This window comes from Bidens hawaiensis, unplaced genomic scaffold (genome assembly GCF_021521415.1).
Source record: "Bidens hawaiensis isolate Kalapana, Puna unplaced genomic scaffold, B.hawaiensis_p1.1 tig00001611_1, whole genome shotgun sequence".
In the NCBI taxonomy this organism is placed as follows: domain Eukaryota; kingdom Viridiplantae; phylum Streptophyta; class Magnoliopsida; order Asterales; family Asteraceae; genus Bidens; species Bidens hawaiensis.
The window spans coordinates 4,717-76,805 of NW_027504957.1; the positions used below are offsets into that span (position 1 = coordinate 4,717).

Genomic DNA, 72,089 nt, shown 5'->3' on the forward strand with positions numbered 1-72,089 from the left:
TTGAAACCTCAATAGCAATCATGAGTCCTTAAACAACCAACGTTTTCCGCCGTCGGTTGAGGGGGTAACAAAAAATTGATAGTCTTCAACAGGTGTGTGTGTGTAGATTTGCACAGAATACATGGTTCAGGACCCGACCCGGAACCAGTTCCTACCCATACCCGACTCGTGGGTAGGACTTGGTATAGGATTTCTCCTCAAAGCCATACCCGGACCTGGTGGAACCGGAACAGGAAATACCTGGTCAAAACCCTACCCTACCCTATCCGAAACCCGAGACACCCGGTCAAATATGCGACTATACCTGAAACCGGTTCCTACCCGACCCAATTTTGACTTTTGTTGACTATACCTGGAACCGGTTCATGAAAGAACCAATTTGTGCACATCTATGGCTCTGTGTATGTATGTTGTTAACAACTAGAAATATGGGCCATAAACTTGAAAGTGAATAAAATACTATCACCTTATTGGGCTCATTTGAGTTGGGCTTAACCCAAACACCAAATGCTTGATGCCTTGTTCGTCTTCAAGCTGCTGCTGCTGCTTCTTCTTCTTCTTCTAACCAACATACCTAATTCATAACCGTAGAATAGAAATAGAAATGAGCAGAGGATATATTATTATTATTCTTCAATGGCGGAAGAACCACACGGCATCCGTTGTCCACTTTCGTTCCACCCAACCTTCAGGTTATATTATACGTAACTGCATCTATTACGTGCGTATCCTTAATTGAAGCAACATTTAACTCGATTTATCTGTAACTGCATCTATGCTGAGCTGAATTGAACCAATTTCAGTAGAATTTACTCTCAAATACTTTTGATAGTAACTCTTAACTATTTCTCTGGTGATTTGTGGCTCATACACATTCACTGTATCTGCTTAATTGATTCATTGAAGCGAATTTAACTCGATTCATACGCAATTGCATCTATTATGTGCTGGATTGTTACAACTTCAAGTAGAGTTGATTCTCACACTTTTGATTTGTAACTCAAATTTATTTCTGTGGTAATTTGTGTAGAATTAATATTTTAACATATAACATAGCATTCAGTGTGTCTGCTTAACTGATTCATTGAAGCGAATTTAGCTAAATATGTATGCAATTGTGTCTGTTCTGTGCCAGATTGCAAACATATACACTTTTGATTTCTGTGGTGATTTGTCTAGAATTTACGCTCATATGCATTATTTTAAGTAACACATAGCTTTGTGCCTTTGTATGATATTGCATATATTCGGTGCTGGAATGTAAGCACTTTTGATTTGTAACTCCGTCTGTTTTTGTGGTGATTTGTCTAGAATTTAACACATCACGTTCAGTGCGTCTGTTTGCTTGATTTAAAGCTCTGTTTTTGTGCTAATTTGCAAGGAATGTAATTGAATTTCAATTCATACGCATCGTTCGCACACGTGCAGTGTGTATGCCGATATGATCGACTTTGGTGTTAGATTTGAACACGATCTAGTTGAATTCGGATATTACTCCTGCAAAATGACCTAATGCTTAGTTGAAATGAAACATTTCTTTTCAGTCAATGTTAATGGTTTAAATCAATCAATTGTTAGTTTAAATCGGTTCTCATTTTATGAAACAGCATTTTCAGACCACCAATTGTTGGTGCAATCTCTGGAAGAATGCAAATTATCAAGAAACTCAACAGCTGTTATTGGAACACATGCAAAAATCATTAAACTCGGGTATGAAACATGCCCATCACTTACATCACTGCTAGTCACAACATACCTTTCTTTCAATCATCTCAATTTTGCGCGTCAATTACTTTATGAAGTTCCTCACTGGAAGTTCAATTTGGTTTCTTGCAATTCAATCATTGCAAATCTTATGAAAGTAGGAGATGTTAATATTGCCAAGAAGGTGTTTGGTAAAATGCCCAAACCGGATATAATAACCTGGAACTCAATGATAGGAGGTTTTGTTAGAAATGCACGTTTTGATGAGGCGTTTAAGTTCTTCAAAAAGATGTTGAACACAAATATGGAGCCCGATAAGTTTACATTTTCATCTATTATCACTTCATGCGGTCGTGTTGGAGCTCTAGATCAAGCTAAGTGGATACATGGTTTACTAACTGAAAAACAAATCGAACTCAATTTCATTTTGAGTTCCGCACTCATAGACATGTACTCAAAATGTGGAACAATTGAGACCGCAAAGTCAGTTTTTGAAAAAGTTAAACACGATGATGTGTCGGTTTGGAATGCCATGATTAACGGGCTAGCAATGCACGGTCTTGCTACAGACGCAATTGCAACCTTTTCAAATATGGAAGATGAAAATGTTTTACCTGATTCGATTACTTTTGTTGGAGTGTTGACTGCGTGTAGTCATTGTGGTTTGACTCAAAAGGGTCGTGAGTATTTTAACTTAATGAAAACTAAATACTCGATTGAACCAAAGCTTGAGCATTACGGGTCAATGGTTGACCTTTTTGGTCGGGCTGGGCTTCTAGAAGAAGCTTATGAAGTAATTAAGGGTATGCCAATGGACCCTGATGTTGTTATATGGCGCGCGTTTCTTAGCGCGTGTAGAACACATAAAAACCTTAAATTAGGAGAGCTTGCAGTGTCTAAGATATCAGATCTTAATAGTGGAGACTATGTTTTATTATCTAATACTTATTGTTCTGTGAATAAATGGGATATTGCTGAAAATGTGAGACATGCTATGAAACAAAAAGGGGTTAATAAAAGTAAAGGAAAAAGTTGGATTGAATTTGGTGGAGTGATTCATCAATTCAAATCAGGAGATAGATCACATTGTGAAACCGAATCAATTTACAAGATTCTTGAAGGATTAACGAGTCGTGTTAAAGACGAAGGATTTAAACATGTTCTTGAGTTGGTTTTAATGGATATATCTGAAGAGGAAAAAGAGGGAAATTTGAATTATCATAGTGAAAAGTTGGCAGTGGCGTATGGTGTTCTAAAATCAAGCCCCGGGTCTGAAATTAGGGTCTCAAAGAATTTGAGGACTTGTATTGACTGTCACTTGTGGATGAAGTTGGTTTCTAAAGTTTTGAAAAGAGTAATCGTTGTGAGGGATCGAGTTCGTTTTCATCAAATTGAAGATGGTTTTTGTAGCTGTGGAGATTATTGGTAGCTTATTGATAAAGGTGACTTTTGTACCTATTTATATAATATATATGATTAGGTTTAGGCTTGTAAAGAACAGAACATTTAGTACACCGTTTGTGAATCATGCGGTGGAAAATTCTTTTTATTTGTTAAACGTATGAATATGAACAGAATTTTATCTTCATTTAGTTAAACAAACAAGCATGAATACACTTCTCATTCGTTCTTTTACATTTGTTAATATGTATTTAAAAATTTTAGGCGCATTACAATTTAGTCTAGTAATTTGTTGTTCACGTTTACTTGTAAATTGGTTTTAGCTGAGTTATGTTCGTTCATCTATATTCAGTTTTGTTTGTTCGTTCACGTAAGTGAACCGTTTGCTTATATTGATAACAAAAGAATATAAACAAACACCAACACGATCAATTTCTTAATAAAAGGAACTGATGAATCGGGTTGAACCAGCTAAACTTACGCCAAGCCTATTTTGATCCATACAGCCTCCTGGATCTTTGCAATTACTTTATTAAAAAATATGCTGATGTTGCATCATAATTCTTTCATGCATCGGATATAACTTTTGTACTCATGTTTGACATCCACCAATTTAGGTTATGTTTTATCTCTAATAGGTCAAATAAAGAATATCATAATTAGAGACCGGTCAAATGGCCAAAGTGTAATCTGAACGCATAAAGCCTGCTAAAATGTTTCACTTGTAAAATCATATTATTATTCAAACCAATGTTGCAAAAGTCGTTAGGCGGTCCCTAAGCGGCCGACCCCCTTGGATGGAGTACTTGGGAGTACTCTTGGGAGTACTCGGAGAGTACTCGGGCATGATAAATATAAAGAAAATAATTTTTAGGTATTATATATATTTCAAATATCATAAGTTTACTAATACTTATAACAAAATAAGTGAATATCAATATAAATAAGAGAAATGCATTTTTAAACACTAAACTATTCTAAAAAATGTTAATCATTAGTTAAAAAAATGATATTCGTTCTTTAATATTATAAAAATACGAATTATGTTGTATTTTTTAAGTCAAAATAGACCCAAATTAACCGATTAGATGTGATTCTGACTAATGTTGACCACTTTTGAACAATTTTTAGTAACTAGGCGGAGGTAAAGAAACTCCCCTCGGCACCATACCTTGTAGCGAGTACTCGGAGAGTACTCGGCCTTGTAGACCTACTTTTACAACATTGATTCAAACAATATAACTTTTGTACTCGTGTTTGACATGCCATTATTTTTATATAAATTGGGAATTTTTTGGCACGTCTTCAGGTCAAACCGGACCAGAATAAACTGTTTTTGGACTGTTAATATAAAAACCTACTGTTTTCATAATATTCCACATTGCAGAAAGGCAATAGTTGAAACCATTTAAGGTGCATAAGGATATTAGCAGGACTTAATCAAATGGAAGAAAGAAAAAAAGTCAACTGTTGACTAAACTAGCTATCTTGGATGGGAACCAGTTTCAATTTGCCTCCATAAATATCTGGAAGTTGACTCTCATCAATGTCTTTCAGAAGTGTAGATGTCAGCTGCTTATTTTCAACAAATACAATCTGCAAGGTAAACAAACCAAAACTCAACCTTACTTTATAATTTTATATGCGACAAGTAGAGGTAGCTTTGCAAACAAACTGAACAAACACGAACAGAGGAGCATGTTCATGTTCGTTCTTTAACTTTAACCGAACAAATGATCGACCCGAACAATTAAGTGAGACATGCGTTCATGTTCGTTCAGAAACATAAAGGAACGCATGAGACATACATTCATTTTCGTTCGTTTATCTAAATGAACAAAAACAAATAGACAACTTCGCTTCAAACGGTTCACGGAATGTTCGGTTCATTTACAAGCGTAAATAAAGTAAACTTTTGGGTGACTTTTCACCCGTTAGGCCCGTCTCATTTGTTTTTGCCCATTGACCCATGAGGAATAAAACATGACCCGTTATAAAAAGTTACCTTTTTCTTTGTTTTTTCATCAATAAAAGGATAGATCATCTTCCATGCTGCCATAAATACATATGGAACATGCACCACAAACATTTTTCCAAGTCTTTCTGGATAATAATCCTGTCATAAACATAAAATCTTTAAAGGCTATTTTGTTCACACACGCACACACTCAGAGTGAAATGATTATAAACCTGCAAAATAGAGAGCGCTGCAAGATATCCACGGATATCACTGTTTGTATATCCCCATCCTTGAATATCTGCAATAGACACAAACTTTTCCTGCCCTTGAGGCATCCTGATATTCAAATATGAACAGGTCAATTCAGGTCAACTTTTTTTCTTTCTTAAAATTACCCCTAGAAATTTGAGATAGATTTCAGCCCATTTACTTATGATTGTGTCGATTCGCGTATAATCTACAATTATAACCTAAAAGAAACTGGTGAAAGGTTGCTAAATTCTTCTAGTAATTCAGTTCTATTCTCATTATTATTAAAATTATATAGTTTGTGTAATCATATTTAATACATTAATTATCTATACAAAACTTAAAAAAACAGAAGGTCCAGGCCAACTTGGCCCATTTTGACCCGAGCCCATCTTGCCACAATTAGGGGAGTAAACGACCCGAGTCTTAGCTCGATTAGGCTTGAGCTTGGCTCGTTTCGAGCACTATTTCTAAAGCTCGAAATCGGTTTGTGAGTAGTTTTTCAAGCTCGTTCATTATTCATTAATTAACTTATGTTCGTTTAGAATTATTTTTATATATATTTAAGTAATATTTTTTATAACATAATATATATTATTTAGTTATTTTTATTGTAAGTTTTTGTATAATGATAACGATTGCATTTACATTTACATATACGTGTTATATATTTTTAATATATTAAATCATATACAATAGTCACAGGAGCCAGCTCGAGCTCGATAAGTGAAGCTCGGGCCCCGGCTCGTTTATTACAAGCTTTTTTTAAGGCTCGAGCTTGTTTAAGTTGGTTCAATTTGAGCTTTTAGCAAGCCAATCTCGAGTGGCTCACAAACGACTTGGGTCATTTTCACCCTGGCCGTAAGTTAAAGAAGCCCGGCAACCTTTCAAGTGTGAATCAAAATAGTCCTACCTTGAAATTATTTTTTCAAGTGTGAAGACCACATAACCTGTGATGCATTCAAAATCATAATAAGAACAGCATAATTAAAATATTAAACTAAAAAGGATTTGGATTGATGAGCATATAGTTTAAGAACATACGCTTAAACTCTTCTAGACCTCCTCCTTTGTTGGGATAATGTCTGCCACCAAACGCGACGGTTATTAAGCGACCAGTTTTATCTGTTCCTTGCATAAATAGTTTGTTTTGAGCTATATGATTAGGGATTTCTGATACTGATATAGAACCATTTGGAACAAATGTTTTTCTCCATTTAAGGTACTTCAAAAACATAGCACATGCTTTGTCTATGTCCAGATCACGGGCACGAAGAAACCTTCTGAATGTCAAATCATCGTACTCCTATAATAAATGATATTCATTAGACGATTACCTAACATTAAAGTGTCTCTCATTTTCTTTCAATGCAGTGTCACATTTTCCCATTAGTTAATTAGTTAAGAACGGGCCTGTTTCAGGTTGAAACAAACAAAATCAACTAAAGATGAAACACGGGTCTAAAGTGTATTTTTGATGTATAAAACCTTTTCAATCGTTAGAGAGAGAAAACTCACGCGCCAACTAGTAAAAGTCAAACACGGGCAAACTTTTTATTCATTCATTATGTAGTCAAACTCACTACTTTTGACTAGAAATCTAGAATTAGCAGTTTCGACTCGTTTAGTTATGAACGGACCGTTTCATGTTAAAACAAACAAAATTAGCCAAAGATGAAACGCGGGTCTAAAGTGTATTTTTTTATGTATTAAACCTCATAAGCAGTTTTTTTTACGATCTTCTAAGGTTTATTTTTGATCCCTCCTAATAAATAGCTTGTTAAAAGAAAATTGATATTATTTAAACAATATAAATTGGTTATCATGTTTGGCATTATTTATATATAAAAATATACACCATAATTGTTTCCAACTTCTAAGTCAACTCTCACCACCCACAGAATATGATCAAATGTGTTGCTTCCTTAAAATCAGAGTCCAACAATTTCATTAAAATTTCCACAAAATCTATAGATCCTTAATAAGAAAAACACAATATTTAAGTTTTAAGAATTTAAGATGACTAGATCCAGGCTAGATTGAGTTGTACGTTATGCATAAGACTTGTACCTTAGATGTAGCATCTTGCTTTTCTACCAATTCCCTCATTTGCAAAATCTTGTTGTGTTCCACCTCACTGCTTGCATCCTCATTCTGCACATTGTTGATATCCATCTGTTGTTTCTGCAGAGACTGTTACTTGCACAAAATATATATATTACTTTTATTGGATGTGTGAAATTACCAAAAAGGGCTTTGTTTGCTGTTGCCTGTTGCTACCATTCAAATATATGGTTACCGCCGGTTGTGAAACTGAACATAAAATGGAATGAGTAGGTGTCAAGAATTAAATAGTTAGGTAAGTATTCATTTAGACGTTATTTTACCAATATATGTGTGAACCCTCGGGTGGGCAAAAGCGAAATTGCACTAATTTTGACGTTATTTTACCAATATCGTGAAAATAACGTTAAAAGTGGCGGAAGGTTAATCAGGCATCATGTGGTGGCGTTGATAGCCGAAAGACAAGGGTACATGCACCAATCGGTCGGTGTCCCGATGGTTGAGTGTTATGTGTCTTATGTCCAAGGCTTCATGCAAAACTACTATCGAGCCGAGGGTCTCACCGGAAGCAGCCTGTCTATCCCTATGGGGTAGAGGTAAGGCTGTCTACATCTTACCCTCCTCAGACCCTACTATAGCTTTGCTATTGGTGGGATATACTGAGTACGATGATGATGATGAAGTATTCATTTAGACCCTTCTATTATTACTTAGTTTACATCTATTGTCCCCATAATTAATCAAAATATCACTTGGGTCCCTACACACATGTTTATATTTTAAAAAGAAAATTTGAAATCCGTGTTTGGTTGGCTGGCTGAAGGAAATGAATGAATTATACGATACATCACTATGATTTTCACACACCACTTTTTACATATACTCCTCGTATAGAGTTATACGGGTCGTATATGACCTGAGTTGTTGAAGACCCATACGGCTCGTGTCGGGCTATACGGCCGTATATGTTGAAAATGCTTGTTTTTTATGTTCTCTCCATACACTTGTCAGTCATGCGTGGCCTATACGCCCCGTAGAGTGCTATACAAGCCGTATATGTTTGTAAAGTTACCATGGGGTGACATGTGATCTTTATATACCACCATGGATCTTCACACACCAGTTTTCATGTATGAAGATCACTTCCCTAAGATAATTTCATGTTTGTTTTTAAGTTTGATAACTTGATGGTAATGTAAATAATGACAATTGATGTAGTTGCCCATTTAGTTTTTTATAAGCTTATTTCAATTTTATCTTGATTTCTAAACTGCTTATAAATCTTTGTTTGATAAAAATAGCATTATGTTTCAATCTTTTTAACATTAGTAATTTTAAAAAAGTTACAAAATTTTTAGTTGTACATATTTATATTTTAATTTATTAATCTTTTAACAAACATGTATAACTTGAACATGCTAATGATACACAAGCCAAGTGGTTAAGGTGAGATACCTAAAGACTTCATTTAAAAGAAAAAGGTCTTGGGTTTAAGTTCCATATGTGACAAAATAGGGGTTCCAGATTGGGCATTGGGTGACACCTATTGGTGAGTTTCCTTCTGAGGTTGGTCTCCGGGGCGGGACTGATGTACGAGCTTCCTTCAGGGACATGTCAGTCTATCACCCCATAGTTCCGTTCATGGGGAATTGCCATTCAACAAAATATATAAAACTTTAAAAAATAATGTTCAAGGGGCATTTTGGTAAATGTACACAATCCACGGGAATGTATCGACTTCCTCTTTTTTGGGGCGTACTGAGTGGGAGCTCATGGTGAGGTGGGGGGAAACGGGGCCATGTTGAAACACCAACACCCTCTGTTTTTGGGAGAAAATGGTACCCGGAACTATATCGTATGACTTTAGTAACGAAATTTGAAAGAGTGAATGTTAGTTGCAATAAACACATTTTTTTAGTATAATTAATTTCAAATTCCAATAAATTCATCAAATCAAACCGTGTCTAAGATACCCTTCGATATAATCCCAAAAGCATAAGGATGCTTTAGTGACTATCGAGGGAAGTTTCAACCCAAGTATTCGTACTTTAGACTTCATGGAATATTTGGTAACGTTAATAATATTTCTTAAAGGGTAGTGGGATTATTATATGAAGAAACGATAAGAAACATCGAGTCATGCACGTGGATACATGCGCCATGTAAATTTATTTCATAACATGTTTTTGTATGCATCATTAAGTAATATAATTTTACATAAATATACCTATAATCATAACACGTTTATGGTTCGAACATTTTATTACATGGTTAATCTGTACTATTTTTAAATTTAAAATATAAATATGTTTTTCTGGAATGTCTCGTGTGTAAATATGGGCAAATATCTTAATTATTAAAACCTTAAAATCCGCTATAATTCTGAATTTGACAACTTAACCTAAGTATATGGGTTGATATTGGTTATGTTCTTATAGTTCATCTTTAGCCTTTCAATTGATATTGATAGAATTTAACAAAAACGTACCAAGTGGATTAAATAGTCTTCAAAGCATTTGTGACACAGCTGGGTCTAAATGTCTAATTCATTTTTAACCTATTATTCAACTACGTATTTTGCCTTACATGTGGCAAGAATTGGACTCGTTGTTAGGTTGACTCATACTTGTTTTAGTCTTAGAAGAAACTAGAATTTTGAACCCCCGCGTTGCGGGGGTGTGACCGTAAGAGAAGAAACTAACTACGTTCAAAGGTTACCACGAAATCGGCTTCTATATTTCCACAAACCTTGTTAATCATTTAATAGACCACAACTTGTGTACGTAAGTTAATTATTTTGTACAAAAGTTGCCTGAAGGATTTAGTTACCAAAACCACCTATAACACACTTATTTGGACCTTCTTCATCAGATAAATTCAACCTGCACAAAAGCTACAAATTCAATGAGGATAATATTTGAGAGTGTAACTTAAATCATAAATAACCCTTTTTAGGGGACTGATAAAGATTTACAATTTTAATCTCTGAACCAACCTCCATTGCAGTTGCGCTTTCAAGCAGTTACTGTAAATCTCTCCCTGCGCTTTCCAGCAGTCATTCGAACTGCAGTAGCTTGTTCACGATAACTATGGTAAACTTTTTTTTCAGGTATTTTTGGGCAATGGTTTGGTAGCTAAGTTTGAGTGTTTGGCGGGTGTGCAAATAGTTTTGGACATGCTACCAATGCTATTCGAATGAGTTATGGTATTCATATGAGTTACCATCAAAACAGTTGAGCATACAAAGGTCTAATGAAACTTGGTTTATTCGTTTGACGCTCTTTACTCACACAGAGGTACCCTAAGAATTATTTGAACAATATTATTACAAATCCTTGAATTCTCCATCAAATTGGATCAGTTGATCAACAAACACATTGCTACAGTTCAACTTCCTATGCATAATCCTACAACTCCATCCCCACCTTCATTTATTAGAACATACCCACTGAATTAATCAAAATTTTGATCAAAATTAAGCAAATTACATGCTAAACATCTACAATTACTTCTAGTTTTGGCTTGTTGGTAAAACCCTAATTCTCTTCAACATGAAGAAATCGGCCACCGACGTACACAATCACCGTCTCCGCCGTCAGGCACTATCGCCTAAGGTTCCTGAATGGAACCCGACACCAACGTTGTGGGTCTACAACACAGGGAATCCGCGACCGCACAACAAAACAACATACCAGTTGTCGATTAAAACTTTGATAAATTAGGATGGATCGGTGCATTCTCGGAGTTTGACGCAAGAAGATTCAACGATCGGCAGATGCATACCCAAATAGAGTCATAGAGACAGAGAGAGAGAGAGAGAGAAAGGTGGTGATACGGTGCTTGTTAGTTGTTACTTTGTTGGAGAGATGGTACAGAGAGGGTGTATAACTACTAAAGCAAGGAGTCCAAAACAATACTGCACAATAAACTTATTAAGCAGGAAGTACAACCAGTGATGCACACAATTCTTCAAAATTGTATATATATATATATATACAATATATGTTGAATATGATCAAAACTTATTAGATAATCTCTTTTCATTGTTTATATTCATTTAAAACGAAAAACAATACAATTTCAATAATTCTTTTAACCGGTTCGATTTTTCTAATAATAGTTTATTACTTATTAAGCATAACATGGAAAATAGGCATCTTCTTTTGATATGAAGATGGATTGATATCACCTACGAGGTAGTTTGTGAGATGTAGAACTGACCTCGTCGAGATAGTATGAGACAAATCTATCGTTCCATCAACGTAGGTGGTTGCTTTCCAGTTTCTATATTAGAGTTGGATTGTTATGCCTTTTAGTCGTTGAAAGCGAGCTATTTTGGTAGACTTCTAGTATAGCCTTTTAATTGTTGGAAGTGAATTCCTTTTGTAGACTTTTCTTATGCAATTTGAGTCTATGACCATTCTTTTTTAGCCAAGCTCACTTTATCCTAATATAATTAGGATTAGCTTTTTGTATTTTTTTAAATGTTAATATCTTTTTCACGCGTTTATTATTTAAAATACAAATACAAATATATATCATGAAATTAGTGTTATTTTTTTTCTCTTTAATTGGATATGGTACTGTGATTAAAACTAAAAGAAAATTATGATGGTGAGTCAAGATTTTTTATAATATTGAGTCAAGATTTGTAACGAGGACTCCATATTACAACGAGTCAAGAACTGCCCAAAATTTTAATTTTTTTAAAAGGACATTTTTACCCTTGTTTTTTGTACACGTGACGCCTTTTTGTATAGCTTATTATCATGCACAAAGTAGAGGTGGTCAAAAAAACCGGTCCTCGAACCGGTTGGTTATTTAAAAAACCGGTTTTTTTTAAAACCGGTTTGACCGGTTTACAAACCGCCGGTTTGTATATCGGTTATACTTTTTAGAGCCCAAACCGGTTTTCAAACCGGTTATAAAAAAAACCGGTTTTTTTAAATAACCGGTTACTAAAAAACCGGTTAACCGGTTTTTTTTAAAACCGGTTTATGACCGTTTTAAAAAAACCGGTTAACCGGTTTTTTAGTAACCGGTTAACCGGTTAAAAACCGGTTAATTGCCGTTGTGAAACGGCTATATAGCCGTTTTTTTCAATTTTGACCGTTTTTTTTTTTATTTACCATTCTACCCCCACAAACATCTATATATAGTTTAGGTTGGGTATTGGTTAGAACACACTCGATTATACAACTCCAAACGCTCCAAACGCTCTAAACGTTTATTTCATACGCGATTATTTTGTTATCTCACGCTCAATTATACCACATTAGCACTCCATACGCTCTTATTTCGTAGTCGATTATCATGGCCTCCCAAAGTGCTGCTTCATCCGTCAACATGGGTGCCTCGAACACGGGAGAAACGGTCGTTCGGGTCATCCCCACGAAACGAAACCAAGATGTTTGGCAACATTTCGACCTATGCGAAATGTCTAACGGTAGCCAAATTGCTGTCATGTGCACAAAGTTGAGTGAACTTCATTGTAGGGGTGCACCTTATTTTGATATGGGTGTAAAAATGAAAGAAAAATTTAGAAAATATTTTCAACAACTACCCGCTGTTTTGACATGTGCTGCTGCGTTAAACCCTTGCATCAATGTTGGTGGTGTTGAAGCTTTAATAGAAAAAATTTGTGATGAGCTAGAGTTAAACGACGATCAAAACCCCTATTATAACCAAACTTTAAAGAATGCTTTCAACACCACCTTGTCTAACATGTATGATGTTTACCTTACAAAATACGGGTCGTCTTCCCAAATTCATGACTCGTTAAGAGCTGTTGCCCAATCCCAATCCCAAACCGACCTTGAAATGGAGATGTACTACATGATTTGGGAAGACGCCGGTAAACGTCAAAAGGTAAACACCCCAAGCAGTGAACTTGGAAGGTATGGTGGTACCAACTTTGTGAAACACATGACTCCGGATGAATTTAGAAGTCTTGATTTGCTGGCTTGGTGGAGAGGTAATGAGGATGAGTTTCCGATCCTCGCCGCCATGGCCAAAGATTTACTAACGGTCCAAGCTTCCACGGTAGCTTCGGAGTCTGCTTTTTCTGTTTCTGGCAGGGTTATATCGATTAGGAGGACTCGACTCACTCCACCAGCTGTAGAGATGTCGATTTGCTACAAGGATTACTTGGACTCTTTAGATAGGGCACAACATCAACGCTCACTCGAGGGGGAAATGGACTATGAGGCGGGCTTGTATGAAGACGAGGTCAATCAAGGACACACTCAACCAATGACCGATGAAGAAGCCGCGTACGACGATTACCTAAGGAATAGCTCGGGATCGGGTAGCGAAGAAAATAATGAGTAAGAAACAGCAAGTTGTTAATGTAATCGTGTCTAAGCATTCTTTAATGTTTGTATTTTTGAGTTACGAATATGCGATAACGATTTAATGTTTGTATTTTTAATGTAAAAGCTATAAATGAAAGTTATGTGTTTTTAATCTTCCAAGCAAAGAACCCTAACAACGAAAGCAAAGAATGGAGTCAGTCCGTTTTGCCTTGTAGTTACCGGTTTGCCTTGTAGTTACCGGTTTGTTTATACTGTGAAAAAATAATGGTTATTTAAAAAAAAAAAAAAAAAACCGGTTAACCGGTTAGACCGGTTATTAAAAAACCGGTTAATAAAAAAACCGGTTTATTAACCGGTTCTAACCGGTTCCTAAACCGGTCCTAACCGGTTAGACCGGTTAGGGTTTTCAGATACAAAAACCGGTTATTAACCGGTCCGGTTATTAACCGAACCGGTTTTTTTCCGGGCCGAAAAAACCGGTCCGGTTAATAACCGTACCGGTTTTTTTAAAAAAACCGATTTGTGCACCTCTAGCACAAAGACTATGTTTTCCCGTCCGTATATATCAAGGTTCACTACTTTCATTTTATCTTGGATGAATTAGAGGGGCTTGGGAGGGGATAAGTGTAGACACTTCTAACATACTGATGGTTGGTTAATTTGTATATATTAAAGTTCGTTTATTTCTTAGTTTTAACTGTTTATTGTGGGAACTTCGATACTCCATACGTGTTTATTGTATTTCAGGTCACAGGCGACGATAAAGTACTTAATTTGGACCTGCTGATGCACGTGATGAAGACCTAGGACGTCCAGCACGCGAAATGAGAAAACAATACAAGGATTTTGCTGACAAGGCCCATCGCGATACGCGATGGGCAGGCCAAAAGACCCATCGCGTATCGTGATGGGCCTTAAATGATGAGTTGACCAATGGTCCATCGCGATACGCGATGGACCCCAGAAGATCCATCGCGTATCGCGATGGGTGGCTCAGACGGGGAAGTTAGGGTTTTAAGTTATTTTCATGATTGACGACCCTATTATCTCATAACTTGTACCAGGCGATTTTCAGAGCACACGGAGGCCGATTCCACCATACCGCATCATACCGAGATCACATACATGTTTTATTTCATCATTATTGACGATTCTATGATGTCGAGGCTCGGCTAATCTCTCTGATTCGTTCCCGGGATGTAGAGTTTTTATTTATTTTAGTTTTGATTGTAACCAAGAACATACTATTTGTAATTGTCTTTGATTGATCTATGAGTATTGATATTTAGTATTGTTGTGCATTCAATCGGTTTAGGTTTACGTTGATCAGAACGAGTAGTTTGTCGGTTGCTATAGTAATTGCTCATAGGGTTGTTTAACTAGATTGAATACAACGAAGCACACAATTGCCCGTAGTTAAGTCACACTGGCAGGGACTGTGTGATAACCAGTGTCGTGTGTTAACGATTGTTGGTGCATAAGGTTTAACTCGTTAATCAGTCTTTAGTCAGTCTGTGATAATTAATCTGTTAGATTGCATGAGAAACTGTTTAATTGCATTCTTGAACCCTGTGTATGAGTCTTCTTTGTTAATTGCTTGAATTCGTTAATTTGCTTAATCATTATTATAACCAACTTATTTGCTTGTGTGATCAATAGTAAAACTTGCAACTTCATAATACATTTGCATTGACCACATACTCCTTGTGTTCGACACCCTACTTACCCTAGCTTGCTTAGGTGATTAGGAACTGATTATAAGTGTTTTTGACTAGATAAAATAGTCTAGCATCACATATCCCTTTCATTAGTTGTTGATGTATTCTTAAAAGATAACCATGGGTGACTAGGAACACACGCGTTTGGCCACATCTTAAGTAGACTCTTGGTATTGATTTTCATTTTGTTTTGAGAAACAGTAGTTATTGAATTGGATCATGCCTCTTTATTGTAATTGGGTCATTTTATTTTCCTAAACGACCAATAAACTAAAAGTTATTGAATATGTCTAACTATCTAAGTACAATACATACAATGAGCTCCTCATTTTACAAAGAACTTTCGTTAGTTAATTTTCCATTTGTGTCTAGTCTAAGCATTAATCAACGTAAGGTGCAAGGGAATGGTAGACAGGTATCTATAATCTTTTGTGGCATTTGTCTATGGATCTTGTTAATAGTTTAAATTCAATGCATAAATTCGACCCAATTCTAGTATAGTTGGAGGTTACGATTATCGCCAAACATAAAAAAAGCTAAAGGGAAATGTAGATGGGTGTAGCCATCAAAATTAAATGCGAGGAGCATTTCAGTTAGACCATTCTATTATCACTTATTGTACATTTGTTTCCCTCGCAGTCAATCAAAAAATCACTTGAGTTATACCCAATGAGTTGTCGAGTGAGAAATTTAATGTTTGAATTTGTTTACTTTTGTCACATATGTATTAGATGTAATATAATGTAATTTATGTGAATGAGAATGACGGTTTACTCTAAAAATAGATGTTATTGGCCATATATAGAGCAATATATTTGCATTTACATCCAAAATAGTTTCTCCAAATTCTTAATTTAAACTAAAGCAAGTTTGAAACGATTTTAATTAGTAATCTTATAATGTTTTTTCTATAATTAAAATAATAACTTTTACTGTCGAAGCATGAAATGAATCTGACCTGATCCATGACGATGTTTCCACGGATTTCGAGATGAACGAACCGCGACTTGATCTTCTTCTTCGATTGCTTGAGACCTGCAGTGGCTTTTCGGGGGTGTGGAGGTGACTGCTAAGAAATCCTGAGGATCTCTTGTTTACAGACACAAAAATAGGGTGGTGGCTCTTATTGAGCATGACCCTCTAACAAGGAGGTGGAGACCTCCTTATATAGAGAGCCTCATGGCCACCATCATGGTACCCTAATGGGCCTAGTCCAGTTAGGGTTACCTGCACAAAACCCCCTCAGCCCAATAACATTGTATTAGTCCATATAATAAAATAAGCCAAACATAATAAATTTAGGGTCGTAAAACCGGGTTTAGTACCATACCCCTACAAGCCCCCCAAGTCCAGTGTTGCTCCTAGGCGTGCAAGCGTTTAGGTGGAGCGCTGGACTTTATAAGGTGTGTTAGGAAATGAGGCGGTTTTTTTCCCTTTTCTTCGGCCTTGTCTTTATTGTCTTCGAGTTTTGGGAGGTTTTCTCCATGATGGTGACATGTTGTGATCTTTATGATAATGATGGTGCACTGGCATGAATAAGATATAGCACGCATCATAACAATAGTGGCGCGAGGCCTGATAAAAGATAGAGTGCGCATCTCGATAATGATGCTTAATAGTTTGCGCGCGAGGTAGCTTACGAGCTATAAGAATAATGAAGCTTGCGCGCGAGGCGACTTACGAGCTATAAAAATAATGAAGCTTGCGTGCGAGGCGACTTACGATCTATAAAATAATGAAGCTTGCGCGCGAGGCGACTTACGAGCTATAAAATAATGAAGCTTGCGCACGTTGCGGCTTATGAGCTATAATATGACGATAATGACTGGCCCACAAGGGCCTCTTCTACGCAGGATGACTATCCCAGCTTGTTTTCAAGATAATAATGGAGGCGCAGTCGGCCAGATAATAATAAAGTCATATGTGCTTGTGCGACTCGTAGCCGAACCTGCAAAAACATATCAAATTAGCGCGTGGCCGTTTGGGATATTGTTAGGCTCCCGCCCTAAGATTCGGATGTCTTCCATCGCGATAATGTAGTGGTGGTATACCACGATAGTCCCCTAGTTCATTGCTGCCAAATAAAGTTGTCCTTATCCTGATTTGGGATTAGACTATTCTCATTTGTTGTGTCGCTTGCGCATAGGTTTTGGCTTTGTGTCATGCGCAGATGCGCTTGCGCATAGGCTTTGGCTTTGTGTCATGCGCAGATGCGCTTGCGCATAGGCTTTGGCTTTGTGTCATGCGCCACGCGCAGATGTTGCATGCGTGCGCGTCGACTGTGTGTCATGCGCCACGCGCAGATGTTGCATGCGCGTGCGCATAGACTTTGTGTCATGCGCCACGCGCAGATGTTGCATGCGCGTGCGCGTAGACTTTGTGTCATGCGCCACGCGCAGATGTTGCATGCGCGTGCGCGTAGACTGTGTGTCATGCGCCACGCGCAGATGTTGCATGCGCCACGCGCAGATGTTGCATGCGCGTGCGCGTAGACTTTGTGTCATGCGCAGATGTTTCATGCGCTTGCGCACAGGCTGTGTCATGCGCCACGCGCAGATGTTGCATGCGCGTGCACGTAGACTGTGTGTCATGCGCCACGCGCAGATGTTGCATGCGCGTGCGCGTAGACTTTGTGTCATGCGCAGATGTTTCATGCGCTTGCGCACAGGCTGTGTCACGCGCCATGCGCAGATGTTGCGTGCGCTGATGTGATATGCGTGAGCATATGATGCGTAAGCATATGTAATATGCGTGAGCATATGTAATATGCGTGAGCATATGTGATGCGTGAGCATAAGTGGTGCATGAGCATGTGATATGCGACTGCGCTCAAGCATCATGGCGGTGCGCATGTAGAATGGCGGAATGGTTGACCCGCGGTGGCGCGCATGTGACGTGGCTTGGCGCTAGAATGGTTGACCCGCGGGGGCTTGTGTTAATAGGTTTAATTATGACGGCATGTTGAGCGGAGCGGAGCCGCGTTCGGTCTTGTATTCGGCGGGAAGCCGTATGGGTTTATGAGGATTCCCAACCTTTAAGTTTGGCGCATGGCCTTATGGGTTTGAGGATTCCCAATCTTTAAGTTTGGCGCGTGGCCTTATGGGTTTATGAGGATTCCCAACCTTTATGTTTGGCGCGTGGCCTTATGGGTTTATGAGGATTCCCAACATTTAAGTTTGGCGCGTGGCCTTATGGGTTTATGAGGATTCCCAACCTTTAAGTTTGGCGCTTGGCCTTATGGGTTTATGAGGATTCCCAACCTTTAAGTTTGGCGCGTGGCCTTATGGGTTTATGAGGATTCCCAACCTTTAATTTTGGCGCTTGGCCTTATGGGTTTATGAGGATTCCCAACCTTTAAGTTTGGCGCTTGGCCTTATGGGTTTATGAGGATTCCCAACCTTTAAGTTTGGCGCATGGCCTTATGTGCGCATGCACGGCGACGGAGTGGTGACTCGCGGGCGCGCGTGCATGGCGGAGAGTTGCGCTCACGCATGTCGGCGGAATGGTGACCCGCCAGCGAGCATGCGTGGGTGGCAGTCTTCTGCGCAAAACCCACATGGTGGAGGTCTTTTGCGCGAAACCCGCATGGTGGTTCCCGCGGTGGCACATGCATGGCGGCGGAGTGAGAATCCGCGAGCGCGCGTGAATGGCGGCGGAAGTCTGGTAATTTTTGGATCTACAATTTGAGAGATCTGTAATTTTAAACCTAAAATTCAGGTCTGTAATCTAGTTCTAGATCTGTAAATCAGATCTAGATAGATCTGAAACTCGTAGCGGAGAGAATTTAAAACCATCACAGATCCGGAGGCTTGATCATCCGAATCAGGTAGTTTCTTTTTTGCACAGATCTGGAAGCCTCTTTTAGATCTATGGATCTTTTTGAGCTTTAATAGAACAAGCCTTGAAGCCTTTTTCTGTAAACTTCCAGATCTAGGTTTTTCCTGGGAGAGATCTGACAGCCGAGACGAAAATCGAAGGGTAGTTCGTTGCCGTCCCACGGATGGCGCCAATGTCGAAGCATGAAATGAATCTGACCTGATCCATGACGATGTTTCCACGGATTTCGAGATGAACGAACCGCGACTTGATCTTCTTCTTCGATTGCTTGAGACCTGCAGTGGCTTTTCGGGGGTGTGGAGGTGACTGCTAAGAAATCCTGAGGATCTCTTGTTTACAGACACAAAAGTAGGGTGGTGGCTCTTATTGAGCATGACCCTCTAACAAGGAGGTGGAGACCTCCTTATATAGAGAGCCTCATGGCCACCATCATGGTACCCTAATGGGCCTAGCCCAGTTAGGGTTACCTTCACAAAACCCCCTCAGCCCAATAACATTATATTAGTCCATATAATAAAATAAGCCAAACATAATAAATTTAGGGTCGTAAAACCGGGTTTAGTACCATACCCCTACATTTACCATACTATACAATATGCATAAGCATTTAAACTTAGGGACCCATATCAAGGACCATCATGATTCATGGCATCATGTGACTCTTTATGAGAATGGGCCAAATGAGTTCAATTTCATCTACATTAAAAGATTTACGCTCACAACGTCCTGGACCGGAAGAATTTAATACATAATACATAACTAGGCGACAAAGGCTGTCGTGTTGGGGGGGATGCGAATTTGGCTAGTATCGGTTTTTTTTCAACGATAACGGGAATAAACCCAAAGTTCTAAACGTCCATAATAGTATTGACACTCGTATAATTTATGATAAAAAAACATTTATAAAACGACCTATAGCTGGTTGGTAAACCAGCGTGGTGCGGTTGCAATTTGACGTGAATTCGGTCGGTATCTGATTATAGTAGTGAAACTAAGCCAAAGAAAAAAAATTCGTCAATGGCGCGTGTTGTTGCGGTATTTAAAACAAACCCGCCTGTTGCAGCGGTAGACCAAATCGAATTCGGTCATTCACGGAACATCATTGGAGTCAGGGTGGGCCATGGCTCCCTACTTTGGGCTTAAAAGTGTGATGTTTCAACCCAACCCAACCCAAGTCATGTTAGTGAAAAAGTCTTGTCTACCTTTTTTTAAAAGTAGTCAAGACTAGAGGTGCACAGAAAACCCGAATCTGAAACCGGACTCGAAATAAATACCCGGAACCAGTTTTTCTAATACCGGGGTTTTTTATACCCGAACTCGTACCTGACCCTACCCGTAGGGTACGGATAGGGTATGCATTTTGGCACTAAAACCCGAACCCGATTTGCACCCGGTAATACCCGAAAACCCGATTTGTACCCGGTAATACCCGAACCCGAAACCGGGGTTTTCCAATACCCGAAACTGGGTATTTCAAATACCCGATGTATACCCGAAAAATACCTTAAAAATACCCGAATAATACCCCTAAAAAGTGTAAACTTTTAAAAAATCCAATCTATACCAAAAAAATACCGGAAAAAAACCTGTAAATAGAGTTTTTTCAATACCCGATAATAGGGTATTCAAATACCCGGTTTTAGAATACCCGATGCTATACCCGACCCGAACCCGAGGTTTTTAGAGACACTACCCTATCCGAACCCGACCCGATTACTACGAATACCCAATCATACCCGTACCCGGTCATACCCGAACCCGGTTCTATACCCGAACCCATGTATTTAAAATACCTGATTTGTGCACCTCTAGTCTAGACCAAATGAATAATTTCTAAATTGAATAATTTCTAGAAGGTTAACGCGAAAGCAAATTTTAGCTCTCAAACCATCATTATTACTTATTAGTATACTTTATTAAAAAAACCCACAACCATCAAAATAAATAAATCCTAAAATTCGAGGTGTGAAAAACATGCATCACATATTTTGGTCAAAAACAATATTCTTTAAAAAGTCGGCCGAGTTCAGTTGACAAATTCTCTTTTAACCATTTGACTAGTTTAATAATTAATAATTTTAGTGCTTTAACCTTTTTAACATGTCCTAAAATATAAAAAAAACGCAACTTATTTTTAAACAAACAAATCGCATTATCACAATTCGCTCATACATATTATGTAATGATATGCACAAACCATTTGTCCCACTTCACTTCATTTGTAACTATAATTTAATTTTTGTTTATAAGGATCAAAATTATTTCTTGAATTTGTGAAGGAATTTAATTATTCACTTCATTCCCGGTCCTTAGAGGGACGGGGCGGGTAATGAGACCAATCTCTCACAGATCCCTGTAATTGTAATTTTTTTCTAGAATGATATATATTAAAAAAACAATTGTTTATTAAAAAAACCTTAACAGTCGCAGCTTAGTTTTAAGCCTATTTTAAAAAAAAACTAACAAAAGTTATACACATTTAAGTCCATGTTATAAGTCATTTACCCAATTTAAACCCATTTTAAAGTTAAAACAAACAAACTTAGAGGTCTATATTTTTACTTCTTTTGCCCATAATTTTTTAACTTTTTGGGGACGGCCCTGTTTTACTTGAATTTAATTAATGTTTGTGACAACATAATAAAAATCAGAGCTTGTAACAATTTTTGAAAGTAATCATGATCTCTGTTGATTTTTGAATCCCGAATTCAATCTATGTAAATTATTCGAACAATGATCAACAATGTGACAAGCTTGATGACCTGTCCCGTTTTCACAACATGCTTTTGATACGTCAAAATAGGGATGAACTTTTTTTCACGAATAACGGTACCATACCGATATTGTCCCGGTACTGTACCAATACCGTACCGAGCGGTTGTAAGCGGTACCAGTATTCTTTTTTCTTAAGTTCGGTATCGGTAAAAGGCGGGTATCGTTACTTTGCGGTAAAATCGGTAATGGTACCGAGTTTATATAAGATTCATTATGGATAGTAATTCAATTCACAAAAATATTATTGATTGTGTTACCTATATATACAAATTTTAAGTATCTATCTTTATTCCATTAGTAAAAAAAAAATAAATCCCAGTTTAATTTCTTTTCTTACTGAATACCTAGCGATCTCAATTCTGTGAATATACTTTTGTTATGGTTTATTTGCTTATGGGTTTTGCAAGAGGTTTGTAAAATTACGTCACCTTTTTATTTTTTTTATCACAAAGGTCAAAAGAATTCAGTAAATTAATAATAATCAATTATATATAACACTTTGGAAGTTCTACGTACCCTGCATAAATTCAGAAAAAAAAATGTGGCATCGAAGATAAAATGCTAAATTTAAAGTCTTTTTGTGTTGCTAAAAAAATAAAATGCTACTTTGGATCAGTTAAATACAAAAAAAAACAAAGATAAAATGCTAAAGTGGTATCGAAGCGGTAAATTACCGAAATACCCGTACCGATATCGGTACCGTACCAATACCGAACTGGTATATTCGGTATGGTATTCGACACCTATTTTCCCTCACATTCGGTATCGGTACTTTCGGTATTGGTACCGGTACGGTATCTGTACGGTACCGATCTCATCCCTACGTCAAAATATCAAAATCATCATGATATTGTGTGCATAATTAAAGCAAAACAAACCTTTATAAATCTTTAAACAGTTTTACAAATAATTACAAAACAACAATTAATGGTCAACTATTTTTTAAACGGCAAACAAAATATTTTATAAATATAAAAAATCATGCTACAACAGGGTATGCACTGATGCACTACAAGATGCTATATCACAACCCATAACGAAGTTTCACAAGTAGGCAAGTAGCTATACAACCACAACTCATTACATGATAAACCTAATCCAATCTGCTAACGAGGTCGCCCCCATATTATAATCCAAAGAAAGCTATGGGTTTTAACATCCTCGACAACGCTACCAATCGATACGTTCTCTGTCGTTTCCTTAAACACAACAAACCAACATTTAATGATTTATCTCATCCTAAACGACAGGTCTGCAAACGAAACGAACACGAACAAGAGCATGTTCGTGTTCGTTCTGTTAAAATTTAAACACACACTTAATCGAACACATACTATGTGTTTGTGCTCGTTTATTTAAAAAAATGAACGTGTTCGTATTCGTTTGTTTAAATTGTAAACGAACAGTTCATGAAAATAAACGAACAAAAATGACATAACTATACAAAATAAACAAACATAAATGAACATATAAACAAATGTAATACATGAACACACTTAAATGACACACAAATAAACAATTATAAAAGCATGAAGTAGACGGCTAAGATAATATATAATTATTTTATATTAATATGTAAACAAACATAAGCGAACACATATAAATAGACATATTTTCATGTTCATCCGCTTATTAAATAAACGAACATATACGATATTCCCATCAAACAATTCACAAATATTTCACTAAACATTCAATTCATTTAGATGCCTAATAAACCTACAAAAGAATGGGTGCTGCTAAACGTACCCCACCCCCATTCATTTTTATTAAACATACCCCTTCTCTTAGGTTTTACATTAATATGATTTAGACATTTTTGTTGTTTTTTTATCATTTTATTATCTTTTATTATCATTATTATTTAAAGCATTTTTATTCTATTTTTATTTAACAACTTTTTTTTTCTATGTATCTTTTTATGTATATTTAAAAGTCTTTAATAAAAATATATTTTTTCTTACTTCGAAAAACTTTTTTTTCCTTATCTAATAAACATTGTTTTGTCTGTTTAATTTTTTTTTCTTGTATACTTGTTTTAATCTTTTTGAAGAGCATTTTTTTTAATTAAGAGAGTTTACATTCTTTTATAAAAAATCATATTAGTTTTTATAAATAAAAAGATTAAATAACATATAACTTGCTAAACAAATTTTACTCTTTTCTCAAGTAACATTAACTCATGTATTTAAACCTAACAAAAAAAAATCAAATTGTTTTGAATACATTTTATGAAAAATAAAATAAAAAACTAGCTTGAGAAAACATACAAAACTTTTTAATACATGCAAAAAAATAAACAAACTTTTAATAAGATCTTAATGAAATAAAATAATAAATCAATAACAAAAATATATAAGAAAATTGTAAAACAAAAATAAAAACTTAATAGTTTTTTATTTGATATTTTGATAGAATTATAAAATAATATAAGAGGAGCTATAATGTTAATTACAAATGTTGAGGGGAAATGAAAATTCAGGGAGATATATGATTAGCAACAGAGGGGGGTATGTTTAGTCTGACCTAAAAAAATAAAAAAATAAAAAACTCTTTTCACATAAAGGTTCCCACTTACCAAAAGCATATTATTATTAATTAAATTAAATAATAATTTGACCATTTCTAAACATGGTCAAACACTCAAACAACCAATATCTGTTACAAAAATAATAATCCCAATCAACCAACCTTCCTCCATTAAAACATAATAATATAAGCTCACCAAAACCCGACCCGAAACTCATTCCTCACAAAATATCTTCCGTGTAGGTAACCTAATCTCCTCAATCAATCTCCATTCACACCCAAACCCTAGATCCAATCCGTCATGTATTATTATTATTATTATTATTATTAACAACGATGCCGTCACCGGCGATCGATCAGTCACACAACCAGCCGGCCGGACCGGTGACAATGGAGCACGTGTTAGCGGCGTTAGGCGAGACTAAGGAGGAGCGAGAGACTCGTATCCGGAGCCTGTTCAGTTTCTTCGACACGGCGAATGCAGGATACCTGGAGTCCGTACAAATCGAGGTAGGCTTATCGGCTTTGCAGATACCGTCCGAGTATAAGTACGCCAAGGAGTTGCTTAGGGTTTGTGATAAGGATAAGGATGGGAGGGTGGATTATGAGGAGTTCAGGAGGTATATGGATGATAAGGAGCTCGAGCTGTATCGGATATTTCAGGCGATCGATGTCGAACATAACGGATGCATTTTGCCTGAGGAGCTCTATGATGCTCTTGTTAAGGCAGGTATTATTGTACTTTACTTTGATCATGCATAATGCTTATAGTTTGTTAAAATGTGTGAGTTAAAACAGTGGTAAATTGTTGATGAGATTTTGTGCTGAAGATTATGTGATTTGACTCCATAGTTTTTAGAGTATGTATAATTATTATACTTTGATGATGCAGTTTAATAAAATGTGTGAATTAGGGTTGTGAATTGGACCATACATGGTTTGAAACAGTGTTGAATTGTTGACAAGATTTTGTGCTCAACTTTGATGAAGATTATGTGATTTTGACTGGTTAGAATGTTAGTATTGTAGCCTTGTACAGTGTTACAGTGACTCATAAGTCATAATCAAAGAAATTGTGCATTTAAGTTTGTTTTTGGACCATGTGTTTTGGTTATTAGATTTCTGGTGTGCTACATGATGTGATACGATCCCACGTTCAAGTCTTCATGCGCATGCAAGACTCCTTGGTTAACCCACGTTCACCATGCAACTTCTGGTTTTAATTAGTTTTCTTTCAATATATTTATTAGTTTGTTTATTTTATGTTAGTGGGAAGTTATCTTAGGTTAGTGGTTTAGTACATGTTCATGTTAGTTTTACATTTTCTTTCGGTTTGTTACTTTCACATGTAGCCTATAAAAGGCATTGCAAGTTTAAGAATGAAAAAAGCAGAAAATTATGAAGTAAAATGTCTTGTTCTTTTCCTTATTTCTTTGGAGCTTGATCCACTCAACGGATTAACTACCTTGGGAGATTAACCATCTCGAATCGGTTACTATCATGATGTTGACAGGTTCATTAGCAGGATTTGAGTATAGCATCTTTTATGAAAAGATGAATTCTAGAAACTTTTGGTTAGATACCAAAAGTTTATGTGACTAGATTGGCATATTGTATGGAATGATAGTATTGTAGCTTTACACAGTGTCACTGTGATTTGTATACTAAAGGATTTGTGCACGGAAGTTTGTTCTCGGACCATTTTATAATTTGATACATACTTTCTTTTTGTATGTCTATATTTTGATACATTTTTATTAAATGTGTAAATTGGTGGCTGGAAGTTGAATATGTAGTTCATAACAATGGTGAATAGTTGATGAGATTTTGTGCTCACTCTGATTCATAAAGTGAAGATTTTGTGATTCAACTGGCATATTGTTTACAATGATTTTACACTGATTCATATAGATTTGTGCACTAAAGTTTCTTGTTGGACGGTTGGACCATTGGACCATAGCCTGTGTTTTGGTTATTAGATTTTTGGTGTGCAACATGATGTTGACAGGTTCATTATCAGGATTTGAGTATGGCATCTTTTATGAAAAGATGAATTTTAGAACCTTTTGGTTAGATAACTAAAATTATATTGCCTTTTGCAAGATTTAACACAGGGAGATACATAGTTTTTGTTATCGAGCACTGTGAGCTACAACTTAGATTGTCGGCATAGCCTGTGGCTTGCTTATCAGATTAAGTAATTTGATCATGCCCGTAATGCCTCTTGCAATATATCACACCATGAGATACATCTGTTTTTGTTTTTGTTTATGTTGGTGAACATTGTGAGGTGCTACTAACATTACGGGCATGATCAAATTAACGCGGGTTGAATTATGGAAGCGCACTTTAAACCTTGTAACCATGTACACTGTTAGATCATATAGGTCTGCCCACATTCTTTTATTATTCAAGTAAAGTTTTTATGGATTTTGGTGTGTTGACAGAAGCATATGATAACTTCTATTTATTCTGTTCTTTAGTTAAACAAAGATTATCAATAGGTTTGATTGAGCATTGCTTGACTGGCCTTGATTAATAAAGCAACAGCTTTTCAGATTTTATGCATAGTTTGTATATTAAACACAATTAACAGCTGTGATAGTCAATCAGCTTAATCAACTCAAGGAGCCAAGTTGTATTTTAGACACCCCCTGTCATGTTTGTAGATTTTATTTTTGATGCAATTATGTACGTCATTCTATTATTTTCTGTGATGGTAAACTTCTTTAAGAAAAAGATCATCATGAAAGAATTGGATAACTTGATTGTGGAAATACTATCGCTATCTGTTTTACTGTAACAGTGTTTCTTTTCGTTGAATTGTCTACATCTTATTTGCTCTGGCAGCTTTTTGTTTGCAGGGATAGAACTTGATGATGACGAACTAGCTAGTTTTGTTGAACGTGTTGATAAAGATAACAATGGAATAATAACATTTGAAGAATGGAGAGATTTTCTTTTACTTTATCCACATGAAGCAACAATCGAAAACATCTACCAATATTGGGAACGTGTATCACTAGTAGATATAGGAGAACAAGCCGTAATTCCAGCTGGCATCAGCAAGCATGTTCACGCCACCAAATATCTAATTGCTGGTGGGGTGGCTGGGGCCGCTTCCCGAACTGCCACCGCCCCTCTTGACCGCCTTAAAGTCGCCCTACAGGTTCAAACCACCCATGCTTCAATCGGTCCCGCGGTTAAGAACATATGGAAAGATGGCGGGATTTTTTCATTTTTTAGAGGCAATGGATTGAATGTTATTAAGGTTGCCCCAGAGAGTGCTATAAAGTTTTACACTTATGAAATATTAAAGGACATTATTGGTGGTGGAGATAAGGACGATATTGGAACTTTAGGGCGGCTTCTGGCGGGTGGTATAGCGGGTGCGGTGGCACAAACGGCTATTTATCCGATGGATTTAGTGAAAACTCGGTTACAGACTTATGTTTGTGAAGGTGGTAAGGTTCCTAGTTTGGGGAAACTTTCAAAGGATATATGGGTTCATGAGGGCCCACGGGCTTTTTATAAGGGGACTGTTCCTTCCCTTCTTGGTATTATTCCTTATGCGGGAATTGACTTGGCTGTTTATGAGACCTTGAAAGAGATGTCAAAAACCTATATTTTGATTGATAGTGGTATGAATCTCCTCCTGACTATGCACATTATTATGAATATTAAAAATTGATGCTCGTTTTTGTCTTGCAGAACCTGGTCCTCTAGCTCAGTTGGGGTGTGGGACTGTTTCAGGGGCACTTGGAGCCACCTGTGTATATCCTTTGCAAGTTGTCAGAACAAGGTAAACTGGAATAAATGATCCGTAATTGAAAAACCTCAACTGAAATAACCATGGTTTTATGTTTTGTAAAACCGATTTTTCAGTCAGTTCCGATTTTGCATGTAATTAAAACCAAAATGACCTGTTTGTTATGCATGAAAGCCATTGGTTTGGTTTTATGTTTTCATAAAAACCGAAAATTTTCGGTTATGCATGTAATTAAAACCAAAAAAACAAACCAACCCGAATTATGGGCCTGGCCTGTTTTATCTTGTACTAAGAATGACCTGTTTGTTATGCATGTTAGGATGCAAGCACATTGGCATGGTGTTGCTAACGCGTACAATGGGATGAGCGACGTTTTCATGAAAACTTATCAAAACGAAGGGGTACGTGGTTTCTACAAAGGACTTTTTCCAAATCTATTAAAAGTTATTCCAGCCGCCAGCATTACATATATGGCTTATGAAGCAATGAAACAGACATTAGATCTTGAATGATAATGATGGTTATGATGATGATGATGATGATGATGATGATGAAAGTAGGATAATAAAGTAGATAATATGCCCATTATTGGAGATGGGTGTTAACTTCCCACCCGGAAAGAAGGGTATTTTTGTAAAGTGAACAAGTATCTTCAGGGGTATACTTGGAATTTTCCATGTGTATATTCTGGGGTACTAGAGTATGTCCAAATTGAGTACATTTAGGCTATTTGCCAATTCTTTGTTACAACAGATACATGGATGCAAGTGGCAACGGGTTGTTAATCTTGCTCCGGATAATGAGATTGATGTCGTTTATGTTGGTGATCAATTGTGTGGGCAAAGCAAACCAGACAGTTTTGTTCTCGTTTCACTTATCCGTAGATGTATCGTGATTAATAAATGACCTAGCCGGAAAGGGTCAAATGAAACAATAGGAATATTAAGTGGTCTGAAGGTTATGCACACCACTGAACCATGTCTCATACAACTAACGAAAGTAATGCTAACTAATTACATGTTTTATATCACAAACGTATCAAATAAACATCGAATGATGTAAAGTGAAGGGGTAATAAACCAACAGACTCGGTCAAGGAAGCATGTTAAGTCGCAGAATATATGAGTTAACCTTTAAACCTCAATCACAGATATCTAAGATACGAGTCCAGAATGCAGATAGAGGTCGTCATCTGTTATGGTTCAAACTTCAAAGTAAATGGTGGATAAAGAGGTAGAATAAGAATTAGAGGAAGCCTATTCAAATCATCGATCCCTATTCTAATTAACAGTTAGTCTATTTAAACGAATAGAGTTACAATTTATACTTTCAACCCTCTTGCTTAACTACAATTACAACTAACTGTCTTTTACCATTTATCACGTAATATTATCTAACTACGTAACCTTTTCTTTTCTATTAAGCTCATTTAGTTATTAAAAACAATTTTCAAATGACATCAAAGCATAACAGTTTGTTTATACTTAATACAAAATATGGAAAAAATAAAAAGCGGATTATTACACTGTCAAAATATTTATTATATAAAAAAAGACAACACTGTTGGGAAATTTCCTTTCTCACTAAAGGAAAAATTTTCAAAACACCAAAAACATTGAAAGACATTATCACTCAATATGCTGTTACTATATCTATACTATTTAATAAATAAAGCTTTCTAATGTCACATTTCATCACTATGTTGATTCTTACAAAATTTTCCATCCCCTCTCTCATATTAATTACATTTCTCTTTTTAATATTTCATTTTCAATTTTTAATAATTTCATCATAATTTAAAAGAATTAATACCATCATAAATATGTTAATTTGTTTAATAAAAAATTTATTGCATTATTTATTAATATTAGATTTTTATAAGTAACCAATACGAAACGGGTGTGTTTCTTTAACCAGTTAAAGTATCAAACATTGTTCATGTCAAAACAATTTAAGATTAGAATGAGTTTTGGTCCACGAGTTGGATTAAAAAAGTAGTCATTCACAACTAAGTTTTGATATAGAAAACAACAAATAAATAATTTATGATTTATGAATTTAGTAACAACTTTTTATTTCCAAATTGCGTAATGTGTAATTATTTTATTGTAATATATCTTTATATATGTGATACATTTTTTTTGTATTTCACATTATGTTATTATTTAAAAAAAGATACTTATTCTAACCCGTGTAGCAAGTAACCTAGTTATGTAAATAAAACTAAATACTAGTGAAAAAACAAATTGCTAAATGAGCAAAAACATTCTGAAAAAATAAAGGGACCTTAAAAATAAATGTTTAGAAAAAACATAATATAACTAAACATGGAGATTCTTAAAGCTAATAGTGGACGTACCGGAGTGGTTATCGGGCATGACTAGAAATCATGTGGGCTCTGCCCGCGCAGGTTCGAATCCTGCCGTCCTCGATTCATTTTATTTTTTTTATTTAATATTAAATTATTTTTTATTTTTTATTTAAGGTTACTTGAAGGAAGGCGTGTTTCATGTTATGTCCATGTCCAGTTTCGGGTTCTAGAGTTAAGAAAACATGGTGTCTAGCACTCGAACCTTGATCAATCTGGCTGTCATCATATAAGCTCCGGGCGTTCGCACAATGACTGGTCTGCCAATTGCCAACAAACAACCTAGTGAAGTGAATAACGGTTTCGACTTTTTCAATTACATTGTATCATAGATGTCACACCAAAGAATATACCAGCAAACAAAGGTTTAGTAAGGCTAAAACATTAGACCAACAGATAATACATCAACGGTAGATGGCTAACGTACACTCGTACAGAGCCTAATGATTTATAACTTCAGAGTGACTACATTATAATTTATAAATACCTCTTTCTCTCTAGGATATGGTATTTATTTCTTAACCATTATACAGCAAGCTTAAGCCATGTTCGGTTCATGAATATAACAAGGTAACGACCAATCTCAACCATTCATGAAACCAAACGTAGCTATTATACGAGATCAATTTATACCGAATTTGCAAGCATATCTAGTATTTATACATTGACTAGGATTAACACGCATGTGTAAAATCATGTGTTGTTAGTGTAAAATCATTGCAAGTTTGCAACACACCAAAAGGTTTAAGTTTGTGAATAATTATATTAATCAAATAAAGCATTTTAAAGCATCATGGTGTGTTCATAATTACAAAAAAAAAAAAAAGTGTGTTCACACACTCCCTCTACATATATCCAATTGTTAAACCATCACCAACCCTATTTAAATGAGAACCGCATTTTTAAGAAAAATCTCTAAAAATGAGACTACATACATCTCTCAATGTAATTAAACCTAACACATAACGAGTTCCCACTTCAACAACCACAACACGTTGTATCCCTGTAACCAAAAAAAAAAAACACAAGTTTTAACACACGTGTTTTGAAACTGATTATGTGATATTAGATATACAACACTTGATTTTCATTTTTCAATCGACTATAATATATCTTTAATAAATTATATATCAATAACTTTTTTTATTGTGGAGAATCTCGAATTTTGGATTTAAATAAGGTAAAAAAAACTGAACCTGGATCTGAAAGAAGACCAATGACTGTATACAAGGAATCTGAGCGCGTGCATATCCCATACCGACTGCGTGTATTTGTATCTACAAGCTGTAGTCCCTAAAGACACGAAAATAGTATAATTACCAAGCTACCCTTACTTCAAAAAAAGTATGATTAACAAACTACCAAACCATCCTTACCATAAGTAAGTCACTATTTGATTAAATTAGCCAAATAATAAAATATAAAACATTGATTTTTGAGTAATAATTATTAATTTATATCCGTGTTTGATGTTCCTGAGATTCCTCTGTATGTTATGTCACTTAAGTTCACAGCTGATATCTTTATATTCAACATGTAAATAAATAGTACTTTAGATCAAAGTTTGCAAGAAAAGAAAATGAGCTTAAAAGTTGGCATGATGCTTACAGAAGTGAGGCAACCTTGGTGAGTGGGACAATAGTTATATCATTTCAGGATTATGCAAATTAATAAAAAAAAAGGTAGAGAAAATATAATATAGGTCTAGACTTACTTGAGATATTGTTGTCTGATCAAGTTGAACATGAGCATATGCATTATTCTTTGCTAATGAAAGGACATCACTGAAATGAAACAAAGATGTGGCAAATTGGTAAGTTTTATAATATTCGTTGAAAATGAACCGAGTCAAACAGATTGAACGGGTCAAACATGTCGAGGGTCGTCCAAATTGTATTTAAAAGCTTACAATCTCCTAAATTGTTTAATAAAGAAAATAAGATTATTATTATTATTATTGTAAATTTTGTAATCAAATTTAGTACACTGCTTTTACAATCTCCTAAATTGTCTAATAAAATAAAAAAAACATTAGTACATAATTTCTGAATAAAACGAATTAGAAGTCGTATGCACTAAAAACAAACTTTGGGAAACTTTCAAGCCGTTTGGCCCGTTCCCCTTTTAGATAAATTGTAAAAGTGACCCATTTGACTAGTGTTAACTTGTATTAAAAAATACATATGATTAACACAACCCCGTTATTTGACCCACCCATTTTTTCATTTCAAGGCAAAAACGGTAAAAATAAGTCGAGGATAAAAAGGTAAAAAAACACAACCTCCTGCAGAAGACATTAATAAGGGTTCTGTTATCATCAACAATGGGCACCGAACTTATATGCTCTGTAAGAAATCAAGATTCAGATTATGAAACTTCATGCGTCGGTTTTGGGCTCAAAACCGTTCAGTTTTTTCAGTTTTCAATATTTGCAATGGGTTCGGTTTGCGATTTTACCAGTTGGACTTATAAATTTTTGGGCTACAACATTAATTCTTTTCTTATAAATAACTTAAAATCGTTTTTTTTTTCGGTTTTACCATTTGGGCTTGAAATTTTGGACCGAAAAAGTCTCAAAATAATTAATTTGGACCTAAATTTTTTCTTGATCAATGATTTACTTGATTATTACACATTTGGATCTAAATTTTTTGGGCTACACCATTTATTATTTTCTTGCAAATGTTTAAAATCGACTTTTCGATTCGGCTAGGATTGGTTTTTTCGGTTTCTAGTTGATAGCAAAACCGAAACCGAACCGCAAAATCAGTTTTAAATACATAAAACCAAACCGTTGTATTTTATTGGGTTCGGTTATTTCGGTTTTGCGCACACCCCATGATTAAATAACGTAAATCAAGAAATGAAAAGGGTTGATACATGATACGCACCATCTATTAATAGTCTATAAGCATCGCTAAGAAGATAATTAGGAGAAATTGTTTTTAATTCCCTTGCACCTCCAATCTCTCTAATCCAAGTACCAATTGGAACAACACCGATTGAATGTTGTAAAAGTGGCAAATAAGCAATACGGTGCTCAAAATGCCTGTGTATATCTATTTTTTTCAAAATGTATATCGATTTAGAACATATGATAAACAAAATTTCTAGCTTTTATAAAGAAACATTGCATAAAAAGTAACAACTTTGGTACATTCTATTTTTTAAATCCATCTATGTTTGTCCTAGAAAAAACCTATGTCAAATATCAAAAAGATATTTTTGTTCAAAAAAATTGTAGAGTAAATTACTCTTCTTTGTGTCTTTTAACCATATGTCAACTTGCAAGTTGCTTCCTTGAACATATTAAATGATTACAAAAAAAAACATATTTTATCTGAAGACTTGTAACACATTAGGTCCTTTCCACCAACACAAGTTTGATTAGAATTTCTGTTAATTTTTTTATAAATGACAATTTTACCAAACCCCTGCAATTAAATGACAACATTTTTAATTTTCAGCATTCTTTTCTTTATTTCACTCTTTTTCAAAAGTTTTCAGAAAAAATAAATAAAAGAAAAATAAAAGAATTTTGAAAATTACAAATTTTGCCTTTTAGTTGTACAGGTAAAATTGTAAACTGAAAAAATAATTTAACAGAAAATTTTACTTCACTTACTGGAAAGGACCTAATGTGTTACAATTTTTCAAAATAGGATTTTTTTTTTGAAGTTGACACGAAGTGTAATTTACTCAAAACTCAATTAAAGGTAATCTTTTTTTTAAATAAACTTTGAATCATATGTTTTAAAATTTAATGTTTTAATGGGTGGACAAAATATGGGTACCTGAAATAGAAATCGAACCAAAGCTGATTACTTTTTTATGCGATTAGCGCTTGCTATAAACAGAAAGTTAATTAAAGAAAGAGATGTACGTTCTAAGAGTCCACTAAGGCATATAACATGAAGCAACAGTGGGCAAGTGGAACCTTCCGGGACATATAGAACAGGAATTGAAGATATGTGATTTTCCAAGATTCTAACTGCAACATTATTGAGGGAATCATCAGGATGAATCTGTGTTCAAGAAGACAAATGGGAGTTATAAGAAAAATCAATAGCATACGAAAATATTAATGGAAAAGTTGTAGAACCATAAGTCGGGTTAGGATGTTTAAAGATGGGTTTGGCTCCTTTTTCTTAACAAGCTGATATCTTGAGCTTGAGGTCGGCCATCAAAAGCTCGAGCAAGCTCTTTCTTTTTATTTTTTAATTTGTATTTCTTACACGTATTTGTATAGACAAAAACAACAAATAAAACTTTAAGTTTCAACATACACATAATGTTGAATTTATAATTAATATATATTAAAATTTGGGTTATAATTAATATATTAAAACTTGGGCTTTTATTTAAACAAGCCAAACGAGCGAGCTGGCTCTTTTACAAACCGAGCCATTGTCGAGTGAGATTTTAACAGCCTGAGGGGAGGGTTTGATGACTTTGATCCAATAAAAACATTATTTTGTCTATTTGACATAACTTTTTTATAAATAGCTAGTGCGTTAATTATGATAGCAAAAACAATACTATCAAACATCCAATTATTTGAATAAAAAAAATTTAGCACGTGCATGCATTAAAAATAAATTATTTGACCCGTTTGAGATAAAATACAACCCAATTTGACCCGTATTATGAAACATGTTGCTTACTTGGATCAAAGGTCTCCTTTGAAGTTGAAGCTTCCCTTCTTTCCATGCAGATATTGTAGCAAATGGGTTCACATTATTAGTTGCCATTGCACGGTTCCTATGCAGCTGCAAGATTAATAATTTTCAGAGCGTTTCATATAAAATCTTTTGAAATTTCAAATTTTCATAATATCATATTTACACATTTCATAGCAATTAAAATAATTGCAATCAAATGATGATATGGTAAAAAAAACAAACTTTCTGCAACATCAATTACTTTATACCTCAATCAGAAACATAATGAAATCAGATGCAGTTAACATCCCTGAAATCTGTAAATTGGCTGCATTCCAAAGGGGGGTAACAGCAAGTCCCTAAAGCAAATAATCAGAATTTTTATTCAGTTAATATTCCAAGAAATAAGGAATATATACAATTTAGTAGAATAAGCAACCCCTCTGATTTTTGTTAATAATAGAAAGTGTTTAAAAACTATATTATAAAACAATAATCTAAATAACTCTCAAACAAAAAAAAAATTGTAATCAAGAGTCAAGACATACCTCTTCATGCATAACAAGAAACGCCTCTTCTACTGTCATACTGTCATCTAATGCAAACACCTAGTTTCCAAAGACAATTTTACAAATATTAATTTAATATATTACTTTAAAAAGCTTATAATGAAAACAAAAGAGGTGGCAAGAGGCTGATATTCTAATGTTTTGTAGTTTTGGTCAAAACGGGTCGGGTCGGATTGACCCGCTGACACCTTTTATCCATTTTGTAAATAATTAATGCTTTTATTATGTTTGCAAAAAGGATGCCATTAGAGTAATGATCTAAATCTTTGAATATTAAAACTCTTTGAGAGACTTTCAACGCGTTTGACCAGTTTGACCCATTCACCTTTTAATCAAAATTTTTATCTGACCCGTTTGAAATATACACAACCCAAATCAACCCATCTATAACTAAACGGGTTAAGGCCACCATAAGCGCTAAAAAATATTAAGAAAAAGAATTCAAACCTTCCCTGATTCGGGAATCAAGTCATATGCTTTATAAGATAATAAATGCTTAAATAAACGACGTGTAGTAGTCCCTATGTCATCACCAGTTATTTCCACCTCTTCATTCGGAACACTGCCTGACGTCGAAGCCTAAAAACATAATAGTCTTACATACTAATTATTATTATCGCAAATAATACAAGAAAATAATATGTGGATACTTACAACATTAGCATGATTTCTATGATCATAGCCATCAATAGGCATGACCGATAGACCATCGTTAAACATTTGAGGTAAAAGCTCAGGTTGTTGCACAACGGCGACATTATTAACACCATATCCATCTTCAACAACCGGTTGCATCTCGTCAATCCGCCACACACCATCAACCAAGAATTTGAACTTCATTCACCATTTGCAGCCCAAAAAAACCAACAATAATTAGAATCTACCACTAAATAAAGTGATTATTGTAGCTCATTAATAACCTCACTATTCTTCACAATTTACAAACAATTCTTATTGTATAAATAGATGAATGTATCCAGTAAAATCCCATTCATAGCAAGCTAAAGGTAGGGGCTAGGGAGGGTAATATTCGTATAATATAAATTATGAACTGGTAATTAAAAACAACAAAACAAAACGTACTAATAATACTAAAATAATAGCAGGAAACTACAAATAACAAACATTGGTGAGAAAATAATAACAGCTTTTAAAGAGAAACGAGGCATGAATAAGGTAGCGCAAATCCCCTTGAAAGTATGAATATGCTCGCCGAAAAATTCTGTATGCCAAGACCACGCCAACGCAAAACAGTCTATATTGAATATCATCATCAAAATAACAACAAAACAAAAGCCACAAAAAATAATAGCTTTAAACTGCTAACAAACACAAAATAGTGAGAAAACTCTAGCAGTAAAAGATAAAATAATAGCAGACATACACAATTCCCCTTGAAAAGGGGCCGTTTGGCAATCTAGCGTTGAATCAATAAAAAAGGTCTAACTGATTAAGAGGTAGCCTCTGAATCATTCAGCATGTCACTAAAACTTAACCAATAAGAGACCCCGTGAGCCACTAAGAGGTGTAACCAAACACACTCTACCTCTGACTGATTCAGAGGTAGCCACTTAATGGAATCATTAAGAGGCTATCAGACAGTCCCTAAACACCAAGACCGCGCTAACACAAAAAAATCCACATTGCAACAAAACAAAACGCCCTACCGCATAAAAAACTGCAACAAAGCAAAAGGTACTGAAAATTTCAGCAATAAATATCAGAGTGACATGAATAAAATAGCACAAATCACCTTCTAAGTACAATTCATATTAAAAATCATCAAAATATTTTTTTTTAAACTTGAAGTTAAAATTATTACCTCACAATCCCCTTGTAAGTACAATTCATATTAAAAAATCATCAAAATAGTAAAAAAAAAAAAACTTTTAGTTAAAATATAATACCTTGTGCACACCAGGAGGCAGATCACAAATAGTCATAAAAGTAGTTGCAGAGCCCTCAACACAAACCATCTGATGATACTTGATCCACCTAAAGAAATAATTGCATTATATAAGTTTAGTCAAAGTCAAAATCAATTGAATTGAAGTCCAACAAGTGCAATTAAGAAACAACATACGCAGTAAAATCACCGCACAAGAAGACTTGATTGCCGCCATGAGACCAAACGAAGTGGGTATGAACCATAATCTTTGATTTGGGTTGGTTGGTTTTCGAAAGAAAGATTGGAAATAAATAAAAATCAAATCTTGCCGGCGATAAATATGCAGAAGCAGATATTAAATCGGGGCATAATTAGATTGAATTAAAAAAGAAAGAAAAATAATTGGGAGAATTAGAATTAGAAGAATTAATTAGCCAATTAGGAAATAGAATCTCGTCCTCGATTTCTCAGAGCTGTAAAACAGCCCAGGAGGAACAAACTTATTATATTTATTTTTATTTATATATTCATTTTTTTTTGAACGACCAACAGAGGGGCTTGCCCAAATGGCTGGAAACACGATGGATAACCCGGATGTCCCGGTTCGAATCCTGATTCTGACCGGATTTTACCAAAGCATTAAAACATGTCGTGCCTCCGGACGGGATGAGTCAACTGGGTTTTACCGGGAACGCCAAGCCAAACTCGGATGCCAGCGTGGATCCCGATCATGTCAACATAGTTGGCCTGAGTGGGGTGGCGGGGCGCGATGTGTTCGCACAATGAAATAGCTTAACTGTGAAAGTCACCGTTTGAATAATAATAATAACAATAATAATAATAACAACAATAATTTGGTTTTTATATTTTAACATTCTCAACTAAAGGTTATTGGTCTGAGTTTATCGTCACTAGTGGTTACAAATTTAAGAATACTAGTTTTTGGTGGTTCTCCGTTAAAAGAAACTTATTGGCGTTAACTTTTTTCCATTATTCAAATTGATTTTCTAGGGATTTTGATTGGAAAAGATGATACGAGTCGATTAATATAAACTTAGGTCGAACAGTGCTACAAGCGGCATAATTTTTGTTAATCGGAAGTTCAGACACCTGATTTAAAGAACTAATCGAATCATTTGGAGAATCGCTGTGAGCTAAGCTTACATATGTTGGCTTGTATCATCCTTCCGATCAAAAACCCAAAAACTCAGTTTGAAATTCGGAAAAAAGTTAACATTGTTAAGTTTTTTTAACATGGACCACTGAGATCCAATTTCTTAAAAATTGGGACCATCGGTGGCAATAAATAATTGTGATAATCACTGGTTAATAGCCTTTAATTTAGATTATTAAAATCCAATAAGCCTAATAACATTGAGGTTTTTTTAATTGTTTTTAATGGTAATGAGTTTGTGAGAGTGTAAACAAGTTTGTTTTATGAGACACGAGATTGGATCGTTTAAAGTTTGAATCGAGTTGAGAAGAAACGAGTTCGGGTTTAATTGGAGCCCATTTAATAAATGATCTCGGACGTGATTAGAGTTTTGATTTTTTCTCTTGAAAAATTGAGTTGAGAATAATACATGTACATGTCATGCCGTATGAGTATATGTTTATTTTGATTTTTTCTCTTGAGAAATTGGGAATTTAACAAATTTGATCCCTTGTTAATGCATTTGGTCCACATTAACCGTGAATTATGTAAAACAAGTATTTTATCGTTAATCTAAAAAACAAAAAATAAATTAAATATTACATGATAAAAATTGCCTTCACCTCTCTTTATTTTCATCAAATATTCAAATTATACGATGCAACTGCTGAAACCAAGGAACTCTTGGTAACTAACTGTTGATATAAATATCTTGGATACGTAAGTTGAATAGAGGAGAAACATCGAGGGTCAAATCTAGATGGAGGGCCACAACGTATTCGGTGTAGAGACGAGCCGGAGGATCCTAACAAAAGTGAGCGGACGCTAGTTGAGATCGACTGGTAAAAAACTCAAATTAAATTCAAACGAGATTAAGTCGTAGTTATAATCAGTGGCGGATCCAAATGAGTTGGGGGCACCCAAAACATTAAAGCACAAAGATTAAGTTTTTCACCCCCAATCAACATTCATTCAATTAACCAAATCATTAAAGCGTAATTAAATAAGTAAAATTCATTATCCATAAGTTTTAGTTTCACCCTTAGTTTTTACATTATTATATATATGTTCATTCGAGAGAATTTTAAAAATTTCAAATCATCTGGGCAACATTTACAGTTTGATTTTCGAAATCTATCAACAACAATATATTATTTTCACATCTAGATAGATAAATGACAATTCTCTTTTCTAACATTTTTTATTTTTTTATATTCAACAAGATGTCAATATCAAAATTAGTTTAATTTTTTCTTTGAGAATGTTTCGACTTGGAACATAGGGGTCTATAACATATACAATATACAATGAGTACATCTTAGTCTCTAACTTATGTTTAGAAAAAAAACCGAACCCATTTGAACGTTAAGTGGGAGCCGTGGGGGCGTTCCTCCACCGACTATAATAGGCTTTGTGTTGTTCGTTTGGATGTGCGTGTTTTCCCAACGCATTTGCCACACAAACTGATTTAAGCTTGAGGTTCTTAAACTAAACAAAATTACCTCAAATTTGCTTGATTGTTTAACTTCGATAATGAAGAAGATTAGCATGGAAGGACAACATGCATCGATGTCATGCATTAGGATTTGGATCATAGCCATCGTACAAATTACTCAAGAGCAAAAACCAACGCTCGCCCGGTTTTTGTTGTGCTTTTGAAATTTAAACTAACGTGAAATCAAAGATGGGAATATATTTCTTCATGTAATATCTATGTAGACAAAAGTTGTGTGGAAATCATGTACGAAAACGATTAGAAGCTCTATAATATTAATGCATAGAGATTGAAGTCTTTGAAAAATTATATATCCATATAATTTAGTTTTATCAAATTGAATTTTATTAATCTAAATTATGAATTTATGATCAATTGTCTAATGATAACAATTTAACCAATGACTCTTCTAACTTTCGTTATCATTATAAATACAATTCTACTCGCTTAGTCATCATAGTAAGTTGAAGGCACGTTGCCACAATTTGCTCATAATCACCCTTGTGAACGAAACTAAGTGGAATCAAGTGCGATTTTTTTTAATGATATGCGAGTGAGATTGTCCTTTACAATGTAAGTACAAGTTCAGAATGTTATTGGTTATATTGTCGATATGTAATATTATCGATCAATAAATTATAATTTGAGTTATTAAAATTCAATATGCGTTAGAATTAATGATAAAAATGTAAATTTTAAATATACCTTTTGTTTTTGAACATCTTTTGAAATTACATTCAATACCCGATTAAACCTTTCAAATATGAGATACCAACCGTCCATACTGATTATAATGCTTCATACCTGCAGGGCCGTCTTTGAGGCATGACAGGGTAGTCGATGGCCACAGGCCCGACACCCCGCTAGGCCCGAATTTTTTTTTTCAAAAAAAAAGCATATGTATTTTTTATAAAAAAAAATATGTATAATCAATGTTTCAACACAATTACGTAACTACTAGCTTGGTCTAGTGGTAAAGGGCTATGACATCTAACTAAAAGGTTGTGAGTTCTAGTCATATTTAAGACAATTTAAGATTATTTTTATACAAAAGTTTTTTACAATTTAAAATTAAATTGTTTAAATCAAACAAAATGTTTCTTTTACTAAAGGGCCAAAAAAAATTTCGCCATTTGGCCCAAATTTTTTTCGCCTTTTCGGAGCCGGCCCTGCATACCTGACTCGCTCAGAAACTTCATTTAAAAATAAACACATCATTAAGACTACTCCCATTGGCAATCTCATAATGAGATTGGTGAGCCCAAAGTTAAAAAAAATTGAAAAAGAAAATTTACCAATCTAGATTGGCAATTTGGGTTGGTAGAGCAAACCTAGATTGCAATCCAAACTAACCCCGAATAACTTAATTTTTCAATTAACTTTTAATATTCGAACTAAAAAAATAATTAAATACACGATATTTTTAAAAAAAATTATGAACATTCCGACATAAATTTTATTTAAAACAGACTTCGTTAAAAAAATACTTTTTTTAAGTTGGGATGAGTTGTGAATGTGTATAAAAGATTGGGGTGAATTAAATTATATAGATTGAGGAGAGAGAAATAAATTTTATAATGTGAGATTGAGATTGTGAGACTGTTAATGAGGATAGCGTAAGAACCTGTGGTCATGTTTTTCACTTTTTATCTTTAAGCATGGTGGCCTAATTTTTTCCTCAATATTTTTCCTTGTCGTCTAGGGTGATGGGACGTGTGATTGGCTCTAATTAATCATCACCTTAATCATTGCATTCATCACCCTAGTTATTCTTCGAGGTCACGATTAGGCTAAGGGGTGTGGGGGGCTCTAATGGGGGCGCGAGTGGGGGCTCCAGCCAATAATATTGTGACGTGTGGCAGAGAGAGAAACTGGATAAGATGGGTGTTGGAGCCCCCGTTTGAGCCCCTGGCCCTGGTGTGGAGGGGCGCGAGCAGGGGCTCCAGCGGATTTTTTTTTTTATTTTTTTACAAATTTAATCTAATAATAATATTAAATAATATTAATATTTAATAATAATATTAATAATAACAACACAAAATCAAAATCAAGATTCATCATTTCATCTTCTCCACCACACCAGCCACCACTAACCCACCTTCGTACCGCCACCCAAACCCTCCACCACACCACCACCATCATCTTCTCCACCACACCACCACCATCATCTTCTCCACCACCCACAACCTCCGATCACTTGTCATCCTCTCATTCTTATTATTCTCCCTCCGTAACCACCTTCTTCTTCATCTTCACGTAAAAATTTTTTTTTTTTTTTAATAAAAATAAAGAGCCAACGGCTCTATTTCTAAGCACCAACGGCTCTTCACGCATTCCCAGGCCAACTTTACGCCCATTTTCACCCGCTAGCCCTCTTGCGCCTGCCTTGGTCTGCGTGCTCGCGCCCCTCTCGCGCCCCTCTCGCGCCTCGGTGGTGTGGTGCTCGCGCCCCGGGGCGCGAGCGGATAGGCTCACGCGCCCCCTCTCGCGCTCCACACCCCTCAGCCTTACATTACAACTAAAGTGGGATTATATCCCTCTAGACTCTTGTTTAAACTCATTGAACATAACTACTATTCGGTTAAAATGAATCGTGTTGAATAAGTACATGTTATACATGCCACATTTTTCTTCAATAACAAAGTTTAATAATTTTAAAAGTTGTTAACATATAATGTTCTTTTCCCCAATATATAACATTGAAGGTTATCTTTATAACTATTTTTTATTTTACTCGCTTCCATTGTCATATGCAAAATGATTTAAAGAAGTCCATTCTTGTAGAATAATCAAGCACCATATGAATATTATATGAAGTTTGGATCAAATATAAATAACTTTTATCATGAAAAGTGTACAAATAAGTAGGGCAATTATGTTAATATTAGAGTAGTTATTATTACAATACAACTTTTAAATTAAAGTAATTATTATTACACTTTTATAGTTTTACTTTTTATAACATAATTACTCTAGCTTAAAACTGTAGTTACTATAGTTATTTATATATTTAGTATGCTAATTTTATTTGTGACGCATCTCACTCCATATAATATAAACACATTTGTAGGTAATACTCACACCACCTTATATACCATACGCATATTAATCAATTTTTTTAAATTGTGTTTTATGCACAATTTTTTGTTAGAGATAATGAAAGAAATAAAAGATAAATGAGTTTTAAGTAAATGATAGAATTAAACAAAAAGGTAACAATGTGAGAGGATGTAAGAGGGAGGAGGGTGTTGGGGTTAGCGTGGAGATGACATATGAGAGCCTTGCCCTGGGCCGTGACGAAGAAAATCTAACTCAAATATCAACAACAAACTTGTGTCATTTAAGTCACCTTTTTATAAACTAGTTGATTCATTGATGGCAATTATTTGTCAAGATAAATAACATTATTTATCAGCCGAAAAACAAAAGGCAAAATTATTTCGCTATTTACCTCGATTGTATAAAATAACAGCTAACTTCACCGTTCCTTTTTCTAGAAAATAGGCATTCAATCAGATGTTTAAATATTAGAGGTCTTTAAATTTGTTAAAAGTTAAAAAACAAAATTAATGGAACTAGAGTCGTGTTGGATTACTTGCAACATGCAAACGTGATATCATCATATCAATGGCTAAATTTAATAAACACCAAACACCTTTCACTTGTTACACAAGTAAGTTATTCGGCGATCTTTCTAAAACTTTTTTGCACGGTCATTTGGATCACTGACAAGCCATTGACCCACCCGATCATCTCCATTCTATCCTTTGGAGGAAACCCACCATTAGTAAGAAAACCCTAGCTCAACCTGGAAACCCTTATTTCTCGTCATAAGTGGGACTCAAACTTATGACCTCCGGCCCACTTCTAAATTGAAGTTTTTGAATGCTTCAACTCAACTACTTGGACTATGAATCATACCCAAACGATGTTTTAAATATTAAAATCACTTAACTTGTTAACAATGAATATATAAATACATGAAAGTTTAATAAATCAACGATTTAAACATATAACTACCTTGGAAATAGCTCTTAAAGTATCCTTTGCGTATTAATCTTGCCTTGGGGATGGCAAGTCTTCACTAAGATGTTAACAATATGCAAATCTTTTTTTTATGTTAATATGGTCCCACAATGTTTAAAGCAAATAGTTGTAAATGAGCCGAGCCAAGTCCAAGCTCGTCTAGGCTCGAGCTCAGTTTGTTTTGAGCTCTGAAGAAACACCAGTCGAACCCCGACAGATTACGAGTAACCTAAGGGTTAGATAGACGTTTCCCACGAGGGGTTAATTCCGGCAAGATGGTTCTTCCGATAACCTGCAAAACAGACACCGTGAGCTCGTCACTAAGAAAGGGGGGGGGGGGGTTCCTCCTTGTGACCACCCTCCGGCGTGAGTCAGTCTATATTACTCTTTGAATATAAAAGTATATTATTAATACTAGAGCACTTATCAGGTAAATTATACAAGATATTAGATGATGAAATGATATTACCATTTGATGTCTTTTATAGCCGAAGGTGGGTTTCCAAGGAGGTTTAGCCGGCCTACTACTCTGCCAACTGTGGCCTACGCACGTGCTCTGCTGGTAATTGGTGGATAGGCAGCGGCTGACAGTGACCAGGCGTGCTGTTCACTTTTCCTTTTCCACCAACTACAGGCTAGGCACGTGGTATGGCAGGAGTTGGTGAGCAGGCGGCGGCTATTGGTCACAGTGCTGTGGCGTGTTGTCTGCCATGCTGCTGTCAGTGAGCTGTCGTATCGTTGGTCAGATCTTTTGTCCATACCTCGTCAGGTATCACACAAAAGATCCTCCATTATTATACGGACTGGCTCATTTAGGCGGGAGTTTTCCCCCTCCCGCCTTTATGCGGGAATGTTCCCGGCTTTGCTCATTCCTTCTTCAGGTGACTACTGAATTATTACGAGTCTGAGCCTTATGCGTGTAGCCATGCTGCGCGGGTGGCCAGTCCCTAATGGCGGGTATCCTCACCTGCGGGAACAGGCGGATACTTGGAAACCATAGGGAGGCATTTCCTGCAGGACCAGCTTGCGTACCGCATGTGAGGTCGTCACAACTCTGAGCGTGGTGGGTCCTGCGGGTTTGGTAGGTCGCGGCGCAGACGTCCCTATGGTGAAGTCTGCGGGTTCAACTGCGCAGACGTCCGTTTAAGGAGTCTTGCGTGTTCAACTGCGCAGACGTCTCCTTTTAAGGAAGTCTTGCGGGTCCTAACCACCTCTGCTGGGACCTACCTCTTCAAGTCCCCCCAGTCCAATGTTCTTCTCATGAATGTTTAATAAAGTGAGGTGAACTTTTGGACTTAAGCAAGGGATTTTTGAAAAGGGTTTAGTTTTATGGGTTTTCCGCGGGAAGTCTTACCCACGGGTTTCCCAATGTCACGCAGAATTTCCCAATGTTCTGCTTGATCTCTGGGATGATGCGGATAGGTCTATAACCTCCCCGCAAGTCAGGAGCGTTTAGAACCTTTTGTGTAGATTCTCCATGAGGTCTTGGTGGTTTTGAACATAGTGATCAATCATGTTATAACCACCAATTCCATCCTGAAGTTTCAAACAATCTAGTTCTTGACGTTCCCGCTATGCGGGGATGTTAATCCCGTTTCTGCAAGCATGGCCCAGAAGATCCTTCTTGGTTTCAATTCCCATGGAGTGCTCGGTATGCGAAGGGTTTTGCCTTGACGCTGTACCCGCACTTCGTCTTATTAGTTACTTTACTCCCAAGGTATCCCTGGCGTTAAATCCCTGCAGGGCTAGGTGCGTGAAGGGTTTTGCCTTAACACTGTACCCGCACCTGACTTATGGTTGCCGAGGTGTTCCTGGCGTTTAATCCCCTGCGGGCGCTAGGTATGTGAAGGGTTTTGCCTTAACACTGTACCCGCGCCCGACTTACGATTGGGTGCCGAGGTATGACTTTTTACGGGTGTTAGGTATGTGGAGGGTTTTGCCTTAACACTGTACCTGTGCCCGTTTTGTAGTTGGGTGGAATGCCAAGATTTTCTCGGCTTCACTTCCCTGTGGGTGCTAGGTATGTGAAGGGTTTTGCCTTAACACTGTACCCGCACCCGGCTTTATAGTCGGGTTTTTCCGGTTTCCGTTCCCTGCGGGTGCTAGGTATGTGAAGGGTTTTGCCTTAACACTGTACCCGCACCCAGTCTTCATAATTGGGTTTTTCCGGTTTCCGTGCCCTGCGGGTGCTAGGTATGTGAAGGGTTTTGCCTTAACACTGTACCCGCACCCGACTTCATAGTTTGGTATTCTTGGCCTTTGTTCCCTGCGGGTGCTAGGTATGTGAAGGGTTTTGCCTTAACACTGTACTCGCAGCCGTCTTACGGTCAACTGGATAGCCAGGGTAAGGGGTTCTTCCCGCTTACTTTTCGAATCTTTGGGATTTGCGCATGCATATTTAAATTTATTCTAGCGCTTTTCCTCATATTCTAGATAGGTTAACCGTTCATCGCGTGGTTGTCAATAGATCTAGGTACCTTTCATGATTTATGCGGTTAAAACCTGCATTTTCATTCAGTAGGGTGACCGACATATAACTATGACTGACCTGCGTGAAGGTTTTCTATTCTTTGGGTTAATGCGGGTTTTGCCGCTTTCCCCATGCAGCGAGTCTGCGTGAAGGTTTACCAATTGTTGGGTTTATGCGGGTTTTACCGCTTTCCCCATGCAACGACTTTTGCACTTATGTACGCGGTGAAGACCGACATATCCGTGTGAACAGTTTATATATGAATGCAAAACCATTAACGTCGATGTTTTAAGGAGAATCATTTCCATTAAAAGCGGCTCTTGGCCAGTACAAACTTGGAATTGATCTACATGTAACGTTTGCGTAATTGAGCTCCGTTCCATGTTCGTGGGACGGGAGTGCCATCGAGCCTTTCAAGCCGGTATGCGCCCTTTCCCAGAACTTCTTTGATAATGTACGGCCCTTTCCAGACCGGTGCCAGTTTTCCTGGGCGTTCTTGGTTTGAAGCCTCGTTGTTACGCAATATGTAGTCTCCTACATTGAAGTTGCATAGCTTCACCCGCGTGTTGTAGTACTTTTGCATTTGTCGTTTGTAGTTCTCTTCACGCGCTGCAGCTAAGTCTCTGCGCTCCTCGGTCAGCATAAGGTCTAACCGTCTCTCCGCGTCGTTGTCCTCTGGTTTCATCATGACACTTGGTGAAGGCAGACCAATTTCGACCGGGACCATGGCCTCGGTGCCATAAGTGAGGCTGAACGGTGTTTCTCCTGTACTTGTCTTTTTCATTGTTCTATGAGCCCACAGTACATGTGGAACTTCGTCCACCCAGCCAGATCTGTGTTCCAACAACCTTCTCTTTATGCCATCAACGATGCTCCTATTTGCTCTTTCCACCTCACCATTACCTTGCGGGTGTGCCACTGAGGTAAAGGTATGGGTGATTTGAAGTTCTTTAAGCCACCGTTGTAGGTTCTTGTCAGCAAAGTTGGTGCCGTTATCGCTCACCAAGTTTTGTGGAAGCCCGAAACGACAGATGATAAACTCCCAAATAAATTTTTTGATATGTTTCGCCGTCGTTTGGGCTAAGGGTTTTGCCTCTATCCACTTGGTGAAGTAATCGATGGCCACCACTAGGAATTGAACGTTTCCTGCTGCTGTAGGGAATGGGCCTGTCACATCGATGACCCACTTCTGAAATGGCCATGAAGAGGTGACTGGAACAAGATCATTCTTCGGGCGATGCGTGTTAGGTGCGTAGAGCTGACAAGGTCTGCACCTTCTGATGTATGCCAGCGCATCCGTATGCATCCCCGGCCAAAAGTATCCCGCGTTGTTCAATTTGGCTACAACTGCGCGTGGACCTGCATGTATCCCGCAGATGCCTTCGTGTACCTCCCTTAGGAGGTAGTTAGCATCTTGGTCGTCAACGCATCTTAGGAGGGGGCCGAGAAAGTTACGTCTGTAAAGTATGTCATCGATTAGTTGATAATTCAGTGCTTTACAGCGTAGTTTTCTCGCCTGTGCTTTTGACTCTGGCAGTATACCCGCCGCAAGGTAATTTATTATTGGTGTCATCCATGTTTCTGTGCCGGTTTGGATGACACATACCTCTTTGTGCGGGACTGATGGTGCGCCCAGGAGTTCGATGCGGATATCTTTTCCCAGATGGGTGAAAGCCAGTGACGCGAGCTTACTTAACGCGTCCGCAGACTTGTTTTCGCTACGCTTGACGTGTATGACTTTACAACTGTTAAAATCGCGCATGAGGGTTTTTGCTTGAGCGAGGTACAGGGCCATTGTGTCGTTCACTGCCGTGTACGTCCCGTTAATTTGATTGGCGACTAGCATGGAATCTACATGGGCTTCCAAGTTTTTCACTCCCATCTTACGCGCAATCCTAAACCCGGCCAAAAATGCTTCATATTCAGCTTCGTTATTCGTGCTTGGGAAGTCTAGCCGAATAGCATAAGTGTACTCTTGGCCTGTTGAGTTGGTCAGCTTTAACCCTGCGCCTGAGCCCTCGCTGCTGGACGCTCCATCAGTGTAAAGTCGCCAGACCTCGTCGATGTCTTGTGCTGGAGAGGGCTGAGCCTCGTCCTGGCACTCCTTCTCTTGCGATGCGGGGACCTCGGCAATAAAGTCTGCCAAGACCTGGCCTTTTATGGCTAGTCGTGGCTTGTATTTTATTGCATATTCCCCCAATTCTATTGCCCACTTGGCTAGGCGTCCCGACAGTTCGGGTTTGCCCAAAACGTTTGCAAGTTTATAGTTGGTGAGAATAGTAATTGGGTGACCTTGGAAATATCGTCTTAGCCTGCGTGAAGCCTGCACCAGCGCTAAGACTAATTTCTCCAGGGTAGAATACCGAGTTTCAGCGTCCGTTAGGAGGCGGCTAACATAGTAGATTGGCATTTGGATGCCTTTTCGCTCGACTAACAGGACGGCCCCGGTTGCTCTGTCTGTTGCGGAGAGGTGTTTCTTCAAGCTCTTAATCTAAAGCTCGAGCTCGGCTCGTGAATTTTTTTTAAGCTTGAGCTCAGCTCGGTTATCATTTTGTTATCTATTTTATATATGTTTTCAAATATGTACCTTAAACGAGCCAAGGCTTAGATCAAGCTCGGATATGAAGTGTAAAATGAGCACATAAAAGTCCATAAAGGTAAAACTTGAAAAAAAAACAACGCTCGTAAGGCTCGACAAGCCTAAACGAGCTTCCAATACAAGGCTTGAGCTCGAGCTCGATAACTACATGAGCATGTTGAAAAAGCTCAACCCTTTCAAGCTTTTTATCGATCCGAGCTCGAAGCTCGCGAGCAACTCGACTCATTTGCACCCCTATCCATTACCTGAAAGTATACGCTAATCAACAAAACTAAATAAATACATTTGAGAGTTTTGAAAAATCAGATCAAAACAACCAAAAATAAATTTTTGTTATGAAATGTAGGAAAGGCATAGCTATGTGAACTTTATCAATACAGATGTGTGACTTCATGTTATAATATCCATTTTACAATATTCAGGGGACAAGGTTATGTATTTTCATGTACATAGTTGTGCCATGATTCTATAGTCCAACATTAATTTAAAATGCTTCGAAACCTTGTATTCGCTTAACAATGCTTATAAAAAGTGAGTTACCATATATGATTCCGTATATACAAAAGTTTAAACCTGCTAACATATCAATATTAACTTGGGATTTATTTACGCTATTTGAAAATACGAAACTGATGTGCAAGTGTACCACTTTGTCAGCGTGGACTGTGGAACATGTACAACGGCTTTATGACCCGATAAATTAATCTTGCATACCATCCTAAAGTGGATGATTAGTCCTATATTAACCTGCAAATCACACCACTATTATGGCTCGGGGTACTCATATTGTTTGGAACAAGTTCCCATAACGAATCACATTATCGAACTTAGTCTAAAATGGCCATATCACCATAAATCCTTAAATATAGTTATGGTTCTACATAAGCTACAACTTTACGTGTTATTTTAGAGAAAAATGACTAATCTGCAAACAACGCGACTTACATCCCACTTGTAATAATAGATGGGTCATTTGTTGGTCTAATCAATAGTTATGCTAAGAATGCTCACATAACAACCTTAGAACTAGATGCTCAATAGTCAATATGATTTCTATTGGAATTCGAAGTTCAAATTCAAATTGTTTCATTTATCTCTTTTATTTATTTAGAGATAAGAATTGTTTTAGTTTCCTATTGTGATTCTAATTGTCTCCTCTGTATTCAAATGATGCTTGCATAACATTCTGTGAATGAAGAGAATGAATTAAAAAAAACAACCTTTCTTTTTAATAATTATTTTTTTTAATATCATAGAAACATCCAAACGTTTACAATGAGTGGCAGGTAAGCGGGCAACAAGCTGCGCCGCAACCTTTCTTTGATATTGTTTTTTACAAGACACGATCGGTAACTATCAAATTAGCGGATTTGACACAACACACATTACGTAACTAATTAACTATGAAAGGAGTTTCTGTATATGTATACTAACTTTAGAAAACATTATATACTCATCTCACTTTATGCTTGAACACCTAAGGTTAATTCAAATGTCAATAGATTTGCCAAACTTGGCAATATTTTCTATTATATGCTTTTAGGACCAATGTTCTTGTTTACCATTTTTTTTATCAGAAATTCAAAACCTACAATTATTTTTTATCATCCAAATAGTTTTTAACAATGACTAGTCAGTTTCCATCAGTAGCATTTTCTCACATAGTAATTAGTAAACAATTTATTAAACTTAAACTCATATAAAACTTATCACCCACCAAGGCACCAGTCCATCCACTTAATACACCCACCTAAATTAGCCCACACAATTTAAAGCCCATTACCTAGTACCATAGTCCATAACTCAAGCAGTCAAGCCCGGTTATAACATTTTCAATTAGTTTGTTTAAAAATGAATTTAAGAGGAATTTTCATACGCAAGTTCGAAGTTTATTGGCTTAACTTTGTAGTTTGTGACTTTGCCCATCCTGTAATTACAAAAGACTTAAAATTTTGGTCATTGTGGTGAGACCCAAAACGTAGGATGCAAACCCATGATGAATTTTTCGCAGTTACAATCCCTGTGGTGGTACATTTTTTTTTTTTTGAAATTGGGTCAATCGTTAAGTCAATCATTTGGTTGATGCTAAAACGAAGGGCGAAGTCGTCTTTTCATGCATAACCTAATATAATAATAACAATAATAATATATAGCAATATTATCATTGTAGAAGCAGCTTCAATTCTTATAATACTATTCTTCTACCTTGAAACTACAAACCCTCATCAATCATCATGCTCCTTTGATTCATAGTATGTCAGTTAATCCGCACCTCCACACTCCAAGGTATTCGCATAACCAACTAATAGGGTAGTTTTACCTCAAAAAAACCAGAACTGTCCAAACTACCCAATTAGAGAGAAGGAGGGGGGGGGGGGGGGTACTCAATAATTAACCAATATGATACTGTCATCTCAAATCAACAAAATCATCCCAACCACTAGCCATCGAGTTCACCCAAGTTCCTATACTCACTGAAAGAGGGATGATGTACCCGGCGTACTCACACTACGCACTCGGGGGACTACCCGTGTGGCACGAGTAAACCACCCCTCTCACCCTAAGTAGCAAGTGTTGAAAGACAAAATTTGGTTTTCTTCATATTTGGGTTATTTCTTAATATTTGGGCTTCTTAATAACATAAAAAACTTATTATTATTTACGTCACAAGCTAAGTATTAAAAGATAACCTAAATTTCTTAACCACCTCAATGTTATCAAGAAGCCCCCCCAAAAAAAGAAGCTAGCATAAATTTCCTTCCCACGCATCTTCATACTTTATAGTTTAGTAACTTATTTGAGGTTATAAAAACATGTGTGTTGATTACAAGTTAAATTGGTTAGGTTTATCCATTAACACGTCGCTGAATTTTGTAAATATACATATTGTATTCTGACTTATTAATTATGATTTTTAGGGGTTCCAATAATCAGATAAGAAACTTAAAAAATATCGTAACAAACAACTAACTACTATTTGTTAAAAACATTGATGTAGTATTATTAAGAGTTAATTAGATTACCATTAGAAAAACTGCTAAAAGCGAAATTCGACATAAGATATTAAGACGGATCGACAAGTTCATTACATGTCATTAACTCAATCATAAGCCAGGATCACAAGTGTAAAGATATGATCATAAAAGTGTAACACACTAACAATAATCCCATTTTGCGTATATTTAAACATTTGCATCCAGTTTTTTTTATATTTTTCTAAAATGATTGTTTTATTTATATATTTGGTTTAAGGGTTATTACTAAATTTTGTTCCTTTCTATTAGACACCAAACTCAATTATATATGTGACACTTTAGAAACTTAGGTAATAAGGTTAAAATTGCTTTTCCTATGAAAGAGTAGTTTTTATGTTTTTGAGTTAAAACCAATCACGTTGAATTGTGTACAAACACCTTTTTAATTGGTTTTCTCTTTTAAAAAAAAAATTAATTAAATAGTTTTGAAAATGTATATTATTAAAAAATAAGCATATTTACATTTAATATAGAATACAAACTAATGTCTAAAGCTATCATAAATGATTTTAAGATGCTATACCTCTACACCACATGTTTATTACTTTATTTTACTTCATAATTACTCTTTGAAAAACATTGGATACCTCATGTCCATAATGCCCAACCTAAAGGACTTATTCTCTTGTTGTTTCTTCCTATTCAACTTTATTTGGTTCCCATTTTGAAGGGAATCATATCTGCTCACAAGCTACAACTATACATTCATATAAACACCTATTTATATATATATATATATATATATATATATATATATATATATATATATATATATATCAATCATACCACTAGCTAGTAACCATAGTACCATTAGCCACATTTGAGAAATGAAGTCGAAAATGCTTGGATTCATCTTCCTTCTATTATGTGCACAACTCATATCTACCTTGGCTTTTGATCCCGAAGGCAAGTTTTTCTTTAAAATAGTTATTTGTCATTTCACATCGTCTAATTCGTTAAAGTTTTTGATATTTGGTTCATTTAGTATTGTGTACTTGTGTATCATGCAGATGAGAAAGTTCCAGCCTATATGAATGGAAATAGTTATGTCGGAAGGGATGGTGTGAAACACGATGATTTAGTTTGGACGAAGGCAAGTAATGGGAAGGGTGCCTACGGTGGCCAGAATAATCGGCCTCCAAATACTAATAAGAAAAGCAAAGCAGTCTCCATGTTCTTAAATGAACACGGATTCATGTCGAATGTTTTCATTGGTGTTACCATCGCCAATATAATCCTTGTTTTTCACTTCTAGATTATGTGTGCTTGCAAGATAAAAGATCTACTTGGGTTTATCCTTAGACTTGTTTGATTTAGTAGAACATGGTATTCCTCGTATGTTGTGATAATTGTTGCTTGTAAATATATTTGGTTTTGACTGATTGATTGCAATATTTGTATTTTATAGCTATGATTTCCGAAATTGGATTATAAGTTGTAATAACGATTAAAATATAAATGATCAAATGCCTTATTCTTTTAGAAAGTGAAAACTGAAACTTATAAATAAGAATCAAAATAAATACGGAGTAATAAACATGATTAACATAATAAATAATAAACTCTTAACTAATATATTACATTTAACAATTTTAATAGCACCACCGACAAGAGGCACGATGACAGGAGCTATGACCGTGTCATCACTACAACATGAGTCATGAGAGAAATTAAAAAAAAAAAGCATATCCACACACATGTGTGCGCGTGTGGTGTGTACAAGCGTTTGGGAGAAAGACGACAGGAACAAAGACCAAAAGAAAGCCGTCATGCAAGGGGACGATGGAAAAAGAAGGCCGACAACCAACCTAGATTTGGTGGTGTGGAGAGAAATAAACAAGGGAGAAAAGAAGAATACAGTAACCATATACTACAAGTTTTTTATACGTAATGTATAATACCATTTTTCGTCGACTGTGAGTTTCTCAAACGATGACCTCTATAGTACCAAAAGTGACTGTAACGAACATAAATTAAAAAAAAAGTAAAATTATAAATGGGCTCATCTATGAAGAGGGATAACAAAACCCATTATAAAACTGAGATTACTACATAAGTTAAAAATATGTTTTTTATCATGAAGACAAACTTAAATTTAACCTTTGATTCATCCCAAGTTCACGTATGAAGCAAAGGTATGAGTAAACCCTTTATAAAGCTTACTATATGATTTTATGAAGCAAACTTCACTTGTTGCAGTGAAAAGAAAAAGTTAAACCAAACTTTTTGATTTATTCTATGTTTTTTTTAACAACAAAGATGCATTATAATCACGATGCTAGCTAGAAAAAGCTAACCAAGAAACCAACAAAGAGATTTATCCTATGTTCGTTCATATATGAAACAACAGATGCGTAAGCTCTGATAAAACCCGCTACACTTTTTTAAGAAAAGAGTTTCACCTACCATGAAGAAAAACTAAAACTAAGTATGCTGTTTCATATATCCAAGTATCCCACATTTGTTTATATAATTAATGGTAGGATGAAGCCTTTAATTTGAAAATGTATTTGATTATTCTAATCTTGGTTAAATTTGTTTACTCGACCCAAATCGGCAATAAAATATTATCAGTAAGCTTTGCACCAAAACATAGTGATACAGTGAAAAAACATTTGACTTAAGCCACTAGAGTGAAGCTCGCTAGTTATAGCATGCCAAAATAGCCCATTTAATACAACATGACACGCCTATAATAACCTAATAAACTATATGTAAATGCAAACTTACCAAACTAAGATTAGGTAATTGTAGAACTAACCTTTACACCATAATGCTTTACAACATTGAAGCGGTTCCATCATTAGTCAAATTAAAAGTCCAACGTTATCTGCCCTCCCTCACCCCTAAGGCAATTATCTCTCTAGTCAAAAGTTCTACGTAACTAGAAGTCATATTTTGCCTTATGAGGGAGAGAGTTCAGAAAATGTTGAAGATCAATTGTACACATTGTGTGATAAAGAGTTTAATGAAGAAAAGGGAGGGAATTGGGTAAAGAATGAACACGACTATATATAATACACTTGTATATGCATCATTTGCTCAGTATTTGATAAGTTCAAGGAACATGTATTTTAAACTCTAAAGTTGTAATTTGTTTTTTCATTTTTTTAACTTTGTTGATAAAAGATATGACAAGATCTCCGAGAAATACAACAATGTTGGTTGTTATGAAAGTTACATCTTTTTTTTAACTAGGTACATATGACACGTGTAAAACAACGTTAAATCCTATAGGTCGATTTCATGAGTATTTTCGCTTTCTTCGGATTCTAGCCCAAGCAATCATAGTCAAGCTACTCCTTTCTTGCTCGAAACAATGATTAATGGGACCACATGAAAATCTTGTTAAACCAAACAACGATGATTTTGAATTGAGTTTTTTGTCATATAATACCCGATAATAGATAAAGTGGTACTTTAAGACGATCATATATGGACGATATGGCTTTTGTAAATATTGTTTTATGTTCCATTGTCAAACAAAGCTTTTGTCCGTACTAGATTTGGAAGGCTAGCCGAATTTTTAAGATACCCTATAGCTACTAGCTTGTAGAAGAATTTTAAGTTTGGTATATTCTCAAACTAGCAAAACTTTGATATGAAAATTTATAATAATTTATGTGTCAAAATTTTAAAAGAAAAATGAAATGAAAAAATATGTTAATGACACGGCTCAACCTTGTTGAATGAGGCTAAAAGTGTGATTGGGATATTTTCAACTTTGCTAAATCAAAGTATGAAAACTACTATTAAAATCATTTTATAACTTTTTATAATTTTGATAGATTTAATGTATTAACCGTTAAAAAATCAAAAATAAAATAAAATAATGTTAGAGCCACTTGAGTTAATTCTTTTGAATAGCTAACACACGTCTTCTATCTCACTCATAAATCTACACAATTATTAACCACGAGACTCGAACTATTAACATCATGAAAAATAATAGTATTTTACACGCTTTAATATCGTCGGACCAAAACCCTTAATAAGAGCACATTCTTCATCTTCATCTTCATCTATATATTCTAACTAAAACCATCATTCTTCTCTAAATTTTATTTATGTTTTTAAAAACATCTAACATCTCATTCTTTATCTTAGCACTGGCCAATCATGCACTGCCACCTCAATCCCAGGTACCCACTAACCACAAAATTATTGACGACATCTACCCACAACCACAAGTACCTTAGAAGCTTTTGTTTTTGTTTTATTTGAAATAAATGAAAAACAATTAAACGTACTTAGGAATGTGCTCAACGATCAGAAAATGGATCTTGTTTAAGCGGCAAAGGGTTGTCGTGGAGTGAGGGCCCAACCTAAGCAGCATGGGCGGCGGTGGTCTTACCATGTAGGTTGGAACCCAATTTGTTTTTGTCACATGGAGTCCCACCCTCTCTTACTCACAAACATTTCTCTTAGTATCTTCTCTTTCTGATATACTTACATAATTATTTAGAAATAATTATTTAGAACGGTGAATAATGCCCTAGAGAGTTACTATATTGCTCTCTACAATACATATTAGAGTATGAAGAATGAGATATGAAATATAAATATATATAAAAAAACTATATTTTCTATTATATTTTAAAGATGATGAATAATATAAAGTATGAGATTGTTGTTAAAAAAAGTAAAAAAGAAAAATAAAGCATGAAACGTGAATGGTGGGACGCCACTTTCTGTCATTCATTCACTAGAACCTAGGAATAAGCATGGGATGGTACTGGTACCGACCGGTACCAGTCCCAATTTTCCTGATCCTGAAAATTGGAAATTCTTGGTACCGGTACCGGTACCGAAATATTCGGTTCGGTACCGGTACCGGGATAGTACCGGTACCGAGGGTAAAAAATCAGGAAATACCGGTACCGGTACCACCGATTTTGCTCATCCTTACTCTAACCACCAAAAACCATTACACCGCCCCAAAATCACCCCTCCTCCTTTTCTAGCCATTCTAGTGGCTCCTCAATCACCCCAACATCACCAACATTGCAATTTACGAGCGGTTTATATTAGTATAATTATCAGCATCTTCTCAATTAACTAGCCCCCATTCACTACATGTATATGATTCATCGATTAGTTAATTGAATTCCATTGCTTGCGTTGTAGTGGCGTGTCGCTTTAACCAACCAAACCACATCACATGGGTTCAAAATACTTTATGTGTTAAAATAGCAGCTTGTTAATGTTTGGGTAGAGAGACTTAAAGCATCAACAACATTGGAGGCTCACAAACCGTCACATTATTATCGCTAAATCAGATTCCAAACTTTTCTTAAAAATCCACACTTTCTTCCACACTACCAAATCTTCACAAACCCCATTAAAAATATAACATATTTGTGCATATATATATATATAGAAAATAGTTCAAATAAAAAACAAGTGTTTTGTGAGAAGTGTGAGAAGAGCTTTAAATTAAAACAAACCACCTAAATATGACACTATACAATATTAATATGAAACAATACAATTATTTAGAAACTATCAATCTCAACCACTAGATCATAGATCCAAGGGCCTAGATCTATTCTTATTCTTCTCACAAAAATATTGTTTTTTACATTAACCCTACTGAAGAGGTAGGTTCCCGCAAAGCCCAGTTGGACCCACAACTCACCTTGAAGAGGTACGTCTACGCAAAGACCAACTGGATCCGCAGGACCCCCTTATGCGCGATTTCAACGATTGCAAAGTTGTACACATCAAGCGAAGCGAAAACAAATCTGCGGATGCGCTAAGCAAGCTTACATCGTTAGCCTTCACCCACTTGGGAAAGGACATCCGCGTTGAACTTCTTGGAGCACCATCAGTCCCGCACAAGGAAATTTGTGTCATCCAAACCGGCACGGAAACATGGATGACGCCAATCATAAATTACCTTGCGACGGGTGTACTACCAGAGTCAAAGACACAGGCAAGAAAGATACGCTGTAAATCACTGAACTATCAACTTGTTGATGACATACTTTACAGGCGTAATTTTCTTGGCCCACTCCTCAGATGCGTTGACGACCAAGATGCCGACTACCTCCTAAGGGAAGTACACGAAGGCATCTGTGGAGTACACGCAGGCCCACGCGCAGTTGTAGCTAAGCTAAACAACGCGGGATACTTTTGGCCGGGGATGCACACGGATGCGCTGGCCTACATCAGAAAATGTAGGTCCTGCCAGCTCTACGCACCCAACACGCATCGCCCGAAGAATGAACTTGTTCCAGTCACTTCTTCATGGCCATTCCAGAAGTGGGCCATCGATGTTACAGGCCCATTTCCCACAGCAGCAGGGAACGTTCAGTTCCTAGTGGTAGCCATCGACTACTTCACCAAGTGGATAGAAGCAAAACCCCTAGCCCAAACAACCGCAAAACATATCAAAAAATTATTTGGGAATTTATTATTTGTCGTTTTGGACTTCCACAGAATTTGGTGAGCGATAACGGCACCAACTTTGCTGACCAGAAGCTACAAAAGTGGCTGAAAGAGCTTCAAATCACCCACACCTTTACCTCAGTGGCACACCCGCAGGGTAATGGTAAGGTGGAAAGAGCAAACAAGAGCATCGTCGACGGCATAAAGAAAAGACTCTTGGAGCATAGATCCGGCTGGGTGGACGAAGTTTCACATGTCCTTTGGGCAAACAGAACGCTGAAAAAAGCAAGCACGGGCGAAACCCCATTCAGCCTCACCTATGGCACTGAAGCCATGGTTCTAATCGAGATTGGTCTACCCTCACCAAGAGTCATAACTCAACCAGAAGACAATGATGCGGAAAGACGGTTAGACCTTATGCTGACCGAAGAGCGCAGAGACTTAGCCGCAGCGCGTGAAGAGAACTACAAGCGACAAATGCAAAAGTACTACAACGCGGGTGAAACTCTGCAACTTCAATGTCGGAGACTACATACTGCGTAACAACGAGGCTTCGAGCCAGGAGCACCCAGGAAAGCTGGCCCCGGTCTGGGAAGGGCCATACATTATTAAAGAAGTTCTGGGAAAGGGCGCATACCGGCTCGAAAGGCTCGATGGCACCCCCATCCTAAGAACATGGAATGGAGCTCAATTACGCAGATGCTACATGTAGATCAATTCCAAACTTGTAACGAACAGGCCTAGAGCCACTTCTAATGGAAATGATTCTCCTTATCACATTGATGCTGATAGCCTTACCTTTATACTTATGATCTGACCACACTGATATGCCGGTATTCACCGCATAAATAAGTGAGGGAGGAAGTAAGTCGTTGCGTGTGGAAAGCGACACAACCCGCATAAACACAAATAAACAGTAAAAATTTCTAAGGAAAATATGAGGAAAACCTCCACGCAGGTCAGATATAGATGAAGTTTGGTCATCCTACTAAGTGAAAGTGACGGTCCTACCCGCACAATCATGATAGAGGAAACAGAACATTAACCTATTATCTGACACACGTCGAAAGGTTAACTTATTCAAAACACTGAGAAAATTGCTAAGTTAAACTAAAATATGCATGAGCAAATCATATAATGTTTACAAGGCAAGGCATTAACAAAACATTTATATTCACGATAAAAGCTGTTCAAACATTACAAAATGGCTAGGTATCTACCCGCCTACAAAAAGTGCAAATCTATCCTAACGGCTTGGAGGAATCTCAAGATTCAGGCTTCGGGACCACTCCCTTCAAATCCACTTGAACCCGCACCATCAGTTGGCTGCGGCTGTTCAAGGAAAGCTTTGAGAACAGCTAGCCCGTCATCAGCAGCAGCAACTTCACTCACCTTTTCCACGACCGGATGAGAGAAAGCAGCATACTGGTTCACAGCTTGGTCATAGGCAGCCTCAGTATCAACATCGTGTAGAGGAAATTTGGAAGGCGAGATGTCTTTCTCTGCAAATCCTAGGCCAAGTAAGAAACCAACTTTCTCTCCATCCTCATGAGAAGCGTTGAGGGCTGTGCTCATGGCATCATCATAGGATGTGTTCGCGAAAATCCGATGCACAACCTACAAAAAAAAAAAAAAACTTTTCTAAGTATAAAAAAGCAAAAAGCAAATAATAGTTGAGCTATGCGTACCTGCGGCAACGCTTCTCGTAGAAGCCAATCCTTATTGGACAGAGCCTCTTGAAGGGTAGCTTGAGCTTGATCGCTTGCGCGTTCGGCCTCATTCTTATTTAGGTTGGCAAGCAACACTTCCTTGGCAGCAGCCTCCTCAACGCCTTTAAGCTTGCGCTCAGTGCGATCAAGCACACCCTTCTGATCCAAGAGCTCCTGTAGCTTCTTGGCGTCCTCCAAGGCCAAAGCCTCATGAGCCTGCTGAAGATTCTCCAGTTTAGCTTTCAGTTCTTCATTTTCAGCGCGTAGAGGCTCAGCAACAGCTTCAGATTTTGTGGCCCTTTCAGTCGCATTACGCGCAGTTTCCTTAGCCAACCTAAGTTGTTCATTAACAACTTGAGAAGCCTTGGAACGGGCCTCATGCCTAGCTTGCATTTCGGCCTCAAGAGCCTTGAAGGCCTTTTCTCTCTCAGTAGCGGTGGCGGCAAGCTTCTTGTTTTCTTCCCTCAGCGATCGCACCTGAGCCCCCTCCAAGCTACGCGCAGTCCTTAACTTATCGTTTTCACGACAAAGTAATTCGACACGCGGCTGCATCCGGGCGAGTAGAATTCAGAGCTCGGTGGATAACCGGCCTTCTTGGTAACTAACCATTGCCTCCCCCAATGCACCACTTGGAGCGGCATGGCGCGTCCAATCGACGCAGTCTGCAGCCGTCCTGAGAGTTGTTCCTCGGCGGATATTCCACCTTGGGGCATAAACCTCTTTGGAATCCGAAACTGCAACAACAAAAAACAGTCAAGAAAAAATGACTAAGGATGGATAACATGCCAAAGTAACCCCATGCACCTGTAGGGTCGATAACAGGCCGATAGCCGCTAAACCCATCACCCGAACCTAAAGGATATCCATCCAAGAGGTCAAGGAGATGGGAAGGAGGCAAAGATCGGACCCCCTCATCAACAGAGGTAAGTCTAGAGGTCCCAACTCTAAACATACCTGAAGAACTGGCCAAGGACGAAGTAGTCCTTGACGCCGAATGTGACACTGTAGAAGTCACTGAGGTAGAGACCATTGGAGATGAACTCATTTGAGATGAACTCATAACCGTTGCAGTCGCCGCAGATGAGCTCATCGCAGATGAGCTCATGGAAAAAGTCACCGCCGGTCCGGTGAGTGACGTGGTAAATATGGCGCTGACGGCTGGCGAAGAAGTAGAACTGCTCAACGCAGCAACGAAAGTGGACGCCATCGTCGGCACAGCAGCCATGACAGACGACGTCATAACCGAAACAGTTGCTTCAACAGTAAAAGCAACAGAACCAGTACCAGAAACAGGCGCAGCCGCCTGGGTCATCGCCTCGGATAGGTTGACCAAACCTATCGTCGTGGGTCATGAACCAACTCCTCCCGCGCCACTCTCTTCAAAAACAGATAAGTCTACTTCTGCATAAAGAAATACCTTAAGATGTCAAAAACGAAGGCGGAAGGAAATGCGGAAAAGGTACACAAAAAGTACACTTACTGGTTTTCTTGATCTTGAAAGCCCTGATAGGCGGAGATGGACCCAATGAAACTGGCCTCTTCACGCCAGTTACCTTCTCAATGATTAGCGGCTCGGAAATGACAGTCGTTGTCCCAACCTCTGAGACAATGGTCTCGTCACCACCACCAAGGTTCCTCGCCGCCTCATCACTCTCAGTCTCGGAATCAGACTGATCCCCCAAGTCAACGAAGGTAGCAACTTTCGTTTTGCCCTTCACGCTAGCCGCCTTCTTTTTCCTTACAACAAAAGGCCCATCTGCGGATCCCTTATCAGAAGATGACAAGATCAGAGGAATTCCAGCAGAAGTGTGAGCATGAAGAGGACGAGGATTAAAGAACTCATTACCTGGCCGAGTGGCGCTTAAAATCTCATGGCCTGGCGGGTAGACCTCTACGAACCTATCCGCAGTTTTCTCCAAAATGGGCAACTCGTTCTCATCAAGATCACGAGTACCCAACCGCGCTGGACCACCAGTCTCCCGCGGGTGCAAAAGCGACTGTAAGTCGTTCCCTTCTGAAATAAAAATTATAACAATGTTAGAAGGACAACCCTAAACCAACACAAAAGACGGGGCATACCATAAGGAATATAGTTCAAACCGTATTCAAGAACGATGGGTATTTGCGGCGTCCCAGACCCGGCGTCCTTCCACACACGACTCATCCCAAGCATGACCATCCCAGATTCCGCGAAGCGATAAACAGGAGTCTGAATCTGGGAATCTTGGTGAACCACTCCGTCTCCTGGTAATTGGAAGCCGGAAGATTAGGAAGTGCCCTCCCATTCTTGAACGTCATCGCAATGGGAACGACACGAGCGGAAATATAGAAAAATTCACGCTTCCAAGAACGAAGACTACGCTCAGTAGTACAGATCTTCAAACCCTTGATCCGAGTGACAAGAGTATACCAACCCTGGACGCACCTCCAAGTATAGAAGGTCATCAGGCGGTCGACTCGAGGCTCGATATCCAAAATACGGCACATCCATTCGAAATGGCGAACTTTAGCAATTGCCATTGGGTGCACCTCTGTCAAATGAATACCGTGTTTCTCCAAAACACGGTATACGAACTTCGTTAATGGGAATCTTAGATTCCCATATATGAAGAACGAAGCGTAAACCCCTATCTTGCCCTTAGGGGCGTCGTATACCGTCTGGTTGGTCTCCGGCAACTCCGGCTCATAGGGCTCCAACATGAATTTCTTGATGATGTAATTGTATACATCGAGAGAAAGAGTACACTGACACTCGCCAGCAGTACTCTTATCGTCCTTATCGGACGTTGACGTCGGGTTCTCGGGGAAAACGTCGGACTCTTCGACGTTAACCTCTGGGTCATGAGAAGAAGAAGACATTTTTTTTTAATGTTAAGGATGAAAGAAAGCGGTTTCAGGAGAATGCTCGCCGGAAAAGATGAGAATTCGCCGGAAATCGCTTAAAAGAAAAAGAAGAGTGAAGTGAAGATAATGGACGAAATACACCCTCTCCACCTTATATACTCATCGCAATGAATGCGATGAATTTAATGCGGATGAGAGAGAAAGCGTAGGAGCAATGACACGGCGACACGTGGATAAAGCAAGCTGGCAACATGTCAAAAGGGCGCGTGCCATAAAACTCGCGCCCACGCGCCTGAAAAAGCGTTCAGATTGACCACATGCTGTCACGTCGTCACAACTTCCTGCACATCCTGAAACCGTCAGAAGACGCCAACGTCCTTTCAGCCGTTTGGACTGTCCTTATCCTTTCACCAACCCTTCGAATTTCAAAAAGATTCAAAAAGATTCAAAAATAAGAGGGAATATACCCCCTTATCTTGGAAAGCAAGAAACCATAAGACAAGTGCGGGTACAGTGTCAAGGCGAAACCCTTCATATACTTAGCACTTGTAGGGAATTGAAGCCAAGAAGATCAATCTTATGGGCCATGCTTGCGGAAAGAGAAATAACACCCCCGCATGGCGGGAACGTTGAGAACTAGATTGTTTGAAGCTTCAAGGTGGAATTGGTTGTTTAACATAACTGATCACTATGTCTAAAACTACCAAAATCTCGTGGAGAATCTACACAAGTGAAACTCAACGCTCCCGACTTGCGAAGAGGTTACACACCTACCCACATCATACCCAAAGATCAGGCAGAAAAGTCGGGAATTTTCTGCAAGTGACATTAGGAAAACTGCGGGAAGAATCCCCACGGAGAACCTTAAAAAACGAAAACCCCCTTTTTAAAACCCCTTGTTTAAAGTCCAAAAGTTCCCCTCACTTATTAACAATTCATGAGAAGAACAATGGACTGGGGGGACTTGAAGAGGTAGGTTCCCGCAAAGCCCAGTTGGACCCACAACTCACCTTGAAGAGGTACGTCTACGCAAAGACCAACTGGATCAGCAGGACCCACCATGCTCAGAGAGATGAAGACCTTACACGCAGTAAGCCAGCTGTCCCCGCAGGAAAGCCTCCCTTGGTACAGTACCCTGCCTGTCCCCGCAGCTGTGGGTACAAGCCAAGAAGGAAGGCTACCCGCACTAACAGTAAGGCTACACGCATAAGGCACTAACTCTTATACTTCAGCAATGTCACCTAAAGAAGGAATGAGCAGGGCGGGAATATTCCCGCCCAAAAGAGCCAGTCCGTACGCTTCTAGAAGATCTTTTGTACTATACCTACCAAGGTATGGACAAATAGACAAGATCTGACAAAAGCAACCCATGAACCAATCACAGGGTGACAGCTCACTGACAATAGTACGAGGAGGAGCACGCTCAAGTACAAAATGTCACTATCAGCCGCTGCCTACCTACCAACTCCCATCATGGCACGAACGTAGCCCATAGTTGGTGGAAAAGAAATATTATATACAGCTGGCCATACCTGCTTGGAAACCTACCTTCGGCTATAAATACTCCAACACCCTGGAACGGTATCATCATCTTCTCTCTAGCTATTTCTCTCTATATACACTTATATTCAGAGTAACCTAGTCTGATTCTCACACCGGAGGGTGGCCACAAGGAGGAACCCCCCCTTCTCAGTGACGAGCTTACGGTGTCTGTTTTGCAGGTTGAGAAGAATAGCCATCTTTGCCGGACCTAACCCTCGTGGGAAACATCTACTTAACCCTAAGATTATCCTTAATCTGTCGGGACCACTTAGTGTTTCTTCACCTACCCTATATATATATATATGTGTGTGTGTGTATGAGAGGGAGGAGCCCATGTCCTTATCTCACACCAAATTGCATAACTTCATAATGTGGCTCTATCGGTTGAGTGGTTGACATTATCGAACCTCTCAAATACTTAACATTCGGTTGATGCAACACATTCTCCAAAACGAGACCAAAACTGATAACGTATTTATAAGGACATTCTAAAATATGGACGCCATGCATGTTCGATAGAACCATGGTGCAATAGCAATGTAGGCTGTCTTTAATTTACTCATCGAATGTGACCATGAAACATGCATGTAAGCTTGAACAACTTCAAAGAATTTGACAAAAAAGGTAACGTTCAATGATGCTATTTATTAACTTAACGGCTAACGCAAAAGTATGAGTAGCTAGACTAATCTATCTAAAAGATGTCATATATTTGAATGAACGTAATTGGATTAAGGCAGTAGAGGTGACACATACATAATGATGTTGCAACAACTATGTCTCGTAGCCGATACTAGTTTGACTGGTAACACTTATAACTTTCATTTTCGTTGGCAAGGCCAATGTCATTCTAAAATAGAAGTAACTCCGCCCAAGCCCGGCCATGGGGGAGGGCTTGGAGGGCTCAAGCCCCAGGCCCACTCCTCCTTTAGGGCCCATGGATTTAAAACTTTTATAAATATATGTAAACTAGGTTATAACCCGTGTACTACATGGGGCTGGGTACAAAAACTTTTAACTTAACACCATCAATTATGTTTAACATATATTGACAAAAGAACATTATCAAATAACATGATCGAATTATACTTAAATAAACGTTAGAATATATAAATATAAAGCATTTGATAACGTGAAGGTTTAAAGTTATTGTTGTTCAATTGGCCACATGTTATTAATGTTATCTATAACATCCGAAAACAATTTACAAGTATTTGGAATTATCACATACGCTATGCAATGTATCTTCATCGAATTAATATCGAAAAGCCCAATTTATATCAAGTCAAAATATAAGTGATTCTGTTTCTTTCTATGCCCATATTCGTCGATATCTCTACTACTACTAATCTTTTAGGCACATTTTAAATTAAGAATTCTTGGTGAGTATACATGTATTTATTATCATGCTTGTCGTTTAACATCAATAACAAAGTGTAAGTGACAATTTAAATACATATTAATACATAAAAAAACCAACTGGCAAAGCGATATCAACAACATACACAAGTTGAATTCTGTAATCAACAAATATATACTTAAGTGCTAAAAAATAGCATTCCATTTAAGCTGTTAACTTTCATGTGTTGCAATAATAATTTAAAGATAATAGGGGGAAATTGAGTAATACTTGATAGACCCACGAACAATAAGTGGAAAGAAGTTATATTATTTGGCAAACAGAACCCATGAATTCAAGATCATTTCTTCAATACAAACCATATCCACTTAAGGTCTCAATTCTGAACTGAAGACAAACATATCATTATTCGCCCACAACGTTTATTCTGTAAATAATACATCTGAAATCATTTGTTCAAAAATCTACAACACTATAATAACATTAATACAATTACACAAATTGGCAACATGAAATGAGGTTAATAATGTTAGCAAAATGTCAAGTATGAAAGTCTCTTAGTTAATACAATGACAACAATCAGTATCATGAATACATACTAATCTTTAAAACATTTTGAGGACAACCTTTGTTTTGAAATTAAATTCACAACAATCATCAAAACCGCCTCAATATTCTCACATTCTAAAGAACACACATGACTACATGAGTAATTCATTCCAATGTGGCAATCATAGCTTTATTTTTATTTCTAGCTTCTATTAAAGAAAATATAGCAATATCATCGCATTATAACGAAAACCAACCCAAATGGAATAACCTGAACCAATGAACGCCCATAGTATAAATAATGTAAAAGTAAAAATACCATTGAGATGCCTTAAATAAGAAGTCCACTGGAAACTAAATACTCACCACGTTTTGCTTTTCTTTCGCCGAGCGCCCAACATGATTTGTGGCCTTGACAATATTAATGTCCAATTCCTATGGAAACCCAAGTATGTGTAGAAGTTGCCAAGGAGAAGCAGAGACTTCGATGTTGCTTTAACATACCTGCATTTTTTTTGGATTTGAGATATAGGTGAGCTGTTGTTGTCTATGTAGTAAACCGATAACGGCTGTCAAAATTTGATTTCTAGATGGTTACCGAGGTATTTTTGAAGCATGAACCAACTTCTAATTGAAGTAATTATCCCATTAAAAACACTACTGCCATTTTTTCGAGTCAGGTATCATTTTGAAAATTAAACCTTCTTGGTAAATAAAAACTTGAAAATAAATACAGTTAACATGATTAAAACACAAAGATACTAAATCCAATCCGAGAGAGAAACATAAATACATGCATTTGTAACTTAATCAACTGATTGCTACTTCTTCTTGATCTTACCTGCACAATTGATCTAAACATTGTCATCATCATCTTAGCATTCTTCTGCCATCTCAAACCTAAAGTTCACAAATTTCAAAGTAATCGAATGCATACTTGATAAATGAACTGTGATGTAAGGTTTGAAATTTCAAATCAAGTAAAAAAGTTAGAATTATTAGTATCCTGGAATGAAGGAAATTTAACTCTTTAAGAGATCATATGATATTTCAAACATAACATTTTATAAAAAAGGTAGCAATATAACTGAAAATTTTACATAATCACAAAGATGGACATCAATTTCAAAGGTGCTATCCACCCTGAGGCCAAACCTACCACTTGAAGTAAATGTGAATAAAAGAAAAGATCATCATCGCAAAAGTTATCACATGTACGTTATTAAGCAAAAGTTAACACTAATAGTTAGAATTGAAGATCAAGTGTACCATCACATGATACATTTACTTGAAATGCTTGAAAGAGATCATCGTTTGCAAATTTTAAGCTATCAACTGCCCAACGTCTTGTGAGCTTAATGACATGTGCAAGGGCTTGTATTCCACCTAATATCATATATAAAAAAACACAATTACATTAAAATCAGCTTCATATGCAAACAAAATGTGACTACATAAAGTACCTCATCAAATGAGGGCGCTTCAAACAAACCCTCTTGTGGAGTGGTAGGAAGATCAAACTCCTCAAGTTGCAACCACTCGGTCATGAGAGAAGAAATGCGTTGGCGAAAGCAAAATCACTTGTGTATGTTGGTAGAATATCACTGAATTTGAACATGGAGAAAGAATTGACATAATACCATTGGTTTTGGAATTTCTGACTTTGCCCAGATCATCCTCAAAAGCCGCACAATCGCATGAACCAAGCACTCATGAACCCTAATTTTGCCAATTTGAGTGTAAATCAAACGGATGCTTCTCTGCCGCTTCAACCTTGTAATATAAAACGATACAGAGCAACTCAAATCATTGAAACAATCAGCATGTAGATATAGAAGAAACTAATTAGTCGATATTTGGGATTACAACAGATCAAACTCACGGTGATAATGAGATTAGCGAGAAGATAATCAATGGGGAGAAGAAGGAGCGGTTCGATTAAGGATCAGTTAATTAACTGTTCAGTTAGAGGGAAGATGTTAGAATAATTGAGTTTTGAATTGTAGTCTCCTAAATTAAACGATCTTCAATACGGTGAAGCCAGGTGTTAGAATTACGAAGAGTGAAAATAAGAGGGGAGGTTGATGTATGGATGACGGGTGTCAAAAACCCTGTTTTATTATAATAGTAGATAGATGGTCCAATTCTTGTAAAAGGTTCATCCGATTTTAAAACAAAAATAATGATAATAAACTTTTCAAGAAGAAGACAATTAGACGCAGATCACCCTTAAACCAAACACTCGTTCGCCGCCTTTCTTCCCTTCTCCGGCGGCCTTCTGCGGCTATGCTCTTCGCCATCTCTGAGGTCCGACTTAGTCTCCGACAGTCGGAGTTCCCGCAATAACCATGCTTATATGTTATAGCATTTACAATTTAGGCTTTTAGATTTTAGTATTAAATTATGAATTTTCATTAATTAATTACTAATTATTTAATATAGTCTATTACTCAGTTTGATTTATTTTTTTCAAGAATTTGTTGCTTTCATCTACTCATAATTAAAAGTTGTTGAAGAAATAAGATTCAAAACATAGTTCATGTTGCTGTTCGTTTGAATATTTTCCTGAATATTACTTAATATGATTTATTTGTGAAGAATTTGATGTTATCGGCAATGATTAACTGAAATTGTAGAATGTAGAACACTTATACGGTTAAAATATTGAATAAATGATAAATTAGCTAGTTTTTAAATTTTATGTTAATCACTGAACAAAGTTTTTTAAATTGAAGTTGTTGAAGACCTATTTATGATCATCAATGGGCCAAGAAAAACCGGCGATTATAGCTATTGAGAGCGATGTTTTAGATGCCATGGATTACAAAGAGTTAGTCGAGGACTTTGCTTCCAAAAATGCTAGAAGAGCATCATGATTCGTTTAAGTCTTTTAGTTAGATCATTTTGCTAAAAATACACTTTTGTTTTGTTTTATTGCTATCATGTTTGTCTAAATCTAAATTTTGTTAGAGTTTTTGAGTTTGTATTTTAGGGCCCTTTGTTTTTCATGTCCCAGGCCCACTATCTTTTTTGTATTCTCAGAGACGACCCTGACTCAACCCGCCCTAAGTTTCATTTGTCACGTATCGAAAAATTCACAACATTCTGGATGATCAATTGTTCACTAGGGATCACATATGAAGTTACTCGTCCATCAGGATGAGATTGTCATTGATAACGAAGGTGGTTGTTAAGATAAAAATGTGCTTATTATGCTGACAATGACACACACAACTATAAAACATAAAATGTATACTTTTCTTTCCTTGGATAAGAACTATAAACATTTGTAAATTTCAAAACTTTACAAACACCAAAAGGGGTTCTAAGATAAAAATACCTACACTGATTTAAATTGACCAACGAATGGAGATCTACAACAACCCTCTAGGGCATCCAATATCCTAGTGTCGCTAACACTATGTAATGAACGTACACTAGAATATTGGAAGCCTTTGAGGGTAGATGAATATCTCCGTATGATAATAATGCAAACAACTTTTTGCATTTATATAGTCTTAACATATCTCATGTTAGCTTGATCGATTGGTACCATCTCAAATTTATATGCCTCCTCTAGCTTATAAGGGGGCACAAGAAATTAAAAAAAAAATCAAGACATTGGAAATGAAGTTGGGAAGGATGCCAATATGCCATCATGCATGGTAATATACACCACCATCAAGTTCTATGTTTCCATGCACATGCACACTAAACTAACGCGACATCCAGGAGCGAAGCTTGGGCTAAATCACAGGGGAAGCCAAAAGTATTAAGGGGTGACCGTGACAGACTCAATATCTATAATATTTTTTAAAAGAAATCGCAAAAATTTACACTATTAAATGAAAAAATTGGGGGTGGCAGATGACACCCCAGCCAGGGCACCAAGCAAGTTGCGCCCCCTGGCAACATAGATCGTTAACAAAAAATTGATAATTTCAAATCATTTTAATTTTTTAATGCGAGTATGTCCTGCTTGATATGTAAATTACTTTTGCTCGTCTTGATATTAGGAATCTTTCTTGTACATACCGTTAAGTTCCAATGTTTTTGCTACAGATATACACATCAGATGTTAGTTTGATCAAACCTAAGTGGTTGTCACTTAGGGTGTGTTTTGAACATGTGTTATGAAATTCATTATTATTACGTCATAAATAGTCATTGGATTATAGAAATGGTAACTGTGTTCATGTTTGTTTGTTTAACTAAATGAACAAAATTTTCATTCATGTTCGTTTATTAAATAAACGAACTTCCCGCTGAATGGTTCACCGAACGCTCGGTTCATTTACAGGCCTCGTTATCTAAACACATTCTGTTTTTATTTACTTGATTATGTTCCTCAGATTGAAGTAAGAGACTACAATCCCATCCTGCATGAAAGGGGATTCCACCAAAAACTAAATGTGCTTGTTAAAGAAAGCTTGCATTTTGGGTAATAGTTTCTGTTATCATTGTTATTATTATTATACATTTTTTTTGCTTTGTTTTGTGGTTACACATGAATTATTTTACAAAAAAGTGTTTGTTGGGTCAACTGACTCATTTTGACCTGTAATTCAGGTCATTACCTACCAAATCAGAAGAGTTACCTTCTGAACCAACTTTAACTCAAGTGGATAGTTTAAACGAACCTGGACCGTTAAAGCAATCAACGGGTATCTTAGCGTTTAAAGAGGAAACCCCACTGTTGGATTTGAAATCTGGACAAGATAAAATCACAGCACGTATAACAGAAGAATGGGAGCAACTAATTGTCAGTGAAATTCCAATCATAAAATCTCCTGTTTCTAAACAAAAGTTGGATAATTTGATCATTACACCGGTTGAGAATAATAAGCCATTGGATGAAAAAACTTCAAGGATATTAGAAAGACTAGAAGTACCAAAAAAGCTAAAGGCTAAAGTAGCTTCACCAGTCATTACTTCAAGCAGTGCATCTGTTGATGCAAGTATGCTGACAAAGAAGCCGCTTATCCCATTTCAACCGACTCAAAATTCAGTTATGGGAATGGTTACAAGCCAGCCAATGAAACCAAATTTTCAAAGGCTGAAAAGGAAAAGATAGATTGATGGGTCCCACCAACTGCCTCTAGACAAGTAAG

General features: G+C 36.8%; 4 protein-coding genes and 1 non-coding gene across 5 annotated transcripts; 3 read left to right on the forward strand and 2 right to left on the reverse strand.

The window, feature by feature from the left end:
• Window positions 1-1,509: 1,509 nt before the first annotated feature.
• On the forward strand, window positions 1,510-3,140 carry LOC143609544 (pentatricopeptide repeat-containing protein At5g50990-like). The gene has a single exon (XM_077084272.1). It carries the CDS (start codon window positions 1,526-1,528, stop codon window positions 3,131-3,133), a length of 1,608 nt encoding a protein of 535 aa, XP_076940387.1. The 5' UTR covers window positions 1,510-1,525; the 3' UTR covers window positions 3,134-3,140.
• Window positions 3,141-4,409: 1,269 nt separating this feature from the next.
• On the reverse strand, window positions 4,410-7,586 carry LOC143609546 (uncharacterized). Its single transcript, XM_077084274.1, has 6 exons — window positions 7,385-7,586; window positions 6,359-6,620; window positions 6,228-6,264; window positions 5,296-5,401; window positions 5,111-5,221; window positions 4,410-4,701 (listed from the first exon to the last, which is right to left on the reverse strand). The coding sequence occupies exons 1-6, from the start codon at window positions 7,487-7,489 to the stop codon at window positions 4,585-4,587; spliced, it is 738 nt and encodes a 245-aa protein (XP_076940389.1). The 5' UTR covers window positions 7,490-7,586; the 3' UTR covers window positions 4,410-4,584.
• Window positions 7,587-24,849: 17,263 nt separating this feature from the next.
• Window positions 24,850-29,711, forward strand: LOC143609541 (calcium-dependent mitochondrial ATP-magnesium/phosphate carrier protein 2-like). Its single transcript, XM_077084270.1, has 4 exons — window positions 24,850-25,281; window positions 27,416-28,192; window positions 28,263-28,353; window positions 28,640-29,711. The coding sequence occupies exons 1-4, from the start codon at window positions 24,888-24,890 to the stop codon at window positions 28,830-28,832; spliced, it is 1,455 nt and encodes a 484-aa protein (XP_076940385.1). The 5' UTR covers window positions 24,850-24,887; the 3' UTR covers window positions 28,833-29,711.
• Window positions 29,712-30,669: 958 nt separating this feature from the next.
• On the forward strand, window positions 30,670-30,751 carry TRNAS-AGA (transfer RNA serine (anticodon AGA)). The gene has a single exon. It is a non-coding gene; the product is annotated as a tRNA-Ser (tRNA).
• A 758-nt stretch (window positions 30,752-31,509) lies between these two features.
• LOC143609542 (sucrose nonfermenting 4-like protein) lies at window positions 31,510-38,099 on the reverse strand. The gene is made up of 13 exons (XM_077084271.1): window positions 38,002-38,099; window positions 37,826-37,913; window positions 36,573-36,752; window positions 36,366-36,497; window positions 35,898-35,957; window positions 35,619-35,708; window positions 35,353-35,457; window positions 34,572-34,713; window positions 33,580-33,747; window positions 32,970-33,033; window positions 32,403-32,472; window positions 31,885-31,981; window positions 31,510-31,691 (listed from the first exon to the last, which is right to left on the reverse strand). The coding sequence occupies exons 1-13, from the start codon at window positions 38,067-38,069 to the stop codon at window positions 31,591-31,593; spliced, it is 1,365 nt and encodes a 454-aa protein (XP_076940386.1). The 5' UTR covers window positions 38,070-38,099; the 3' UTR covers window positions 31,510-31,590.
• Between the last annotated feature and the right edge of the window lie 33,990 nt (window positions 38,100-72,089).

Bases quoted from the DNA above. Each gene is read 5' to 3' on its own strand.
- LOC143609544 (XM_077084272.1), top strand. From the start codon at position 1,526: ATGAAACATTTCTTTTCAGTCAATGTTAATGGTTTAAATCAATCAATT.
- LOC143609546 (XM_077084274.1), bottom strand. From the start codon at position 7,489: ATGGATATCAACAATGTGCAGAATGAGGATGCAAGCAGTGAGGTGGAA. The intron at 6,265-6,358 runs GTATGTTCTTAA...AATGCATCACAG, and splicing joins AGGTCTAGAAGAGTTTAAGC to GTTATGTGGTCTTCACACTT. The intron at 5,402-6,227 runs GTAGGACTATTT...TTTGAATATCAG, and splicing joins CTTGAAAAAATAATTTCAAG to GATGCCTCAAGGGCAGGAAA.
- LOC143609541 (XM_077084270.1), top strand. From the start codon at position 24,888: ATGCCGTCACCGGCGATCGATCAGTCACACAACCAGCCGGCCGGACCG. The intron at 28,193-28,262 runs GTATGAATCTCC...TTTGTCTTGCAG, and splicing joins CTATATTTTGATTGATAGTG to AACCTGGTCCTCTAGCTCAG. The intron at 28,354-28,639 runs GTAAACTGGAAT...TATGCATGTTAG, and splicing joins TTGCAAGTTGTCAGAACAAG to GATGCAAGCACATTGGCATG.
- LOC143609542 (XM_077084271.1), bottom strand. From the start codon at position 38,069: ATGGTTCATACCCACTTCGTTTGGTCTCATGGCGGCAATCAAGTCTTC. The intron at 35,958-36,365 runs GTTTGAATTCTT...TTTGGAAACTAG, and splicing joins TGATTCCCGAATCAGGGAAG to GTGTTTGCATTAGATGACAG. The intron at 31,982-32,402 runs GTAAGTCTAGAC...TCGTGTCTTTAG, and splicing joins ATCAGACAACAATATCTCAA to GGACTACAGCTTGTAGATAC.